This window comes from Perna viridis, chromosome 3 (genome assembly GCF_037379345.1).
Source record: "Perna viridis isolate PV_CMFRI_1.1 ecotype Kerala chromosome 3, ASM3737934v1, whole genome shotgun sequence".
NCBI classification, from domain to species: Eukaryota; Metazoa; Mollusca; class Bivalvia; order Mytilida; family Mytilidae; genus Perna; species Perna viridis.
The window spans coordinates 12,683,551-12,751,539 of record NC_142447.1 but is presented as its reverse complement, the minus strand read 5'-3'; the positions used below and the strand labels follow the sequence as shown (position 1 = coordinate 12,751,539).

The 67,989-nt window shown below is 32.7% G+C and overlaps 3 protein-coding genes across 4 annotated transcripts; 1 reads left to right on the top strand and 2 right to left on the bottom strand.

Annotated features, from left to right (window-relative positions):
• The first annotated feature begins 24,511 nt into the window (after positions 1-24,511).
• On the top strand, positions 24,512-40,292 carry LOC148621057 (uncharacterized). Its single transcript, XM_088575067.1, has 10 exons — positions 24,512-24,697; positions 26,421-26,472; positions 28,189-28,247; positions 28,929-29,008; positions 32,408-32,481; positions 33,977-34,047; positions 34,284-34,390; positions 35,383-35,447; positions 36,581-36,675; positions 38,268-40,292. The coding sequence occupies exons 1-10, from the start codon at positions 24,607-24,609 to the stop codon at positions 38,426-38,428; spliced, it is 855 nt and encodes a 284-aa protein (XP_088431193.1). The 5' UTR covers positions 24,512-24,606; the 3' UTR covers positions 38,429-40,292.
• Positions 40,293-42,651: 2,359 nt separating this feature from the next.
• On the bottom strand, positions 42,652-48,426 carry LOC148621056 (uncharacterized). 2 transcript variants are annotated; one of them, XM_088575069.1, is made up of 2 exons: positions 48,337-48,426; positions 42,652-45,770 (listed from the first exon to the last, which is right to left on the bottom strand). In XM_088575069.1, the coding sequence occupies exon 2, from the start codon at positions 45,757-45,759 to the stop codon at positions 44,950-44,952; it is 810 nt and encodes a 269-aa protein (XP_088431195.1). In that variant the 5' UTR covers positions 45,760-45,770; positions 48,337-48,426; the 3' UTR covers positions 42,652-44,949. The 2 variants fall into 2 exon arrangements, with proteins under 2 accessions (XP_088431195.1, XP_088431194.1); XM_088575068.1 differs by having other exon boundaries at positions 48,249-48,389.
• Positions 48,427-57,757: 9,331 nt separating this feature from the next.
• Positions 57,758-66,304, bottom strand: LOC148621055 (uncharacterized). Its single transcript, XM_088573886.1, has 4 exons — positions 66,229-66,304; positions 65,378-65,983; positions 58,207-58,806; positions 57,758-58,017 (listed from the first exon to the last, which is right to left on the bottom strand). The coding sequence occupies exons 2-4, from the start codon at positions 65,964-65,966 to the stop codon at positions 57,995-57,997; spliced, it is 1,212 nt and encodes a 403-aa protein (XP_088430012.1). The 5' UTR covers positions 65,967-65,983; positions 66,229-66,304; the 3' UTR covers positions 57,758-57,994.
• Positions 66,305-67,989: the final 1,685 nt, after the last annotated feature.

Sequence of the window (67,989 nt, the reverse complement as noted above, 5' to 3'; positions counted from 1 at the left end):
AAACTTTGTGTATAAAAGGGTATTATGAGAATATAAGAAAGAAATAAAGAAATGTGTTTAAATCTGTTAAAAGTTACGGAAGCGTATTAGGGCCACATTTTTTTAAATGTCGGCTTTAATAATGTTGGAATTTCAGACGTTAATGTTGGAATTATCGACTTTAAAGTTGGAATTTCCGACTTTAATGTTGGGATTATCGACATTAAGGTTGGGATTATCGACTTTAATGTTGGAATTATCAACTTTAAAGTTGGAATTATTAACTTCAATTTCTACTGTGGATATAATCAAATGTATTTCATTCCTTACCATGGCACAAGCTGAGCAAAACGATTTGATACGTGAATATTTTAAGTTGGGATTAAAATACAACGTGATTACCAAATGTATGGATATATTGCATGGCTGTTGCTTGAGTATAAGAACATTTAAAAGAATAACAAGAAGCCTTGGTCTTTACCGCAGAAAGCACAAAAGTGGCATTTTAGAAATAGCATACTTTTTATTGGAGCAGTGTGAAATTCATGGGCAAACGCATGGTTACCGTTGGATGCATTTGAAGTGCTAAGAAAGCGGATATGTGGTGGTTCAAGAAACTGTAAAAGTTCTTCTTCACATAATAAACCCAAAAGGTATTGCAACTAGAAAAAGAGGAGACTGAGAAGAAGATTTTACGCGGTTTCTAGACCAAATACACTGTGGCATATCGATGGATATGATAAGCTTTCCAGATATGGCGTCAAAATACATGGTTGCATAGCTGGTTTTTCTAGACAAATTATTTGGCTCAAAGCAGGGGTATCTAATAAAAACCATGCTGTAATTGTTCAGTATTTCATTGAAAATGTTAAAAAACATAGTCTGTACCCAAAAAGAGTATGTGCTGATATGGGAACAGAAAACGTTCAAGTAGAGGTTTTTCAGCGATTTTTTGCGCAGAAACCACGATGACTGAGTTTGCCGGTGACAGAAGCTTCCTTTATGGGAAAAGTACCCAAAATCAAAATCAAATAGAAAGTTTATGGGGAATGGTACGACGACAGGGCGTGCAGTACTGGATAAACTTTTCCAAGGATCTCATCAGTATTACATGATGAAGGATACATGGATCAAGAGCTATCTAGATTTTGCTTTTTAAAGGCAATTCAGGTAATTTTAAAAACGAACATCCTACGAGTACATGCCCACATTATTTTAGGAGGTCGATCATTTATTCTGCAGAGGGTGTTTATTGGTTTTTTTCTGAGACAATCTTTTTGCTCTTAATGATCAGTGATTCAAAATTTAGCATTTTTGTAACTGGCTTCAGAACTTTTTTTTCTTACCTGCTTGTCTACAAAATTTTACTTTCATGAAACTTGCCAAAATGTTAGATCACTAGCAATGTGTCAACGATCTACGTCTCCTCTGAGTTATTGTGCAGCTACTAAATTAACTGGTTGCACTAAAACAAATTATGAGTCATTATGATCTCTAGTTATTTATTTCTGTAAACGTCATAATTATCTATGCAAATAGATGTTGCTATCATAGTTTTCATTTTATATCCGAAGAATATTTTTGCAAGATCCTATATGATATTATATTTTTATAATTTCAGTCAAATTTTGTTTCAACGTAGATGCGAACAGAAATTATTTTTAATGACTTAAACATAAAAATGACCATAGACTTTTAGAAATAATGACATTTACTTTTCTCGATTGTTCATGCCAACAGCATTTAATACAGTAAATTATGGATTTTCAATGAATGAAAACAATATTATAATCTGTGAAAATGAATTAGAGCCTTTCGATAATTCCTCGTGCAGTGATTTGATGACGAATCTGTGCAGCTTCATCATGGAAGAACGCCATTATTTAAGTATGCCGAAACACCCAGACGATCTTCGGGTATTGTACCTCAATTTAAGAGAAGACATTTTAAGTAACATATGACGATTTCAAAAGCAGATGATAATTAAAGTTCAGTTAAAATTGTCATATTTTTGTTCTTAATCAAGTTGTCTGCGTTATAAAGAAGTACGAGAAAAACCGAAGTGTCATTCGAGAAAGGGATAAATCGAGGTACAGAAACACAATCGTTAACAAGAAAACAAGACAAACAAAAGACGAAACAACATCAATAAGTAAAAAATCAAAAACAAGCAGCACGGACTCCACTTTTATTAACTCGAGACAAATGTCACAATAGCAAGATGCTTGGTTATTTTACAATATAGTTGTGTGGTCAGAGGTTTGCCATGGTTCCTATGTCAATCTGAAAGTTAATATTGGTTACTTTCAACGCAACACGTACTATGTCACGGGGTCGATTTCTATCCGATGCCGTTCAATTGTCAGTTTATGTACATGTTTAGGTTATGTAAAAAGATAATATTCCATGTTTTGTTGATAAATGTGTTATTTGAGAGTTTTATTTCATCTAATGGAGGCAAATATTGGATATTTAAACAAAGAATACAGGAAAATATCATGAACTGTGTATCATATGTATGGGAATCATGAAACATTGTGTGGATGTTCATGTATACTTGAAGAAAGCTTGGAAGCTTTGGGTTATATGTTGTAGATTTGGGTTAGTAATGGGAAGTTGTTGGTGGTTGTACTTGTTGGAGTTAGTGTTTGGATAGTTGCGGGTTAAGTTTTGGGAAGGTAAATTGAATGTTTTTGTATAGGGGCTTTGTAGGGTAGGGAAGCTATTGTTGTTGGTTGATTAGTTTCATGTCCCAATACTTAAGAAACCCTGAGTTAAGTTGAGCGAGTATCAGTTACGATACGGTCATATCAGGTTAGTCGAAATTCCCTGTAACAATCTATTTAAAATTTAAAATTTGCGATTTGACATGTGCCAAGTGTAACGTAATCTAAGATTTAAGTTTAATCAGATTGTACTTAAATTTATTTTTCAGATGAACTCAGATCTTGACGCCATCATTTTACAGAGCTTCGTATGATAAAATACTTCAGTTATCAGAAATAAGTTGTTACTTCTTCTAAAGTTTGTGTAAGTCAATTCGTGTGCATCACTCAGATTAAAACTTGAGGCTCCTGGGAGCCCGAATCGCTCACTTGAAAACTTGTGCCCTGTTTTCTATTTCTAGAAACAGCGGTCATGTTTTTCCATAGATAAGCAAATTAAATGGTGAATTTATGCAGCAAACCCTAATAAATACTGGTACAAACTTCCATATAAATCTGTCCAGTAGTTTCAGGCCATTTTGAAAAAAAATATCGAATATTTCAAAAATCTCAAAAAGGGCCAATATACTCCTACATAGGTTAACAGATTTTCACGTAAACTTAATCACAGATTGATCACCTCATGCCAAACCCCTGTATTCCCCGTTAGAATTTGGCTAAACCTTACAGTTTTGGAGATAATTGTTAAAAATTACTGTCTGACACCTATGCTATATTTTTAGTAATAGTGGCCATGTTTTTGCAATAGATAAAAAAATCCCCACATCCGTTCTATGCAAAATTCCCTAGGGAACATTTATACTATATTTGGTTCTTAATGGTAAAGTAGATTTAGTGTAAGAGAAGAGCTAAATTTTTGGTGGTTTTGAGGAAAAACTAAAAAAGCCCATTTCAGAGGTTTTTGGTAAATTGTGACCATGAAAATAACTATTAATCATAAAAAAATACCCTGAAAGTATCGAATATGATCCTATCAAACAGAAAAACATAAAAAACCATTAGTATGTGGAAGAAGAAATGATTTACAGGTTTTGACAATCGCATACATGCCATTTTTTGGCTATATTTTAATGTGGTTGGGGTACTTAATTTGCATGTAACTCAAAAATCCTTAATCACACAGTAATTATATTGATATATTTCAAAAGTGGACATGTAAAGCTTTCCATTTAAACATTTCCATTTATAATGAATTTAGTAATTAGGAAGTTCAATGATGTCGTTTAGAATGAGATTTTGAAAAATTCAAAACTTCACGACAGTGGTATACTTTGAATTGAAATAGTTCTTACTTTGCGGTAATTTTCAGTAGGCAAACAGGTCAATTCTTATTCCATATATAGTAAAAGGGGTCACCTATGGTGGATGTGGCTCCTGAACTATTAGCACAATTTGCCCAACTCAGTGTTCGGAAGTATTTACTCAAGTAGGGTACACACAAGGCCAAAGTTCTGGCTAGGGAGTTACAGGCCGAAGAATAGACAATATTTACGCAGTACATTGTATAAGCAAAAGAACTTGCATGCATTAGTGTATTACATATCACCAGTGCGTCTGATAATGCAAGCGCTGCGTTAACGATTTTGTTATATTGATTATTAAGGTTTTTCCAATTTCCGATGGAAAGACTTTATTGTATTTCTTCTGATTATTTTTTTTTTTTATTTTTCCTTTTCCGCCACATTTCAAAATCTGATGCTCACTTCAGTTCACGAGTTGTCTCAATGATATTTCGCAGTTGATATTGCTTACATATAACCTTTTCAAAACTAAACCTGCGGGATGGAATCCTATGATCTGTGAGAGTTATCTCCCCAAACACGTAAAACTTTGTTCCTCTATCTCCCCTAAGACCTTAAATGGTATCGACATGATACCTTTTCTAAACTGTTTACCGACTCAATACAAAACTTCGCCTTATTTAATCTGAAGCGTTAAATTTACTTTTTATGAGAGTTATTCCCCTTCGATTGTGTGAAATTCTGCAAATGAAAGCAGTTTAGCGACTTAGACTTGTCGTAAACTTATCAAACTTCAGACCGCAGTCATTTGTCGATCAAAATAAGGTCAAGGTCAAAGGTCAGTGTCGACCTTGAAATTTGTCGCAAAGTTTGTGTACGCTTCTCCTCTTAGACCGTAACAGATGGACGCAGACAATACATGACAAAAATGTGCATCTCACCAAGGTCTTCTCACCTGCAAATTTACAAAACTTAAGACTGAATGTTTTAAGAGCTATTTCCTCTTTTATCGGTCTTTTTTTTAGGTTTTGGCCAATATCTAAAAAATTATAGTAGATAAAGATGATCTGAAAACTGCAAAATGTTTAGCCAGCAGTGCAGAGCTACATTTGATATATATATATATATATATATATTTATATATATATATATATATATATAAATGAGTGAAATGATCATGAAAGGACCACTCCTTATGACAGTTTTTGTCCATGGGCCCATTTATTTTAGGATTTTGTATATTTTCTCATTTATCTCAGGAAGTATAGTAGTTAGAGTTGATCTGAAAAATGGAAACAATTCCTTATAGAAGTTTTTGAGCATTCCCCCTTTTTTCAGCCGTATATTTTACTGACTACTATAATTCAAAATATAAACCAGCTACAGATGATGGAATGGTCAGTGTTCAGATGACGCTGATAAAGAATTCGTACATTCATATCAAACTGATTGGAAGATTCCTTATCGCAGTTTTCTCTCCTTGAAAATTTCCTTTTTTTAACTAATTGGAAACGTACTTTCCAGGCTTCCTACAACGCTGAATTCTTCCATGCACTTAGGCCTTGAAAAAATCTGACATACCAGAGATTGTGTCCCTACTGTAAAACGTTTCTGCACTACAGCTAAAATGTAAAAACTGACTTTTTGCAGAAAAGCAAGAATTATTTCTTTTATTAAATTCTTTTCACCACAAAAGATGCGAAATTTGTGCACCAATCAAATGCATGACTGTTTTTGCAATCAAATTGAGTTTTACCAAAAAATCGTCTTTTTTGGATAAAAATTTTCCCTTTCTAAACATTTTTCCTTCATTTTGCGAAAAAACATTTTTTATCTGGATTCTTTGGCAAAATTACTGACTATGACAATAATCTAAATAAAAATTCAGCCACAGTCATCTTCAGAAATTTTTGGATCGGTTCACTAATAAAAAAAGATATGAGCGATTGAAAATTTCACACGTGGATTATCTGCCAATTTCTTTTACTGCTCTTTAGGTTTTTTTCCAAATATCTTAAAAAGTATATAAGAAAGGAAAAAATGTTAGGAGAAAAAATGTTTGAAAATATGTAATGAACCCACACATATTTTTTACGGGGGTGGGGGGGGTGGGGGGGGTGGTGGGGTTGGGGGCATTGGGGGGATTTTTTTTAGTGTTCATACAAAACACCAGAAAAGTGGGGGCGGGTTATTTTCTTATATACTGTATATCTGTACATTAAACATTTCATATTCAATATCTCATGGAAGTTAGGAAAGACCTTACTATTTGTTCAGTGAACAAATAGCCTTTTCATTTGTTAAATGTTTTACTTTCTGATTTCTTTAATATTTTTGTCATTATCCATTATTTTCATGTTTGTGGATAACATTTTGGATTGCTTCAGTTATTTTGATATCGGATAGTTTTCTTATGCCCTCGGGATTTCAATGTACGACCTCACGTATGTGCAACCACCCCTCTTTCAATCCCAGTAAGATCAACCACTCGAAATGTAATTCTGTGATAATTGCCCCCTGAGTTATAAAGCATAAAATCACTTGCGGTTATAAAACGAAGAAGAGTTCTTAACATTTTTAAGTCGCTTTCTGTCTAGTGAATGTATCTCTTGAAGAATTTGAAGCTTTCCGAGGCCGAATCAACACAGTCTATAACTGATAGTAGTTTTTTGCGGTAGGCTTTATTCTATCAAATACCTTGTTCACATCAACAAAAAAGCCATCAGATAGCAAGACTTCAAAAAAGCATTCTCTTATGAAAGCAGGCTCTTGACATAATTCTTTGTGCGCCATCTGATCAATAGTTGTTGTAATTGTATCCCTGGACGCTTTCACTTTGCATTCATGATTTTGTAAAGTCTCTATCAATTTTTCTTGATCCACATCCTCAAAATAATATAATGCTTTGGTTATGACTCTCCGTTCACTTTCGGTATCGTTACATAAAAATTCTCGAAGATTATCTGCAGATATTCCATGTAAGGAGGCATTAAAAAACTTGGAACAAGGCGGACTAGTCGGCAAAAATAACAGAATTGTTTATTTTGCAACAGAAAGGCATGTAATCTACACAGCGTATCACGTGTTAGTCGTCATGGTTATTGTGGTATGCAGATGTGTTGTCATGTGTTTTTGTTATTCTTGGTAATTTAGGGAATACTGAGTTTTTCATAAAAGAGGAATTTTCGGATTTTCATATTTTCTTCCATTTCAACGGTAATTGGCATTTTTTTCAAGTACCCTACTTCGAACAAGCCTTTGCATAAACAAACACATCTCTGTAGTATTTAAGCTTTCTAATGAGCCAAGGTAAAACAAACTTACTTTAACGTATTCCAAGCCATATAGGCGAAAAAAAATGGTATCACATACCCACTAAAATTTCCGTGAAAAACCAAGAATTCGTATGTGGTAGACTAGCATTTTTTAAATGGTGTTGGATACATGTTTTAATTTAATACATAGCAGCATTAAATTTTAATGCCTCCAGAATGATCCATTGGGGTAATTTTCCGTTCTTTTGTCAGTATAAAAAGGAAGTTAGTACATGGTTTGTATTTATATCCTAAAATAGTATACTTGAGCTACAGTTTTGGTTGTACCGATTTCATAACCGAATGTTCATATATATACTAAGAGGGTATCCATGGAAAAACCAGGCAGTAGATGGCACATGACAAACTTTTCTTTCAATTTTTTTCATCTATTTCATACCACAAATGCATCTTTCTCAAAGTTTAATGTTAATTTTGATTAACTGCAACGATTAAAGAGAAATAAAATTACATAGAAAGCATTGAAATTCATTTTGACAAACATATGATGTATACATAACATATGACAAAAAAATCAGTGAGATAAAAGTTACCCTGTGCCACTCATATCATTGGATCAGCCTGGTTTTTTAAATGGACAGCTTCTTTATGATTTACAAGACCAAATGAATTTGATTTAGATTTAAGTAATAACAGATAGATGTATTTAAATGGGGTGCAATAAGTGTAATACAGAAATATCTAACTTCCTAATTAGCAAGAGATAAACTGGACACGGGCAGGGGCGTATCAAGACACATTTAAAATAAGGGGTCCCAGCCGGATTTCTTCAGACAAAAAGGGATGCTGGGATATTATTAACCATTCTTTGTCACGTCAATGTTACCCCTGGATCTGCAACTGCATGGAAAAGGTCATAACTTACGGTACAATTCTAAATTTACTGTAACCCATCGGAAGTTCTAAATTACGACTGAAAATTTTAGTTTAAAACAGAGTTCTACATCTACAAAAGCTTAATTCTTCATTTTTTCCATCAAAATAATTCCTTTCTCTATATCCTGTTATTGTTCAACCGAGTGTATTAATATAGGCACAACATTTATCAAAGCAGGGCGTCTTTTAAGTGCAAACTATAGTTAAATGTATTCTTTTATTTACTTTGTCTTTTTTATCTTGTGTTTTGTCATGCCTCGAATTATTTCGTTTTTTTTTAATTTCGTTTCGCAGCTTACAGGTACCCACTTCACGTGACTCAATAGATTAATGCGTGTACGATGTTGCCTTACGTTAATTTCATTTATATATTTAATCTAATGATGTCAGCTTAAGTTAAGCAACTTAAAATTATATCTTTTTATATTTTCGCGGAAGTCGATATACTTTTTTTTAACGATTGTACACTTAATCTCTACATTTCAATTTAGATTAATCGCCTTATCTGAATCAAAATTGTATGCTAACTGTGTTATATCAACATAAAAAATATTAAATTCCTTATCTAACGAGTCATCAGTTTCTTTAGTGCGACTTAATTTATGTCAGAATCTTCCTCAGTAGAAGGATGAATTAAACAATATAAGTCAGAATATATATGTGCTTTTGTAAATTTCAATTGCATATATGTCAATTCATTATGGAAACGCATTTGGGTCACTTTTTAAATTTTCATTGTTTCATCTCAACTTTTTTGTAACTTGAGTTATTCTACATTAATATGACATATCGACTTAAATAATCGCACTTGTTCTACTGTACTATTCTTGTGGAGAAATATACGTCGATTTGGCGTCCCTATTTCTTTTCCTTGGATGTCATTATTATGATTTAAATAATATCTCAATATATTTTTTTCACTTATTTATAAACTTTATTGGATGACATACGATTAAGCAACTTGAACCGTTGATCATTACATATTGACATATTTAAGGCAACTTTTATGAAATAAGACGTTTATCTGTATGTAGACTTGTCCACTTGTATGTCACATATCGATCATCGGCATGTATTTTGGTTCAAAGCATATGAAGAAGATGATATTAAAAAAAATGATTTATTTTAATAAGATAAACAACTCGGTTAAGTTATTTGACAGTCTGGGAGAGAAAATGGTTGCTGAAAATGGAAGTGCCACTTGTCAATGATTCGAGTTTACCTATACGTTTTGTTATAGATATTATTTCACGTATCAAATTTCGTAAATTCGATCCGTCTTGTTCATACCCCTATTACTACCATGACCAGGATTGATTAAACAAGGATGATTTAGTAGACCCAGAACCAGCCCATTCTCTACAACTGTGAGAGAGCTTTTTGATTTCGAGTTAATGATGCACACTTGTTTATCCATTTTATTTGCACATTTTTAAACTATTTTATCCAAAAAAGATCAAAAACATTTTTGCCTTTTTTCTTTTGGAAAAACACATGAAATAAATGAAAAATGCACTCGAAATGCAATCAAAGAGGGCGTACGCCCTCGACGACGACCCACCCGAATTCGCCTAATATACTCGATACACAACTGAAATAACGCCGCTTTTGAAAGGATGGTTTCATGCCCCTAAAGCATAAATCCGTCCTTAAATCGTGAGAATGACGAGTCATGACAGCGAAATACAGATAATTGCAAATTTCAACATCGGCGTAGAAGCGGAGTCGTAGGCCGGGGGAATGTGAAGTTCAGCTATTATTCGGGTAATACTTTGGTCATATTTACCTTTGTTGATATTCTTAATTTCTTTCTTAGAAAATTAGTAAACATAATTTTTTCCCATCAACTTTTCTTTTTATCAAATATGTCTTTGAAAACCAGCCGTTCACCCAATCCCATTAATATTGACTGAACCTCCTTTTATATATTATATCCCAGGTACATGATTATTATAACACTATAATTTATGATATGAATTTCCAGGGTTCGGGCCAAATAATTATAATTATGCATAGAATTGCGTTTTTGATTTCAAGAAACAGTTTCCCCTATAAGTATATATAAAACTACATGTTGATAACTTGTTATAACTTGAAAAACTGACATGTTCTCCATCCATTTGTTACAACATTAATTGTCTTTCGCACCTCAAGTTTATTTTTGAGTTACATGAAATATCTCATTTTTTAGCACGGTAATCTGTAAAAAAAACCCAATTATACTGATGATGAACTTGGTAAAAGATCGGTCAGAAGATGCAACTAAATATCTACCGCGCTAAAATATATACATTGGTACCCGGATAACAATTGAAATGCAGGACTGTGCATAGGGGAATATTTTGAATGATTTCATACCAGAAGGGCGGTTACAGAGGAGTAAAGCAATAGATAGAGTAATCAAGGGAACCAAGGTTATAGTGGTAATCAAAAGAATGTAATCCAGGGACAAAGACCAGTCATGGAAAACAGACATGCACAACAAAGAAAATCATGAATAAAATAAAATTGGCTAAATTCAGTTTCTGTATCTTTATTCCGTCTTGTATTCTAGTGAAAAACACTTCAGTTAAAGTAAGATAAAAATAGAAATACACAATGGTCATGGTAAGTGTTTTGGGTATAGTTTTTTTTTTATCCGTGTAGATTACATGGTTATTTAGAGCGTTCAATTAATTAACAGCGTAACAGGTGCCTGCGACGTTTAATTAACGACGTCGTAACAAAGGAAAAGTGACGCTTGTGACGTTACGTAAAATAACGTCGCGTACGGTAATCAAACAAGAATATCTTGCAGGCAAAGGGTTAATGTTGTCTCTATTCTCTAAGAAAGTTGTTTCATCATCTTTTACATATATGCCTTTTTTGATATGAGTAAATTAGATTTGTGGATGGAAAGAAACGCAGATGACACATTCGATTACAAAATTAACGTACTGGATATCATTGAGACGGAATCCACCTCTGTTTGCCTGGTATCAAATCCTATCCGGGTACCAAGTTCTCCTTTTTGCATTGCAAGCTTTACAGACTTTTCTCTTTTTATCTGACATAAAATATGACATACGGTAAACTTTTACAGACTGCTTAAAAATCGCCGCATTGCTGCGAACCGGGAATGAATATATTTTAACGCGGTAGATATTTGGTTTTATCTTCCGACCGACCTTTTACAAAGTTCATCATTAGTATAACTGTTTTTTTAAAGATTAACGTGCTAAAAAAACTGAGATATTTCATGTAACTCAAAAATAAACTTGAGGTGCGAAAGACAAGTAATGTTGTGACAAACGGATGGAGTCAGTTTTTCAAGTTATAACAAGTTATCAACATGTAGTTTTATATATACTTATAGGGTTTTAAAGTGTTTCTTGAAATCAAAAACGCAGTTCTATGTATAATTATAATTATTTGGCCTGAACCCTGGAAATTCATATCATAAATTATAGTGTTATAATAATCATGTACCTGGGATATAATGTATAAAAGGAGGTTCAGTCAATATTAATGGGATGGGATGAACGGCTAGTTTTCCTGTTCTTTTCTTCTCACAAACGTAATTCCCTATCAGTTCCCGGTAAAGCCTGCATGTAAACTCTGAACAACTCATTTTGCTGACTAAACCTCTGTTTTGAAGATCAACTATGTAGCTATTCACTAAAAAGAAAGTGAAACACTTTGAAGCCGAGAGGAAGAATCAGCCGATCAAATAGTGTAGATTTTTTAATATTTTTTTCTATAGATGTAGGTGACTTTTCCGAACAAATAAACGGACGGACAGATTATAGACTATGTAACAAAAATAGTACATCTGAACAATTTAATTAAAGACTTATTTGATAAAAAGAAAAGCTGATGGGGAAAATTACGTTAACTAATTTTCTAAGAAAGAAATTAAGAATATCAACAAAGGTAAATATGACCAAAGTATTACCGGAATAATAGCTGAGCTTGCCATTCAATTGGCCAATTCGCCAAAAGAAGGGGTATGTGCCCCCATCACCACCATCCCCCCGGCCTACGACTCCCGCTTCTACGTCGATGTTGAAGTTTGCAATTATCTGTATTCCGCTGTCATGACTCGCCATTCTTACGACTTAACGACGGATTTATGATTTAGGGGAATGGAACCATCCTTCCACAAGCGGCGTTATTTCAGTTGTGTATCGAGCATATTAGGTGAATTCGGGTGGGTCGTCGTCGAGGGCGTACGCCCTCTTTGATTGCATTTTGAGTGCATTTTACAATTATTTCATGTGTTTTTCCAAAAGAAAAAAGGCAAAAATGTTTTTGATCTTTTTTGGATAAAATAGTTTAAAAAATGTGCAAATAAAATGGATAACCAAGTGTGCATCATTAACTCGAAATCAAAAAGCTCTCTCACAATTGTAGAGAATGGGTTGGTTCTGGGTCTACTAAATCATCCTTGTTTAATCAATCCTGGTCATGGTAGTAATAGGGGTATGAACAAGACGGATCGAATTTGCAATAATTGATACGTGAAATAATATCTATAACAAAACGTATAGGTAAACTCGAATCATTGACAAGTGGCACTTCCATTTTCAGCAGCCATTTTCTCTTACAGGTGTCAAATTACTTAACCGAGTTGTTCATCTTATTAAAATAAATCATTTTTTAATATCATCTACTTCATATGATTTGAACCAAAATACATGCCGATAATCGATATGTGACAAACAAGTGGACAAGTCTACATACAGATAAACGTCTTATTTCATAAAAGTTGCCTTAAATATGTCAACATGTAATGATCAACGTTTCAAGTTGCTTAATCGTATGTCATCCAATAAAGTTTATAAATAAGTGAAAAAAATATATATTGAGATATTATTTAAATCATAATAATGAAATTCCACGGAAAGAAATAGGGACGCCAAATCGATGTATATTTGTCCACTAGAATAGTGCAGTGGAACAAGTGCGACTATTTAAGTCGATTTGTCATATTAATGTACAATAACTCCAGTTAAAAAAAGTTGAGATGAAACAATGAAAATTTAAAAAGTGACCCAAATGCGTTTCCATAATTTATTTACTGAAAGATAATACAGTTAAATCTTTCTTATCAACATGAGACAAGTCAACATATACCAAAAATAATCGTTATTTATGACCCTTATACACTTCCATACTAAAAGCTTCTGTACAAACTCTAAAAACCCGTCTGTATAATATTAGGTAGAATATTTTTAACTTGTTATATAAACTTAGCTTACTTGTGACATCAACTTAACTAACTTGTAATACCAACTTATACTTTCTTGTCTACTGATCAATCCAACGATGAGCTTGATCGTTTCTATTCCCCTGAAAACACACAAAATGTAAAACGACAAGCAGATGATCAGAAATGGGACCCAAATGACTCAATTAAAGAAAGTGAACAGAGTATGGATGGACAAAATGGAAGACAGAATACATCTGAATAATTTGATCAGGATAATTATCCATTTCTAGATCCCGGTTTTGATGACTTCCCTCCATTATGGGAGGATAGTTTTGGTGAAGTAGCCTTTGCAAAAACATTACCTTTGCAGTATGATATAAGAAAACCACGGGATTTCAAAATACTAGTTCACAGGGGTCACATTCTTCAAGAACTAATGAATTTGTTTAAAGGTAGCCCAGATGTGAGCTTGGAAAGGGGTATAATTACAGCGCATATCATTCTACTGAACGGAAACATAGAACAAGCCATGGACAATGGTGGAGTAATATGAGATATGTTAATAGAATTTTGGGATTCATTTTATGACCAGTGCACAACTGGTGATTTCTTAAAAGTTCCTTACCTCAGCCATAATTTCGAAGCTAAAGATTGGAAAAGTATCGCTATGGTTTTAGCTATGGGTTGGATTCAGCAAAGAATTCTGCCAATTCACCTTGTTCCAAGTTTTTTTAATGCCTCCTTACATGGAATATCTGCAGATATTCTTCGAGTAGTATTTTTATGTTACCGAAAGTAAACGTAGAGTCATAACCGAAGCATGATATCATTTTGAGGATGTGGATCAAGAAGAACTGATAGAGACTTTACAAAATCATGAATGCAAAGTAAAAGTGTCGAGGGATGCAATTACAACAACTATTGATCAGATGGCACATAAAGAATTATGTCAGGAGCCTGCTTTCATAAGAGGATGCTATTTTGAAGTCTTGCTATCTTATGGGTTTGTTGTTGTTGTTGTGAACAAGGAATTTGATAGAATAAAGCCTACCGCAAAAAAACTACTATCAGTTATAGACTGTGAAGAGTCGGACTCGGAAAGCTTCAAATTCTTCAAGAGACACATTCGTGAGACAGAAAGCGACTTGAAAATGTTAAGAACTTTGCTTGGTTTTATAACCGCAAGTGATCTTGTGCTTTATAACTCAGAGGGCAATTGTCACAGAATTACATTTCGAATGGTTGAGCTTACTGGGATTGACAGAAGGGTGGTTGCACATACGTGCGGTCGTACATTTGGAAATGTCGAGGTCATATAAAAACTATGCTATATTCAAATATGAGCTGAATTATCTGCTGAATAGCAACATTTGGATAATGGACATAATTTAACGTTTACACGATTCTTGCTATCGTCAACAGCATGGGCTGACTTTCAGTATACAGATTTGTACAAAATCACGGTCGTAATGAGACTATTCGGTGTTAAGAACAAGCTATGTATACATTTTCTGACATGTTTTAGTTGAACTTGGATTGTTGGCTTACACTCAGAGAGAGTGATTTGTACAAATATCATTTTTGTGAATAAGTACCACTGAGTGTGGATCACTGATCAGTAAAAATTAAAAATTAGAATAGAATTCAGTTACTGGATCAAGTTACTTTGTATCAAAGTAACTGAAGCAATCCAAAATGTCATCCACAGATATGAAAATACTGGATGATGAAAAAAATATTAAATAAATGAGAAAGTAAAACATTTAACGAATTAAAAGGCTATTTGTTCACTGAACAAATAGTAAGGTCTTTCCTAACTTCCATGTGATATTACATATTAAATGTTTAACATACAGTATACAAGAAAATACCCACCACCCCACTTTTCTGGTGTTTTTGTATTAACACTAAAAAAATCCCCCAATGCCCCGCTCCCTTTAAAAGAATTTGTGTGGGTTCATTTCATATTTTAAACATTTTTCTCCTAACATTTATTTCTTTCTTTTATACTTTTTAAGATATCTGGACAAATCCTAAAAATCAGTAAAAAAAACAAAATGGGCAGATAATCTACGTGTGAAATTTTCAATCGCTCATATCTTTTTTTATTAGTGAACCGATCCAAAAATTTCTGAAGATGACTGTGGCTGAATTTTAATTTAGATTATTGTCATAGTCAGTAATTTTGCCAAAGAATCCAGATAAAAAAGTTTGTTTGCCAAATGTAGGAAAAAAATTGAAAAAGGGGAAATTTTTGTGCAAAAAGACGATTTTTTGGTAAAACTCAGTTTGATTGCAAAAACAGTCATGCATTTAATTGGTACACAAATTTCGCATCTTTTGTGGTGAAAAGAATCCTAATACAAGAAATAATTGTTGCTTTTTTTTGGCAAAAAGTCGGTTTTTACTCTTTGGCTCTAGCGCAGAAACGTTTTACAGTAGGGACACAATGTTTTCATCAAGGCCTAAGTGCATTGAAGATTTCAGCATTGTAAGAAGCCTGGAAAGTACTTTTCCATTTAGTTGAGAAAAAAAAAAGAAATTTTAAAGGATAGAAAACTGTTATAAGGAATCTTCCAATCAGTTTGATTTTAATGTAAGAATTCTTTATCAGCGTCATCTGAACACTTTCCGCCCATTCCATCATCTATAGCTGGTTCATATTTTGAATTATAGTAGTCAGTAAAAGATACAGCTGAAAACTCCTATAAGGAGTTGTCGGATCGTTTAAAACGTACTATCTAAAATGTAGTCTTTAATGACAGGAATCGTTTCCATTTTCAGCTCAACTCTATACCTGAGATAACTGAGAAAATATCCAAAATCCCAAAATAAAAGGGCCCATGGACATAACTGCCATAAGGAGTTGTCTGATCATTTCACTCATTTGTATATATCAAATGTAGCTCTGCAATGGTTAAACATTTTGCAGTTTTCGGATCATCTCTATCTATTATACTTTTTGAGATATTGGCCAAAACCTAAAAAAAAACCGATAAAAGAGGAAATAGCTCTTAAAACATCCATTCTTAAGTTTTGCAAATTTGGAGATGAGAAGACCTTGGTGAAATGCACATTTTTGTCATGTATTGTCTGCTTCCATCTGTTACGGTCTAAGAGGAGAAGCGTACACAAACTTTGCGACAAATTTCAAGGTCGACACTGACCTTTGACCTTGACCTCATTTTTATCGACACATGACTGCGGTCTGAAGTTTGATAAGTCATAAACTGCAGTCATTTGCAAAATTTCACACAATCGAAGGGGAATAATTCTCATAAAAAGTCAATTTAACGGTCAGAACAAATGAGGGGAAGTTGCGTATTGAGTTGTTGAACAGTTTAGAAAAGGTATCATGTCGACACCATTTAAGGTCTAAGGGGAAATAGAGGAACAAAGTTTTACGTATTCGGGGAGGTAACTCTCACAGATCATATGATTCCATCCCGCATGGTTAGTTTTGAAAAAGGTAAAATGTAAGCGATATCAACTGCGAAATATCATTGAGACAGCTCGTGAACATCAGACTTTGAAATGTGGCGGAAAAAGAAAAATAAAAAAAAAAGAAAAATAATCAGAAGAAATACAATAAGGTCTTTCCATCGGAAATAGGAAAGACCTCAATAATCAATATAACAAAATCGTTAACGCAGCGCTTGCATTACCAGACGCACTGGTGATATGTAATTCACTAATACATGCAAGTTCTTTTGCAAATAGAATGTACTGCGTAAATATTGTCTATTCTTCGGCCTGCAACTCCCTAGCCAGAGCTTTGGCCTTGTGTGTACCCTACTTAAGTAAATACTTCCGAACACTGAGTTGAACAAATTGTGCCAATAGTCCATGGGCCACATCCACCATAGGTGACCCCTTTAGTATATATGGAATGAGACCTGTGACAACTGGAAATTACTGCACAGTAAAAAACAATATAAATTCAAAGTATACCACTGTCGTGAAGTTTTGAATTTTTCAAAATCTCATTCTAAACGACATCATTGAACTTCCTAATTACTAAAATCATTATAAATGGAAATGTTTAAATAGATAGCTTTACATGTCCACTTTCGAAATATATCAATATAATTACTGTGAGATTAAGGATTTTTGAGTTACATGCAAATTAAGTACCCCTACCACATTAAAAAATAGCCCAAAAATGGCATGTATGCAATTGTCAAAACCTATATATTATTTCTTCTTCCACATAATAATGGTTTATTTTATGTTTTTTTTTTCTGTTTGATAGGATCATATTCGATACTTTCAGGGTATTTTTATGATCAATAGTTATTTTCATAGTCACAATTTACCAAAAACCTCTGAAAATGGGATTTTTGAGATTTTACTCAAACCACCAAAAGTTTAGCCCTTCTCCTCTTACACTGCAGATAGAGGAGATCAATCTGTGATTAAGTTTACGTGAAAATCTGTTAACCTGTGTAGGAGTTATTGACCCTTTTTGAGATTTTTGAAATATTCGATATTTTTTTCTAAATCGCCTGAAACTACTGGACAGATTTATATGGAAGTTTATACCATTATTTATTAGGGTTTGCTGCATAAATTCACCATTTAATTTGTTTATCTATGGAAAAACACGACCATTGTTTCTAGAAATAGAAAACAGGGCTCAAGTTTTCCAGTGAGCGATTCGGGATCCCAGGAGCCTCAAGTTTTATTCTGAGTGATGCACAATTATTTATTTACACAAAGTATAGAAGAAGTAACAACTAATTTCTTATAACTGAAGTATTGTGCCATACGATGCTCTGTAAATTGATGGCGTCAAGATCTGAGATCATCTGAAAAGTAAATTTAAGGGACAATCTAATTAAAATTAAATCATACATTACGTTACGCTTGGCACATGTCAAATCGCAAATTTTAAATAGATTGTTAAAGGGAATTCGACTAACCTGATATGACCGTATTCTAACTGATACTCGCTCAACTTAACTCAGGGTTTCTTAAGTATTGGGACATGAAAATAATCAACCAATAACAATGGCTTCCCTACCCTACAAAGCCCCCGTACAAAAACATTCAATTTACCTTCCCAAAACTTATCCGCAACTATCCAAACACTAACTCCAACAAGTACAACAACCAAAAACCTCCTATTACTAACCCAAAACTACAAAATATAAACCAAAGCTTCCAAGCTTTCTTCAAGTATACATGAACATCCACACAATGTTTCATTATTTCCATTAATATGATACACAGTTCATGATATTTCCCTGTATTCTTTGTTTAAATATCCAATATTTGCCTCCATTAGATGAAATAAAACTCTCAAATAACACATTTATTAACAAAACATGGAATATTATCTTTTCATATAACCTAAGCATGTACATAAACTGACAATTGAACGGTATCGGATAGAAATCGACCCCGTGACATAGTACGTGTTGCGTTGAAAGTAACCAATATTAACTTTCAGATTGACATAGGAGCCATGGCAAACCTCTGACCACACACCTATATTGTAAAATAACCAAGCATCTTGCTATTATGGCATTTGTCTCGGGTTAATAAAAGTGGAGTCCGTGCTGCTTGTTTTTGATTTTTTACTTATTGATGTTGTTTCGTCTTTTGTTTGTCTTGTTTTCTTGTTAACGATTGTGTTTCTGCACCTCGATTTATCCCTTTCTCGAATGACACTTCGGTTTTTCTCGTACTTCTTTATAACGCAGACAACTTGATTAAGACCAAAAATACGACAATTTTAACTGAAGTTTAATTATCATCTGCTTTCGAAATCGTCATAGGTTACTTAAAATATCTTCTCGTAAGTTGAGGTACAATTCCCGAAGATCGTCTGTGTGTTTCGGCATACTTAAATAATGGCGTTCTTCCATGATGCAGCTGAACAGGTTAGTCATCAAATCACTGCACAAGGAATTATCGAAAGGCTCTAATTCATTTTTACAGATTATAATATCGTTTTCATTCATTGGAAATCCATAATTTACTGTTTTAAATGATGTTGGCATGAAGTAAAGCATAAATGGTCTACCAGCATGTCACTTTGGAATTAGGAACAATCGAGGAAAGTAAATGTTATTATTTCCAAAAGTCTATGGTCATTTTTATGATTAATTCATTAAAAATAATTTCTGTTCGCATCTACGTTGAAACAAAATTTGACTGAAATTATAAAAATGTAATAATATCATATAATTAAGATCTTGCAAAAATGTTAATAATATAATAAACTACGATAGCAACATCTCTTTACATAGATAATTATGACGTTTACAGAAATAAATAAATAAAGTTCATAATGACTCATAATTTGTTTTAGTGCAACCAGTTACTTTAGTAGCTGTACAATAACTCAGAGGAGACATAGATCGTTGACACATTGCTAGTGATCGACCATTTTGGCAGGTTTCATGAAAGTAAAATTTTGTAGACAAGCAGGTAAGAAAAAAATGTTCTGAAGCCAATTACAAAAATGCTAAATTTTGAATCACTGATCATTAAGAGCAAAGGGCTCGTCAATTTGCAAAATTTATGAAAATAGCGTATTATTGTGTGTAAAATGCATGCATCAAGATGTGTTTTTCAAGGGATGTTTAGCACACCCCTTTCGTAGTGTTTCTCTGATTACGCTGATGTTTCTGGTCCGATACTTTCCCATTTTAATGTACATAGTCTATATTACGTAGAAATTAGAAATGATTTCTTCAACCATACAAAAACTGTTTTAATTTCAAATATGAAATAGGTACTAGACATAGGTAGTGTATACTTACTACCCTTAAGCAGAAAAAAATTGTTTCATACTTTGCAGTAATTGCCAGTTGACAAACAAGTCAGGTATCCTTCTATAGATAACTAGAAATACTGTGAGCAAGTTCATTTTGGCGTCATCCAACAGTAATAGTATTCCTTCATCCACACCTACTTAATATGATAATCAACCTTCCTATAAAAATTTATTAATATCCCTTGAGCGGTATAGGAGTCGTCGCGCGTACAAGGTTTTCATGTAAAACCCTTAATTTAGATTATCTCCCTTTGGAGTCCTCCCACAGTAATCATATTCTTTCATCACATCTACATAATATTTAAGATACCCAACCTTCCTATAAAATTTCATCAACATCCCTTGAACGGTTTAGGAACAGTTGCGCTTAAATGGTATTCACATGTAAAATCCTATAATTTGAATTATTTCCCTTTTGAGTCCTCCGACGGTAATTTCTTTCATTCATGCACATCCAACCTTCCTATAAAGTTTCATCAAAATCTCTTCTAAGGTTAAGGAGGAGTGGCGCTTACGATGTTTTATCAATTAAAACCCTAATTTGGATTATCTCCCATTGGAGTTTCATTCCTTCATGCACATCTACATATGATACCCAACCTTCCTATAAAATTCCCTCAAAATCGCCTCAGAAATTTCAGGAGGAGTTGCACCAACAAGAAATGTTGACAGCCGGTCCGACAGACAGACATGGTAATTCCTATGGTAACTTTGTTTGTGGGGTATAATAAAAAAGTATGGTTTCATAAATTCAACAGGAGGTAGGGGTCACTTAGGATATATGTGGCCCATGGACAACAAAGGAAGTCAAGATTCAAAATTGCGTACAATTTAAGAAGTACGCAATAACAAAAATGTCGAAATAGGGAGCCAAATCCAGTATGAATGAGTTCTACTGAAGTATTTCAAATCGTCTACCTTATTTTAGCTATACTGTGCTACATGCAAGTAAAATGTAAATGTAAAGCTAGGAATGAATTAAAGTCTCATTGTTAATGGGTTGCCAATTTTAACAAATAATTATGACATATAATTCGCGTCAGACATGTGTCGCAATATTTGTTCTATCATTCTAATAAAGCTGAATATCTTTATCAAAACTAGAATTTATTGTCGCTAATTTCTGGGTTAGACCCGTTACACACAATTCAAAACTTGCAGTGGCGGATCCGTGGGGAGAGGGTGCAAGGGGTTAAATTGGCACCCCTCCTTGTTATAGGGAAATTTGCTATTGTCATTTGTAAAATTGACAAAAAAATGTAAACAAATTTCCTAGCACCCCCTTTTTCTGAGGAACTCCGGCTGGCATTCGTCTTTTTCAAAGTGTCTGGATCCGCCCCTGTATTTCACCTTAAAGGTCATGACTTTAAAACTTAAATAATCGATTGAAAACAACTACAAACAAGTACTATCTTAAAAAAAGATAGCCGACGCAGTACAATTTGTTTTCTTTTACTTATAATTTTCATCAGGAAATAACGCATGGCACGTTCAATTTCGTTTTTCGAACCTCACTAAGTTATCAGTATTTGGCCAATCAGGAAACAGAATTTTGATCAGGTGCCTTGCGTTTCCATGGAAGAGCGTCTTTAAGGTCAAAGGGTAAAAAGCGAAACTATACCGACTGCGTCGGAAAAAAATCATTTAGATGGCTCCAATATGCATAGGATTTATATATTAATGTATTGAGAAACTTAATTGTAGATCTCCTATGTACAAGCTGTAAATAGCTGAACGACAGTTAAGGTACAAGTTATATATTTTTGTTAGGTTGATCATTCATGATTGTACAAGTTAAATTTCGGTCGGGATTGATCGCCTGCATTATAAATGGTGCCTTTTCACGTGACACATCTTCCAAGAGACATCTACGCATAGTTTTACTTAACTAAGATTTATAAAATATACGTTTTTTGCATATGCTTTATAAGTGATTGTTTAAACCCTTTATCGTTAACCCTATATATTTCCTAATATAGTATTTAAACAATAGTATCATACCCCTTACAAGGTTGATGCATAGTGTTAATATTTTTGCATTATTTTGAGGATTTGAAATGAACAACGAAACTTCTTAAATTCTGTCCTCAAACTTCTATAATATAATAATATTAATTACAGATATATTTTAGATACTATCTGCCGACATGGTACACCTTTACATATGCAAGAATGAGGGACAAAATATGGCTGCCAATTATGTTTGCTCCCTGGAGTTCCTCGGTTACCTGAGTGAATGTTAGAATACTTTATAGTGCATTTTCAAAAATCAAAATAGGTTTTTTAATTTTGGTGCCTTTTGTTTTTTTAAGTTGACCCATCTTAATTTTATCATAACAGAAAGTAAAGGAAATTAACAAATCAGACGCATCAGTGGTCCACTAAAAAAAAATAACATGAAGCAACCGAACTCCCAAAAATATACATGATGGTATTAATTGATACTTAAAATAGTGCCTTTATCACACTTTCCAATAATATTAATTAATGTAATAAAAACGATTTAAGTTTTTTGGGCCTCAGGTTATTTATGATTGAAAATATGTTATTATTGAGGCAGGTATCCCAATGGGTGATGCCTGCAAATATTTTCGATGGTGCACGTGGTTGTCGGTAATTCTAACCATTTTCATTTGAAAAATAATCCTAAAGAAGGAATAATAAAATTGATGAAATTTTCACCCATGTGTGTTTGTTGTGGGGGAGGGGATAACTTCAGTGCTTGTGAAAACCCGAGACACTAAATGTCACTTCCGGATTGAAGAAACTATAGTAAAACCAGAAGTAAATTTATATCTATGTACATGTACTTTCTTCCAAAGGCGCTTAATATCTAATTCAGACCAATCTACAAGTGTCCGTATATTGATTATAAAAACGATAATTTATGGAACTTATTGAATTTATTGCGAAATCACCCAAAATGTATGTCTTAAATTGAATTGCATACACAGCATTATTTGGAGAATGTATTCTAAAAATCTTTACAGTTAACGTCGCAATTTGTGGACACTGTTGCATTTTAAGTATAATATTAACGGATATACTATACAGTGAAACTTCTCCGAATTAACCGGTCACCACTGGGACAACAGGAAATGGGCTGTTTATAGAGGTGTCCAGTTTTGTGAAAAATAGCAATGCATTCTAAATGTTGTCGCCTTTTATGTGTTCTATAACCCTACACGTTGTCAGTTTGCTGGTTGAGGCGTGTTAATTGCAATTCAAAACTTTGTATATATGTATTTAATTAAAAGTATCCGCATTTACGTGCAATTTTTGTACGAATATAAGACATGCACACACATCTGCAAATATGTTTTCATGTCTTTTTAACAATTTACGAGTTGCATTTTTTCGAAACTATTGAACGAGTGATCATAGTGGTATATGCATTAAAAATGGGGAGAATAAACCCTAAAAACACAAGTGCTGAAAATGATCATCTTTATCTTCAAACAAAATGACATTACTTAAGTATGGTTCTGCCTAAAAAAAATAGGCAGGGGGAGGATTCATCCTATCTTAAGATAATCAATAAAACTTTGTTAGGTCCTAAAAACAAATCTGCGTATGTTCATGTGCTTGGATCTGTTACATATCGTGAAATAATTTTTGCTTGCTTTTGGTTGTTTGGATCTGTTACACTAGTATCGTGAAATATTTTTTGACTGGTTATAGTGTAAAAATTCTGGCTGAAGTTTTCTAGTACTTTTTCTGTAGTAGAACATAACCGAAATGTAAAGGTTAATATCTACAGTGGGCAACTCTCATTTGCACTTTTATTTTTGAATACAGTTTCTATGAGGCCTACTTCGAAGAATTTCCAACCCAAAAAATATTTGGATTTTCCTATGTATCTTGACATGTTTTTTGACTGGTTATAGTGTGCAATTCTGGCGGGTAATTTTCCCGTACTTTCTCTGTAGTAGAACATAATCATTTTTTAAAAGTTTTAATATCTTCAGTGGACTACTTTTATTAGCATTTATATTTCCTAATACAGTTTCTATGGGATCTACAGAAAGATTTGCAATAAAAAGTATTTAGTATAAAGGAATGCATGAATCACCTTCAAAAGCATCTGCCTGGCTTTAAAGCAGTGCTGTACTTACAATAGGTACATTTTAAAAAAAAGAACAAAAAAGAAACAAACAAACAAACGAGCAAACAAACAAAGACGAAGACCAAGGAGGAAACCAAACAGACCAACAAAAACAAAAACAAAACAAAAACAAACAAAATAACAAAAAAACAAAACAAACAAAACAAAACAAATCAAAACAAAAAATAAAAACGAAGACAAAAAATAAGAACAAAAACGCTTTTCATTATTACGGAAGCACGGAATCGATTCGTGTTCATTCCACCATTGTTTATCTTTTTCTTTGTATATTTTTCACCCGGAAGATAATTTTTTTACACATCAACAGAAAACAAGTTTCGATCTGCGATAGGCAGTCTTTTTTACAACATGACAACGATGTTCGATAAACTACCTCCATCGGATATTGTAGAACTTTCAAGAGATGATGGTTCGAATCAAGCAACTGTTCATCTATTTGGTATGCCATTTTTTACGTAGAGAACTATTACCGAAAATACTCCCGATCCGAATACGGCACCAAACGCAAACGCCACGGGGCAATAGAAATAAAGTTTGTGGCGAGATTACCGCTACAATGCGGCTAATATTTTTAGCTTTTTTATGGAATGGCATGGTAGCTTACTTTCAAGATCAGATTATTACAGCATTAGATCCTTGCCCTTGGCCTTTAATACCTTTGGCCTTTTGGTTTCGGCGCTGGAGATACATTGTATGTTTTTGTTTTGACCACCACCAATGGCATACATGCCAACCTTTTTGGAACCAAAAGTGGTAGGGTGGCTGGGGGGTTTTCTCCCAGGAAATTTTTTCATCCTGGAAGCAAAATGCTGCATCCTGGGCACCTTTTGGAGGATAAATGACACCTGTTAAGGGGAGTGAAAACTTACCAATTTGTTCATAATATTTGCCCATCTCCCCAATTTGTTTATGATGAAGAAAAATGCTGTATCCTGCTGGGCATATTTTTGAAAAAAAGGACAAAATATAAGAACTGTTCAATGGTTAAAAATTTACATTTTTCTTGTTTATATTTGTTCCCCGAATTTCATTTCAAGTGAGCAAATAGCTGCAAAGGAACAAAGAACGGGGTATATACTATGTCAGACATGCGTTTCACTCCCCTTTATTAAACTCCCCCAGTAATGGCAAAGTCATTACATTATGGACTCAACCATAATGTAGAGTTGAATTAAATAAAGATAAAAAAAATCGGTAATCATTTTTGAAATTGGTAGAAAAAGGTAGGTACTCTGCGGTACTGCTGAATCTCCAACTTTTTGTATATATCTGACATATCAATGTCCAAATAAAAAAGAGGAGGGTTGCAGGGTCAGAGAAAATTTGGACAATAATAATAGAGATGAACATTTAAGAATGAGGCAGGTGTACATATTCGTAACCTGTTAGAGAATTAAGTTGAAGGAATAAATATATATTTAAAAGTTTCCTTGGGGATGTTTTTCCCCTCTTTGTTTCTTCTACCAGTAATAGACATTGATGCTTCTTGACACTTCTTGTGTCTAATTAGTGAGACCATTATTACAGGTACTTAGTGTTCACAGTATGGATTTTTTGGCTAAAACTAGAAAGGACTACTTTTATGGCATTGCCTCTGTTACATAATTTTTTTTAATCAGCTTTTTCTGGGCTGCCATCTAATACAAATTTACATCACGATTCATAATCAGCATGCACATCTTTTAATGTACTCATGGCAGAGTTACTATATTCTGGTTATTCATGATAACCAATTGATTATCCTATTTCTCATTTAGATTTTCTCATGATTTTTTTTTTGTAATATTTACATTTTATTGAAAATATTGTAATGGAAGAATTTATATTCCAAATCATCAATGCATGATGTCAAATAAAGTTATTATGTCACAAAAGGAAAGTGTGATGAAGTTCTGGCAGGATAAAAAAAATTAAAGTCTATGAGTAAAATTACAGAATTTATATCGCATTCGGATTATCACCAGTGTTGACAGTAAAAATGATTACTTTCTATTACTGCAAATCATTAATGCAGATCATTTCTGAAATATGTCACTTCCGACAGTACGATTTTGAGCAATTCACATTTCAAAACATCTACTTATACTTTACATTGCTGATGTTCTATTAATTTGAAGGGCTCCTTTTTTACAAAATGTATAATATGAATTGATATATTATAGGTGCAACAATATTATCATGGAAATGTAGTGGAAAAGAAGTACTATTTCTCAGGTATAAAATCACTAATGAAGGCTCTTACATGTACATACATTTAGCAGACCCAAAATAAATTTTATTATTTTTCTGTGTGATAAAGGTATGGCACTGGCATTGTTGTTGTCCTTCAACACTTTGTTTTCTTATGATAATTTGAGCAGTACATGTAATTGATGGTCTTAAGGAGGTAGATCTAGCTAGGGTAAGGACATCTTGAAATCAGTGGTATGTTTGTATCATATTCTATTTCCAAAACCTATCAAGCTTTCATTTGAAACAGATTGAAATCAATTCTAGCTACTTTGATGCTTAAATAAAATTGGTGTAAAATGCTGAATACAAACGTTCCAGTGATTTTTAAGAGTTGTGTCCCTTATCCTAAGTCTACCTCCTTAAAGTTGATCTTTTTTGATTGGATGGCCATTACCTGATGAACAGATTTTAACTTTCTGTTACTCCATAGATGTTTGAACTTTCATGTACATGTACATATATACATGTAGAAAATTAAAAAAAATCTAGTTACATGTTTGTCCAATTACATGTTCTCATCTTACTGTAAATAGATTACTTTTCATGCTTGCTAATTTTTATGGATTCTGTCAAGTGAACATATTTGTGGATATCAATTTTAATGGTTTTAAAAAATGATCAGCATTTAGTCATTCATTTTAAAAATCAGTTTTTGGGATACAGTATTTTTCTCCCCTATCTATCCACTGCAAGAATGTTAAAAATTTCTACCCCGTGAGAACTAATGATTTCACAATAACTACCTAAAAGCAATGAAATACATGTACCTATTATTATAATAAAGGATGTTACACATGGATCGACGCTAACAGTAGTCTGGTAGCCCTGTGCCACCCTAATTTTGGAGTGGACTACTTGAAAATTTTCGTGATAGTCCTATAGGCTATCTAAATTTTGTCTTATTTTTCATAAGATCTAAGAACAGAACCGTTATTTCCATCTGCAGACTACCTGTTTTACCTCTGAAGTAGTCCTGTTGACCATCAAGCGTATGAAGTTATTGTCAAACCCTGATGTAGGTTAAGGTTTCATAAAGGTGACTCTTAGGATAATTAACAAGTGTGTAACCTTAAAATGGGACATCATTATCAATTTATAAGGAAGACCAACTCCATTCCCTAAAATGAAATATTTTATTCATTGTAATATGATAGAAGCATTAAAATATAAAACAACAGCTGTTGATTTAATGATGAAGCTGGTGATGATAGCATTTCAACCTGCCTAGTTCAAAATATTGCGAAAACTAGTACTCCATGAAAACTAATGCTTTACAGAAACCACCGAAAACATTTTATCAGGTAATGATCATTCTATTAGGGAAGGCTTTATTATTCAATTAAATTCTGTATTTATCTACTCTTAGTAATGACAAAAACAAAACAAGAATTTGTCTTGTTTCCTGCTATCAGTAAGAAATAAAATTAGAATAGGTAAGTAGGGAAATTATTACATGTATCTTTCATATATATATATATATATATTTTAGATTAAGTTAATGGGGAAGCAATCTAGACTTTAAGGATGCTTGAGCTAAAATGACCATAAAATAGTTAGAGTAAGCAAAAAAGATAGGAGTATGTAGGGTAGCAGGAAACATACATTTTTTGGACTTAATTATGAATACCAGTACATCTGTTTATTACATGGAGATTAGGTACAAGTATACAATCTCACCGCAAAGGTTCATACTTTCAGTGACCAAGCAGTTTTTGATAATAAGAAGGCCATAAGAGGAGGTATTCCCCTTGTTTTTCGTAAGTATTTCTATAGATTGAGGAGATCAATATTTAAAATTGCTATGAAATACAACCATAAACTTTATATGGCTGTAATGACACACCTACGTATCATGATACAAGGGTGATCATGAAGATATGGTTCATTTCAGTACAATACACAACAGCATGTTGTCTTATATATTTTCTTCAATTTGAAATAAAAAATATTCAACAGGTCTAAAAATGATGAATTTTGTTAAAGACTTGTTTCATGCTTTTAGTCTATAACTTTGATCTAAACAAAACTAATGAATTTTTATCACAAGACATCCTACTTTACTATTTGCATAGTTATTTCACCATTCGCTTGAAAAAGAGTTATATTTAGACCTGTATCGATTGTACTGAAATCTCAGTTGAATGTATTGTATAGTATCATGATATATTGATACTGTGATGTATCGCTTCATCCTTATTCATGGAAGCAGTTGGTTGACAAATCCTTATTTTTTGTAAGAGTTATTGCCATTTCAATTAACAAAAATATTTCTTTATTGTTTTCATTCTTATCACATGCATTCATATTTCCCAGGATATTTTTATAAATTGTTGCAGGATGTGGTGGTGAACATTAGAATGCTGTTATTTTATCATTTCTTAGTATCTCTCTTATATTCTAATATTTGAAATGGAAAGAAGCTATTTATCTTTTGATAGCATGCTTTGGACCTTGGGACAAAGGACCACAACATGGTTTTGCTAGAATCAAAAGATGGCAGTTAGAATCCCCTCCAAAGGTAAAGTTATACACAAAAACATTACTACTTTTACCATTCATTTGAACAGTAAAGTGCCACATGTATACACTGATAAGTCATGTTTTTTAGATGGAGTGTTTATAAAATGTTAGTTTTATTTTGTAAAATTTGTACCAAGGAAAGGTATTATTTGTCAAAAAATTGTTATATTTATGATATGTACATGTATGTTCTATAATATGTTGTATGTGTATGTAAACTTTTATTCATGAAGATCAATATTTGTGGCTTCTCAAAGATAATTAATTTATCAGTTTTCCTCTTGTTCTTTGTGAAAGAATTATTTTACAATTAATATGTAGCTATGATGTTATGAGTTGAACATGACTTCATTTTTTGCTCAAAGTACAGTCATGTAGTTTTGCTGAATCTAATTTTTTTTTAGACCAAAAAAAAAAACTCAGAATAAGTGTGGAAAAAAAAGATAGCAGTAGTTAAGAATTTGTTGAATTGTACATTTTTAGCTCACCTGGCCGTAGGCCATGTGAGCTATTGTTATCACTTGGCGTCCGTTGAGGACGTTGTCATTGTCTGTCATCATCATCGTTAACAATTTCTTCAAACATCTTCTCTGAAGCTACTGAATGGATTTGGATGAAACTTAAGATGGTTGTTCCTTAGAGTATCCTGCACAAAATGATGGTTTGAATTTTTGATCTGTTAGAAAAACATGGCCACCATTACTAAAATTGAACAGGAGTCAGACAGCAGATTTTTGCATACAGTAGTGTTCGCTTATAATGTACAGGCTTATAACGAATTCAGGTTTATAATGAATAAGAACATATTTCCCAGTCCCATTGTTTTAAAACTAATGCATTTCGTTATTGATATAACGAATTCGTTATAGCGAAATCAGGGATATAACAAAGTGTTTCTTGGGGCCCGTTGACAGATTTATCACTGAAGTTTGCCTGGATAAAACGAAGGGTCAATTTAATTGTTATGTAAACATAGGACACCAGTTGTCTGCTACTCACGGTAGTTGCTTAATTAACACTTTCACGGTTGATGAACACACAGTTAGAACTTGTAGAAGATCAGCCAATCTTACCTGTATTTTTGTTTTATTACTCATTAAAATATCAATCAAATTATGACACCCAAGCCATTGAAAAAATTAGCTCAAGAGCATCCCAGATTGTGAACTTTTATCACTTTTGATTTAATGATTACGTTGTTGGTATTTCCATCAAAATGATAGTTTTTCACGCTTTAAGCGGTCGAATATGCTGTGTATATTACTGCAGACTCGAAAAGGTTTGATGAATAAAATTCTTAACAAAATTGAAATTCCAATATGAATAGAAAGGAAACTGAGCTCGATAGTATGTAACAATTTAACCACATGATGCTTATCTTTGTTCGGGGTCTCGCATGGGTGCCCCACTAGATGGACAGATTAGTACACTGATAAAAGAGAAAGTATGCAAGTTTTTAAAAAGAGTTTATAATTGTTTTCATTTTTATTCATCATTTATAATGAATACACATTACAAAACAATTATTTAATTTACTGTTAGAAAAAAGCATCAATATTTCAATGTCTTAAGCAATAATACTATTTTAAAAAAACAAAAGGGGAGATAATCCTAGTTTTGAAAAAAAGTTTCTGATATAACGAACGATGCATATAACGAAGTAACTTAAGACAGTCCCCTGAGATTCGTTATAAACTAACTCTACTGTATATCTCCAAAAAAGTTAGGTTTAATCAAATTCTGACATGGGTAAAAGTATTAAGCATGGTGAGATCTATCTGTTGTCAAAATTTGGTGAAAATCTGTTGTCCCATGTTGGAGTTATTGCCCGTTTTTTAAGTTTTTTTGCTGTTTTTGATGTTATTACTGTAAAAAATCTTCTCCTCAGAAACTGCTGTACAGAATTCAATGAAAGTTGGCATTTTTGTTTTATAAGGTATCTTCAACAAAATGACTCTGTTAAAAAACATGGCTGTCGTTACCAAAAATAGAACAGTGGGGTCAGACAGCAAAATCTTGCATATATATCTCCAAGACGGTTAGGTTTAACCAAATTCTGACATGGGGGTAAAAGTATTCAGCATGATGAGATCTGTCTGTGGTTAGATTTTGGTGAAGATCTGTTTACCCATGTTGGAGTTATTGCCTTTTTTTTTTAGGTTTTTGCTGTTTTTGATGATATTACTTTAAAAAATCTTCTCCTCAGAAACTATTCTGCAAAATTCAATGAAAATTGACAATTTTGTTTTACAGGGTATCCTTAACAAAACGACCTTTTGGATTTTTGATCGCTGAAAAAACATGACTGTCATTTCTAAAAATAGAAGAATGGGGTCAGACAGCAGATTTTTGCATACATGTCCAAATCCATTAGGTTTAGTCAATAGCTTTCAATTGCTGAAATGATCCTTATTGTAAGGCTTACAAAGTCTCCAATGAATCAAATGGAGTCAAAGTTGTCTGACAACTCCTTGTTAGAGTTATTGCCCTTGAAAGGCAAAAATTTAATCTGGTCAGCAATTTAGGCTCCTGAGAGCCTCTTGTTTCATTGGCCAAAGCATAATTATTTTAAATTGACTGATTTTGTTGGAAGTAGTAAGTTTAATATTCCTATTGGAGCAATTCTTACCCTTTCCAGTTTTACCAAAGTTTGTTTGCAAGCCGTTTTCTGACATGTTAAACTGTTGATGCTCTTGGTTAAAGTAAGCAAATTTGCAAAAAGTTATGAACAAAATATTAGACATGGAAAATGCATTTATTATGATGTCATTGATAATATCCAAAATATTTATTTTTCCTTATGTGATTAACACTACCTCCTTTAAAAGTGATATAATTACAACATTATGAGTGGTAATAATCACACTGTTGCAGGCCTGTGGCAAGCAAATTTTATGACAGGCAATTAATTCCAAGTCAAACAGCTTGACCACTGAGTCACATAATTTTTATGTTTTTTTTTAAACGTATATAAGTGCAAATAGTGATAAACTTCACATTGGACCAGGTCAGTTGCAGTAAAACTTACCCACATGACCAGTGCACATTTTCCTAAAAAATCTCAAGTTGATATTTCCTCAAATCCTCAAACTCTTCCTCAACTCAAATTTATTTGATATTGAAGATTTGAGGAAAATTTCAATTTGAGATTTTTTATGAATCCCTGGCCAGTTGGACAAACTTCCTTTTTTCTACCCCTGTAAGAGTAATCAAGAAAACCAAGATTCTAGTGGAAATCAAAAGAATGTAATCCAGGGACAAAGACCAGACATGGAAAACAGACAAACACAACAAAGAACATAAAGTAACTAAAATAATACATACAAAATACAAACATAAATGAGTAACTCAGACTTGTATTGATAATTATGTCATGATTGTTTGATTATTTTTACAGGATGAAAATGGACACATGACCTGTCAGCTATGTTTATGTGATGATGAGGACACGAGAAAAATGTGGAGCTATAGGTATGTTTTATGTCTCTTTACAGACAAGGACCTCCTTAATTTTAGCAAACATTTTCCTGTTGCATTAATAGTAGAATAATAATTGGAAAGAGTGAATAACAAAAATATTATCATGAGAATGCCTAGATTTAATTAGAGTGCTGAACTTGTTATGTTCACAAGTTAAATCCTCAAACATTCTTGGCACGAGTGATAATATTTTGGTTATTCACGGTAACCAATTGATTATCCTATTTGTATATAGATTTTCTTCATAATTTATCAATATTTTCAACATGAATTTTAAATTCTGTGACTGGCATATTGATATCAAAGTTGTGACCTTTTGGCAGGAGAAAGTCCAAGTGTGAAATTACCGAATTTATTTCACAGTGTGAATTATCGAATATGTTTACTCTGTGGAAACATTTTATAAAGCACTGCTATCTATATAATTACATGATTTAGCATATTCTATATACATATATATGAATACACAGCACTGCAGCTATCAGTTTGTTATGATTTGACCTAATTATCACAAAATTTATTTTAAAAGGCAGTTAAAGATTCAATAATTGTCAGAAAATGCTTGACTAGAAAAATCTCTGACATCAATAAGATTTCAATTATTAATTACAGAAAATATTAAAGATAACATTAGGGCATAGAGTTTGTGAGGGCATAGGTAATTCATTTGATTGAATTACCATTACCCGATGAGCTTCCCTTGGTAATTAATTGGATAATTAATAATGAGATTTAATTTCCTATCATTTCATATTTTGTATTTTTATCTATTTAAAGTTGTATAGAAAGTTTTAATCTCTTTGTCAATTGTCCAAGTAACTACCTAAGGAAAGTCATCAGGTGACAGGCATTGAATTGAGTGAAGATGAGTTAAATTCCCTGAAGTTGGCCATAATACTTGCTGTAACATAGGTTCTTATAGACATCACTCTTTATTTTATGATGACGAAAAATGCGCCAGTTCTTTAATTTTCAAAAGAAAATTTGCATCATATTCTGTGAAACAAATGATTGTTGTTGATCTATTTGTGATACTTATGATTGGTATAATTATAAATACATGTATAATTATTACTAATGAGTAGGGGCTTTATTGCAATTATGTGCACATTGTCAATCTCTCTGCCTGTCCATCTGTTTCACTTTTCTGTAACAGAATTCTCAGTTTCTTTAAGAGAATGTGCTTTGGTGATATTTGGTGTTTTGCTTTTGTGTGAGGATAGCTTGTACAGTGTGTCCCAAGGTTTCTCGCTAAATATCTGCTTCCTAATTACCATACAACTGATTGAACCAATTCGGAAATTTTGCCTGCTGAAGCAAAGTGTTGTATTAGCATACTCATAAAATATGTCTTGACCATTCAAATATCATCCTAGTAGCAATCCTGAAATATCATACAGTGTCTGAATTGGTTCTGATGACAGAATGGGTTGGAAGGGGGTATTCTTAGATAGCATGCAACTTCTTGATTTTTTTTGTTTTTCAGCTTTAAACTTCTGTATACAATAGAACTTGGACCAACGTCACTTTCCATGAGACTTACAGTATCTAATACAGGTAGCATTACACACAGAGACTTGAGGTCATGAGTCAGATCCATTAAATGGGGATTAATTGCATTAAAATGCTGTTTTAACATTTTTTTACCATTTACTAATTACTATCCATATACTTAAAAATATTGTATGATAGAAAATTTAAACTTCACATTGTGGTGTTCTATTTTTCTGTAGAAAAATTATATTGAGGTATTATAATAAAATAGATTGTAATACTTTTTTATGTTTTCTCAGGAAATGAAGAATTTGACTTTACTACATTAATGCATACCTACTTTAGAACTCCTGATATTTCACATGCTTCTGTCTCGGGCTTAGAACAGATTTCATATGTAGATAAGGTAAGAAGTTCATTGTGATGGAACCAAGGAGAGGGTTCTAGGGATTGAACCCCCTCTTTTGTTGAAAAGTTTTGTTATTTTTGTGCCAGTTTTTGCCAAATTTGAGCAAATTATAGCTGTAAACCTTTTTTCACTTTCTGGATTGGAATGCCCCTTTTCTAAATTTCTGGATCTGCCCCTGAGCACTTTTATTTGTTCAATAATTTACATTTTGAAATAATTGCCATTTAAATAATTCTTGGTCAAGAATACTAATTTACAGCGCATACAGTGATATGTTCAAGGGATAGAGATTTAATCTTCATATACACAGATATAAATACATGTGGATTGACAGAAACTTTTAATTTCCCTGTCAGTTATCTAAGTCCAAGGCAGTTCCTTGTGTGATTGTCATTTAATCAATGAAATACCAATTCTATCCCCTGGACATTATCATTGTATGTGCAGTAATGCAATAATGAACAAACTTTATTAAATAACTATAGAGTTTGAAGATGAGTACCTCATATTTGAAATTATTTCAATATTTTTAATATTGAATTGTGGCTGGCTTGTGAATGCAATAATCTTTACTTGCATTATGGAACTGTTACTACAGTGAAACCAGTCTAAACTGAATCTCTTTCAGAATTTAAATTTGTTTGGTTTAGAGTAGAGTAGACAGGTTTGTATGAGGTATGATTAATTGACTCTTTTTTGTGATTATCTGATTACTAGAACAAATAGTCCATGATTAGTTGATTACATAGCACTGTACTTGATTACTTCAGAAAATATATACTGATTACCAAAGCAAATATTTTGACAATCATGGGAATACATTTGCAAAGACTTGGTAATTATGATATTACTGGGTCCTATCCAATGAGGGGAATTTGTCACTCAAACAGTGTAAATGCATTTGTCTCTTTTGTATTGATATTTTTCATTGAAACATCAGAGTCTCTCTTTTACTAATATCACACTGTTTTTATCTTGACAAATCTTAGGTCGATGGTGGCAAAGAAAAGTTAGAAGAAAGAGAATACGTACACATTCCTGAAAATTATGACAGGTGAAAATTTATATAACAGTATCTTAAATCTATTCTCTCAAAATGTGAAAATGAGTTTTTTTTTAATATTCATACTTACTGCAGATGATTTAAGTGAAAAAATGTAAGTATGGATTTCGACTACATTTCCTCCCATTCAAGTGTTGAGAGTTGTTATTTTTTTGCATTGATGTAGTAATATGAAATGGGCAGCTTAAGTACTTCTCTGTCTAAGAATCAGGCAAAATGTGTTTAAGGTGTTGCACATGATGCAAAAAAAAAACTGCAGAGGTTTTGTTGCCTTATCCAAGTATTTTTACCTCATAACATCAAGAATTAACCATCAAAGTGTTTGTAAAATTTGTCTTTATAAGATATTGGAAAGTAAAATTTAGTTAAATGCAGTATGGACAAATCCATACAAAAATATCTACATCGCAGATGCTTCTGGATAAATTTAAACAGTTTTTGTTGTTTTCTAGATTTATTGATTATATTTGAAGCAAAAAAGACCAAATTGAGAAAAATGATATGCAACCCATTGCCTGATTCTTACACAGAATGGTACTTAATTAATAATAAGGGAAAACCTAAAAACACGGAATTTATCTTTAGTGTGCATCAGTTCATGACTGTTTAATTTATCAAGATTTATCTCCCTTTGGCCACAATTGCTACTAGTCTATCCATTTCAAAAAAATCAGATAAAAATAAGCTATGAATTTCTTTATTAAAAACCACTTACTTGACAGATGAGGTACATTATAATATGTATTTTACTTGATAATGTTGAAAATTCAGACTGATGAAATTTTTGAAATTAGATTGGTTTATTGTAGTACAAGGTCACATGGCCAATATTTTTATCAAATCAGGACAAGAACATTTGCTTAATCAAACAGTCCTGCACACTGAGCTGAAGGTTTAATGTGCTAGCTTACAGAAGCAACAGCTTAGGGGAAGTCATGTCACCTAAATCAGAGACATTACTTTGACCTCCTGCGAGCCAATTGTCTCCGTTTTAACAAGATGTTGCTGAAGGGAGAAGACTTAAATCCTAGAGAAAATCTACCAAAAATGTTACATTATATTTATTACTTTTAAGAAAAAGCTTGTTTACTTGTCTTATATTTTTATTATTTTTCTAATTGTAGAGTATATAAAGGATGTCCAAGTGAAATCATAGTGAAAGGACTTATGGATGGGCATTCTGATGTTTCAATCAAAAGGCATAATTTGCCTGATATTGGTAAGTATATTTTTCACAGTTTTTAAGAGCAAGATTTTCATAGTTCTGTTATACAATAAATATAGAAAAATATAGATACATTGGTCATTACTATTTCCTTTGTTTTCAAGCCAAGTGTGGGTAGGTATTAATTGAAAGGAAGTAGACCTAGGGTAAGGGACACAACTCTTACAAATCATTGGAACGTTTGCATTTATTATTTTACATCAATCTCATCTATGCATCAAAGTAACTTGGACTGATTTTAATCTGTTTCAAAGAAAAACGTGAGAGGCTTTGGTGAAATTAAATATGATACAAACATATCACTGATTTAAAGAGTTATGTCCCTAACCCTAGGTCTACATCCTTAAGTATTTGTAAGAATCAGGCAAAATTGAAAAAATCAGAAACATGCATGACAAAACTCAATATTAATTCACCCTCGTATGCTTTCTCTATTTGAAAGGACCATTATTTGATCTTTGCCTCACTGGATTTGCTTGTAAATTTTTCAATAGAATTTTAGAAAAATAAGGTTTTTGACAGAAATTTCAATGAAATTATATCTCAATGCACCAACATGATATGGAATTTTTTTTCCTTGATACTGAACATGCAAGTAGTCAAATGACAGTTTCAAAATGATGTGTTTTTATTTTCATACCATGTTTCCCCCCACTGCCTGATTCTTACAAAGGCTGACACTTAAACTTCCGTTATTGTTCACAGGCAAAGTTACTGTAAAAGTACTTTAATTCGTGGATACCAGTTTTCATGGATAAAAGAAGAAACACAAGTTTGTTGATTCTTGAACTCATGGTTTTGAGGTTCTCGGTATACACTTCAAAGCAAATCTTTTGTTTGGGGACCATATTTCGTGGTTTGGCCTATTCTGAAAAACCACAAAAATTTGTACCCCACGAACAATAGTACTTTCACAGTAGTTAACCTGGATTGAGGAAAAAAAAATTAATAGTGAAAGAGTTAACATGGAATTCATGTTATATGAGTCTATTTGGGGTTCAACCTTTGTGGGCTCAACCTTTTGTGGTTGTATGAAGCAGTTTCCAGGGAAGCATTTTGATGACAAATATCATTATTGGTCTCCTGCCAGGGACTTTCTCCAAAAGGGTCTTTAGATTTGCAATCTGTCCATCCACCTGTCTGTCTGTTGGGCAAATCAGTTTTCCACACCTTTTTTAGTCATGCTGTTACACTTTTGCCAAGTTATGGCCCTTGAACTAAGAAAACTTGTTCCAAAACTCAGTTTCCTGTACTTTTTTCTTCATGTTTGATATTTGTTTTATACAGTAACAAGTTGCAGATCAAGCTGGTCTGTTAAATTTTTGCAGAGTTATTGCCCTTGGACTTAGAAAATTATTGCAGACTTAGTTTTGCAATACACTCACAATGCTTGTTTCTTCATAAAACCTACTGAAGTTGGCACCCATGAAAAAACCCACAATAGTTGTCTTCTGGTAGCATTGATAGAGTGGGAGTTGGTTACCTGGGTTTTACAAATCAATATTTACGAACATAAAGTTTCTTCAGGGAATTACAGGAGCATGGATTGATATTTTTTCAGTGCAATATGTTTCTTACTTTTACAGTTGTTTGGAATCCTTGGGAAGAGAAAGCAATAGCAATGTCAGACTTTGGTGATGAAGAATATAAACACATGCTATGTGTTGAAGGTGGATTTGTTAGCAAACCAATGACAGTTGAACCACAATCAAGTGTTGAATTTAGTCAAACTTTGTCAAAGTTATAGAAATAATTTTCAAAATTTGTTATATTAAAATGATGTGTATGTATAGGGGACTAACTTATTAAATGCTGTCTATTGACGGACATATTATGGTATACCACTGTCCTCTGTATGTCGCGACAGTCCACACTAAAATTTAAAAAATTCTTCTATATATTTATTATTCTTTAGTACAATATTTGACATCATTGATGGAAACCCACTTTCTTTTTTCCATTGTTTTCCATTTTTTTTCTTCATTTTATTGTTTTGAATCTTCAATTAAATACGATAAAAGAGGGATAGTTATAATCGTGTTTTAGCACAATTTTTTTATGATATATTTCCTTTCTATTATATTATTTCTATTATATTATACTGAAAGTATTTCTGGGTATTTTGTCTATGCATTTACATTTATATTCAAAATTTTAACTTATAAAGTAGCACTCCTGCTAAGAATCATGCAAAATGTGGTACTTATGTTTGGAAAGCCTACATATTTTAATTTTTGATGTTTTGTTTAAAATGTTATTGTAAACAGAAATTAACATATGACTTAATATAACCCCTGTTCCTAGTAGGTTTAAATTATGAAGAATGTACTATGAAATTCAACATTAAGGGAGATAATTCTGTAAATGACACTGAATCACACTGGAAACTGTTGAATTTTCAATGTGAATTATCTCTTGAGAGCAGACAGATTAGAATGAATGATAATACATTTCATCATATTCCCGACTTGTAGACCAACATTTTGTCAACATTTATCTCCCTTTGGAGCAGGTGTCTATTTGGAACATGTAAGGTTTTCCATCTGATATCGACGATACTTTAGAAAATCTCGAAAGTCAAAAGGGAATTTCTCCTTCTACTGACCCTACCATAAATTTTCTTTACCTGGGATACAAATGAAAATCATCCTTATGTAACCTACCAACAAAATGAAACACCCTGTAAATTTTAGAAACACCGTTGTGTTTGTCTGCTGGGGATTCCATTTTCATTCGAGTTACCTCTTTTTTCTGCACCCAAATCCGAACATCGATTAGAGAGACTTCGAAATTATACCTGCTCTTATGGGAGGTAACTCTGCAAAAACAGGATAAAATATGGCTGCATCCCGAGCTCCGCAAGTAGGGAATATACCTATGAAACAACTTAATAAGAAAAAATGTGTAGCCTTTTTTTTCACATATTACAGAATTTGTATGATTCTAACAAAGACTGTTACTTAAGAGACTGTCGATGTAGAAATCCATGACATGGTTGATACATGGTAAATTTATCCTGCTATTATTTTTGTTCAAATGTTATGTTAGTCTTTATAATGTCAGACAGAATATGGATTTTTCTGTATCAAAAGTGGTAGAGGCAGAATCTTTTTTTGAAAGTTCCTTAACATATAAACTAAAATTATGAACAGATCAATGAGTTATTTCCCTTTATTTAAAGTTTTTTTGTGGCTTCTTTGTAATTTATTTCATTCACATCATTTCAGCAAATTACATACATACATTCATTTTTTTAGGGGAAAAAAATGAGTACCGTGCAAACAATGAGTCTCTAGATTTTTTTCTGAAGACATTTAGGGAAGTAGAACCGAAGTTGTCAAAAAAAGACAACATCTAGCCATTTTTAACATTTGAGAAAGGAGAAGGGAGTGCACAGTTTACACGAATGCATGGAATACTCAGAAGAATATGGTAAGTGATGGTTGAAAATATATTTGAAACAAAATTTGGCATGTGGCCACCTACTGTCCTGGTCTTCTATATTGACAACCTCCAAAGATGTTAAGTTATGTATAATATTGTTATATATTATTGTTTTATTGTTAGCATACGCAGATTTAGATGCTAATAAATTGGTGCAATTCCTCGTATTAGTTTTTTATTTTAAATTACAGGGAATCCTATCTGAACAAAACCATAGATATAAACATAAACCTTTATAAAGCAGACGCTTTCTAAAATTCAATTATTTTACACCATAGTTAACAAAACACTTGTCTAAACCAAGCAAATTCTACATTCCGAAAGGGGTTCAGATAAGAACCAGGCCGTTTTACTGTATTATCCAATCCTTAACCCTTCACTGCATAAAGGCTTAAAACCGATTAAACTCCCACTGAGTGGTAAGGTCTTGTACTAACCTATAGAGAAGGTTTTGACAAAAATAACAAGAATCAACATTCATGACAATAATACCTGAACATCTACAAACCATGTAGAGTGTGATTTATGAGCCCAAAGATCACATATTTTGATAAGCTCACCTGACTCAAAGGGCCACGTTAGCTATTGACATTGCTTGGCATTCATCATTGTAGTCAGTAAACTTCTTGTCGGATTTTTAAGTTGATATGAATACCTTAGGTATCCCACACAAAGAATGTTTTTGGATTCTTAATCTGTTTATAAACATTGCCATCACTTTTCATAGAACGTAGGGGTCAAGTCAATAGTTTCAAGGTTTGAAGAGCTTTACACAAGTCTCCATTGTGTGGAAGTTGTAGGATGACTCCCTATTAGAGTTATTGCCCTTGAAAGAAGAAAAAAGACATTTTTTTGCAGTTTTAGCCAATATCTTTAAAACCATTATAAATAGAAAAAAACTTTCAATTAATAAAATGATCTTAACAACAAGGCCTACAAAAGTCTCCATTTGGTTGAAATTGTAGTGCCAATCCTTGAAAGGTGAAAAATGAACCAGGTGAGCAATTCAGGCTCTAGGGAGCCTTCTGTTTTTCATTTTTTTGTTTATCTTGAACCTTCATTTTGTTTATCTTGAACCTTTGGAACATTAAAATTCACTACTGCTACAACAAATTTGTTTCTAGTGGTAAGGAAAAAGTCAATGGAAGCAATATATTCTATTTGAAAGGGAGACTACTTAAAGTTTGTGTGCAAATTTTATTTTTAACTTTAAGTAACTTTTACTAGCTGTCTTTGTATGAAAATTCATTGCACAAATCAAAATTGATGAAAACTATTTGAATTAGTAATAAAAAATATGTCACATAATAACATTTTTTTGAGTGAATCATTTTATTCCAAATGAAGCCCATTATAAAATAAAAAAAAGCTAAAGATGACCATTCCTGAATTTGTATAGGTGTATTCAAAACTCTAAGATTATACATAGTCATGACATTCCCAACCTACAGCTAGGATTACAAGAATTTAGCACAGCTCACAAATGGGTACAAACATATGACTTCTAGAATTTCCAATTCATTCAAAGGTTTAGTAACCTTTAAAGCCCAAAGGTAAATTAAAGTCTTATTCAAATCAGAAATTCAAATAAGATGTACAAAAGCATCAAATAAATGTTTGCCAGGTCCTGAATTAGTAGATCACAGTAAGAATAACTGGAGTCAATGGCAGGTACATTAGAGGAGTAATGTCATGTACCATCAGAGGAGTCCATGACATGGACCTCATGAGGTAATGTCTAGTATCTCACAGAAGTCAATGATATCAAACTCAAGTGGGTAATGTCTGGTACCTCACAGGAGTCAATGACTGGTACATCAGAGGAGTCAATGACATGAACTTAAAGAGGTCAATGACAGGTACCTAACAAGAGTCAATGATCTGAACTTCAGATGAGTCCATGACAGGTACCTTAAAGGAGAAATGTCATGTACCTCACAGGAGTCAATGACCGGTACCTCACAGGAGTAATATGATGGACCTCAGAGGAGTCAATGACATGAACCACTGGGGATAATGTCAGTACCTCACTGGGGGAGCCAATGATTGGTGCCTCAGGGGAGTCAACTTCAGGTACCTTACAGAAGTCAACCTCGTAGGAGTCAAAGTATGTCTAACTATTAAATACACAGCCTGACTAGTACTGGTATACATTAATCTTTCCTGTTTATACATGTACTAATTGGGTTGCACATTTGATATATGATACAAGCCCATGTGCAACAGGTTTACAAATTCCCAAAAGTATATTTCATATGTTTTCTAATTTTTTGCAATTACCTCCCTTAGACCAAGAAATTTTTATTACCTACCAGTAGTTTTTAACTTCTAAGCGTTGTTAGATAATACAGCAGATGTTACACTGAATCTAAATTATGTATCAGCTTGCCATACATACATTTATAACATTGTTATTTCTACCTTTTTCTCAAACAATATACTTAAAATCAAATCCATGTATAAAATTCAGACACTGCCATTGGTAGAGGTGATTCAAGGTAAAGAAATAAAAAACCTAACAAACAATCTACATATGCCATTTTTTTGTATAACTATAGTATTTTCTGCATACAGACATGTATTTAAAAACTATACATTCATTTTGCTCATAAATCAAGAACAATAACTCTAGCAAGTGCAAAATTCTTGTACAATTTACATACTTTTTAACTCATAAGTGTATGCAATATCGAAATGACAAAACAAGACTTTGTAGTCCGTAAATGTTTCTGAATAAATCAGTGAACTTAATGAGTTTTTGAAATATCTGTTTCATTCTCTGTCAAATATTTGAAAAGAAACCTGCTACTTATCAACATATTTTACTCAAGGGACAAGTTCTTTAAGACAAGGGCAAATCAACTAAAGGGCCAAAGGGTACATTTTACTTGTATAAGGTAAAATTAACAAAGATGCACACTATAATAATATACCAAAGAGCATAACTAGTCTTTGTTGTAAACCAGGGGTGGATTCAGGCGGGGATGTGCCCCCCCTAAAATTTGTAAAGCATACATTGTCAGGGGTAGATTTAGGCAGCTTAAGGTTGAAACTTTCATTTCTCACAAATTTTACCACAAAAGATATCTACATTGCACTCATTCTAGAAGAATATTTCAAAAATATAACCTAAACAAATTTTAATTGTGCACCACCCTAATCTAAAATCCTGGATCAGCCCCCTGTACACGGTAATAATAGCAAAACTGAAGACAGAATTAATTTTTTTTTTATAAAATGTGATGCTAATTAAGATGCAAAATAAAATCTAGTATTTTTAATCTACATTTCACAAAACGTCATAAATATATCCCAGATATCCATCTACAATATGCTAAAATGCTGAATAGCATTCAGTAGTAAGAATTAAGTCTAATTTTCCGTCTAAGAATTGGGCAAAATTTATATAAGGTGTGGCACATGAAGGAAAAAACGCAAAGCTTTATTGCATTAACCAATTAATAATATCTGATAACCACCAGAAATAACCATCAAAGTGTTTGTAAAATTTGAGTTTTTAAGATATTGATAGGTCAAATTTAGTTGAAATGCACTATGGGAAAATGTCAGGAAAATTATTCCGCACTCTTTCCCTATGTAAGCAGTAAAAAAATATCTACGTCAAAGATGCTTCAGGATAAACTTGAATAGCTTTTTGGTTGTTTTCAAGATGTACTGAATATATATTTTAGGCAAAAATGACTAAATTGGGGAAAAATGATGTGCCACTCATTGCCTGATTCTTACTCAGAATGGTACTTAATATTCTTTCAAACTATATTGAAGAATGTCTCCAAACTAGACAAAATACTATTTAGAATTACAGCTACTATATATATATGTATATTGTACATTAGTATGACATTACTACTATTAATATCCATATTTTTTACAATAAACCCAAGGTCACTCTAGGTACGATATGTATGTATAATATTGTCTCTTTATTGAACTATGTCTTATTTTTACTGCTTTAACCATTTATTGTAAATGTGTTTCTGCAATAGAAAATAAAATAAAAAATAAATTAAGGAGGTAGACTAAGGTAGGGACACAACTCTTACAAATCATTGGAACTTTTGAATTTAGCATTTTACATCAATCTCATGTAATCATCAAAGTAACTGATTTCATTCTGTTTCAAATGAGAGCTTAATAGGCTTTGGTGAAATTGAATAGAATACAAACATATCACTGATTTCAAGAGGTATGTCCCTAACCCTAGGTCTACCTCCTATAAGTAGTAATGATAATTTGTGAGAAGTGAAACTTTCTCATCCATAGAACATTTGACCAATTTAATATACAATATACCATAAGCCTCCAATATAAGCCAAAAAAAAACCCCAAAACTTTGTTCCCTGCTACCAGCAAGAAAAAAGTAGGGCAGGTAGGTAGGTAAATTATTTTATTTTTCAGAAACATCTTACACTGAGTTAATGGAGAAACAATCTAGAATTTAACAATGCTTGAGCCAAAATGGCCATAAAACAGTAGTCAGATGTTAAGAGTAGGCACTTAATAACGATAGGTTAGGTTGATTTCCTGGAAAGAGATATGTGTTTTTAGGCTTAAGCTGAAAACATTGAAAATCAGTAAAAGAAAATTACCAAGGGCAATAACTCATTCATTTGTATCTTTTTGCAAAATTAACAAAGTTTTCCATCATACATGTAAAAGTGGTGCTCCAAACCCCATAACCCTTGATCCATCATCTTCTTTTATCCAAAACTGAAATTACTAGCATCCCTCGGAGAAAATCCTTCTGTCTATTAACTTTGCTCTATTATTAAAAGTAAGTCTCCTTTCAAAAATGATATTCAATCATTTAATTGGTGAATCATCTCTACATGATGGTTTATGAAACTTAAAATATTGGTTTAAATGTTTACATGGTAATGCATGTCGTTGTTGTTGGATTGGCTGGTTTATTTTGTGGTCAAATCTGTTTGTGGCACAAATTTCTGGATCATAGTTAGTGGTTACTACTTTCTCAAGATTTTTTGGGACGTTGAGAAAAAGTTTTTCAAATCTACATTTCTTCAATGGATAAACATCTGTCTTTTTATATACAAATAATTCTTTATATTGTGATGATATATCCCATGTGTGTGTTTTATTCTCACCAAACTGGAAAATGTCAACAAAAGGCCACTTATAATCTACTCCAGTTATTGACGTACCTCCTACAGAATAAAATTTCCATGTATCGTTTCTTGGAGAAAAAAGACTGAAATCTTCTAATTTGGCAAACTCCTTTTTAAATAAGTCTGACTGCGAATTATTGATCCAAACATCAATGTCATCATCCCAAGGAATTATACCACCATGACGATAAAGTCCAAGCAAGCTTCCACCATACAGATGATAAATCAGTGATAGTTCTGTCATTTTTTTGTCAAATGTATTCATTATATCAAGCAACGTATCTTTTTCAAGAGATGTCATTCTTGGGTCAAATGCAGTTAGGTTTTTCGGTAAATCAGGTGGAAAACTATCGTCAAAATGTTTCATTCGTCTGATTGCAGGTTCAATATATTCTTGTACACTGTGTTCTTTGGTGTACATGGAGTAAATTGTACACAAAATAATTGCATACACTATTATCAATAAAAATTTATTTTTCATCCTCATTTCTATCACTCCTGCAATGAAAGAAAAACTGAAATTTAACTAGGAGAAATATCACATATGCTAGGTTGAAACAGAATTCTTTTACAATTTGATAGTATTACATTATATAGGCAATGCTATAGCTCTCAGTACTTATTTACTATAAAATCATTAAAATGTTAAAAACCTATTTCATACACACCTTTCATTTCCTCTGACAAGGTATACCATTTCCAGATGTTCAGCATAGATTCAATTCATTATTGATACATCTAATATAAGTCATGTAGGGGCCATCATGAAGGGAATTACATGTATATACCTTGTATATCAAGACCATTTTCTGATGTTAACAACTCATTCCATTAAAAAAAAAAAAAAAACAATCGCAGTTGACCCTTGCTGAAATATTCTAACTATACCTATATGACAATGCTTTATCACAAATGCAACTAATGGAAAAACAGAATGGACGGATATGGTGAAAAGCAGGCATGTGCATTGTCCAAATTATCATGTTGCCTTGGAAGGTTAATTTTCATTTTGCTTCGCTGTGCTTAAAAGTCTAATTAACAAGTGCCGAACCATAACATCATGATTATCTAGACTATCATGCATACATGTGGACGGAGGGTTACACTCCTTGAGACGTTTAGGTTTCCCACACGCACAATACCCAAAGGCATGATAAACGAATCAACAAACGCTTCTATCATGCGTTAAATTGCACGATAAACGAAAGCTCATTTCATGCATTTAAACGCAGGAAAGAAGAACGACAAAAATAATAATTTTGACATATAATAAAGATAGAAAAAGGAGAAAATAAAATTAATGAAATTATATAAATTAATGATAGCAAAAAATATATAAATAACAGTTAAATCAAGGAAATAATCAAAGTACAAAAATAAACGAATGCTACTATCATGCATTTAAATGAATGCTCGTATCGTGCATTCAAACAAACGCTCCTATTGTGTGTTTAAACATACACTCCTATCGTGTGTTTAATCGTACGCTCCTAGCGTGCCTTTAATGAACGGTTCTATTGTGTGTTATAGTGCGTTTAAACGAACACAAAACGATGTGTAAATGCATGATAAACAATGCACGAAAGCTAAAATGGGAAACGTGAATGTCTTAAGGAGTGTTTGTTATCGTAAGTGTATGTGAATGGAAGGTTTCGTTATCGTAACTAGCCTGAATACACAAAATTCTTTCTTTTTTTATCACATGTTCTGTTCAGTCTAGAAATATCTGTATTGTTAAATGTATATTATTGACTTGTAATGTATAATGTATCATGTTTCAGAGAGAGGATGCTTCGAATTGGATAACTTGTCAAATTTAGTTGAAATGCACTATGGAAAAATGTCAGGAAAATTATCCTACACTCTTTCCCTATGTAAGCAGTCAAAAATATCTATATCAAAGATGCTTCAGGATAACCTTGAATAGCTTTTTGGTTGTTTTCAAGATGTACTGAATATATTTTTTAGGCAAAAATTACTAAATTGGGGAAAAATGATGTGCCGCTCATTGCCTGATTCTTACTCAGAATGGTACTTAATATTCTTTCAAACTATATTGAAGAATGTCTCCAAACTAGACAAAATACTGTTAAGAATTACAGCTACTATATATATATGTATATTGTATATTAATATGATATTACTTCTATTAATATCAATATTTTTTACAATAAACCTAAGGTCACTCTAGGTACGATATATATGTATAATATTGTCTCTTTATTGAACTATGTCTTATTTTTACTGCTTTAACCATTTATTGTAAATGTGTTTCTGCAAATAGGAAATAAAATAAAAAATAAATTCTACATATGTAGATGTACATATTCTATCATATGTTACAACAAATGCACGATAAATGAACGCTCCTATCGTGCGTTTAAACGCACAATAGATGAACGACAAAAATAATAATTTTGACATATAATAAAGACAGAAAAAGGAGAAAATAAAATTAATGAAATTATATAAATTAATAATAGCAAAAAATATAAAAATAACAGTTAAATCAAGGAAATAATCAAAGTACAAAAATAAACAAACACTTCTATTGTGCATTTAAACGAATGCTTGTATGGTGCGTTCAAACAAACACTCCTATTATGTGTTTAAACATATGCTCCTAGCGTGCGTTCAACGAATGCTTCTATTGTGCGTTCAACGAACGCTTCTATTGTGTGTTTATTGTGCATTTAAACAAACACAAAACAATGTGTAAATGCATGATAAACGATGCACGAATGCTAAAATGGGAAACATGAACATCTCAAGGAGTGTATGTTATCATAAGCATATGTGAATATAAGGTTTCGTTATTGTAACTAGCCTGAATACGCAAAATTCTTTCTTTTTTTGTATAATGTATAATGTTTAAGAGAGAGGATGCTTCAAATTGGATAACTTGTACGTGACCCCATTGTCGATGTTCGACAAACTAATTTACTTAACTAACAAAAATACACAAAAAAAACTTACTGTAAGTGTTTTCATTGATAAATATCTTCTAAGTAAACTTAAAGTAGGAAGTTAAATTGATCAGATTGTTTTTGTCATTGTTAACAACCTTTTCATGTCCCACAACACACAGAATGCCATTATTTCATTTCATTGCAGAGTACCAACGGCAACGTATCATACTTTCGTTTTGCAAAGTGAAAGTATATCTAAAATTCGACCAATTCCGGGTTAGAACCATTGTGGTTTCGTCTCATCTTCATCAGGTCCCGAGATCGGTTGATTGGTAACTACGCTTCATCGCGTCTCAGATCCATATTGATAAGATTTTCTTTTCTAATGCCTACTCCTGGCCCATAGAAACTCGGCACAAGTTTTACTGGATAGTTTTTCCAGTGATCGTTCATGGAACTTTTAAAACTATTTACAGTTTTGGATTTTGTAACGTTGTCTGGTAATCCGTTCCAATTATCAACCGCTCTTTGTGAGAAACTTGCCTTCCTTTTATTTGTTCGACAGTGTTGCTTATATATTTTTTTGCTGGTGACCTCTGGTGTTTGATTCACGCACTGGAAATAGGTTTTCGCATTCAACTTTGTCAATATCTTATTAAGGATCTTGTATGTTTCTACTAGGTCTGATCTCTCCCTTCTATACTGTAGTGTCGGGAATCCTAGATACACCAGTCTCTCCCCATAACTTAGATGTTGGATGTTTTTGAGAAGTCTTGTAGTCCGTCTCTGTACGTTTTCTATTTGTACCGCTTCTTTTTTGTTTATGACCGACCATACTGAGCTTCCATACTCTAGATGGGGACGCACTATAATCTTGTAAAGCACGAGAAACATATTTTTATCTATATACTTGAATGTTATTTTGATCATTCCTAATTTTGGTTGGCTTTTTCAACTTGTATGTCAATATGATCCTGAAAATTTAATTTGCTGTCTATAGCTATGCCAAGGTCTTTTTCTTGTGTAGTAGTTTCAAATATTTCTTGGTTCGTGGTGTATTGTGCTCCGTTATCTTGACCTAGGTCGAGATGTTTACATTTTGATTTGTTGAATTTGAGAAGCCATTTATCTGACCAGTTTATTAGGCTATCAATATCCCATTGCATGCTGTTCTGATCGTCGTTTGTATTCACTTTTGCGTAAATTTTTGTATCGTCCGCAAATCACTTTGCCATATATTTTCGATTGCATCTGGGAGTTCATTAATGTAGATCGTAAACAGGATAGGTCTAAGCACACTCCCATGTGGAATGCCACTTGTGACCTGAGTCCATTCTGAGTGTTCACCACTGAGTGCGACCCGTCTCAATTCTATTCTGGCATGTCTGTTCAATTTGAACTATATTTTATATTGATTTTGAATTACATGAAGTTAACATGATTATAAAGTATTTTTGGGGGGCACATAGAGCATTGCTAGCTACATCGTGCGAAATCAGCTTTTTTGTTTCAATAGTAAACAACGTTCTGGCTTATTTCGTCTACTTGTCCATTTTTTGCTATATAGATGACATATTATCTTTAAACAATCCTAATTTCGGGGACTTTACACATCGCATCTACCAGAAAGAACTTAAGATAAAGGATACAACAGACACTGTGAAGTCAGCCTCATATCTTGACCTCCACTTATATATTAGAAATCGATTGTAAATGAAAATTATTGACCAAACTTTACGACAAACGTGATGACTTTTCATTCAGAATTGTCAACTGTCCTTTCATCGGTGGCAACATCCTTTTAGCACCTGCATATGCAGTGTTCATATCACAACTCATACGTTATGCCAGAGCTTGCCGAAACTACAAAAACTTTTTGTATCGTGAAAAATTTCTCCTTTTACACGAAACTAGTCGACAAAGTCCAAGTTTACAATATCCATTCGTTGTCTTTCATGCTAAGTTGTTTTTTCTTCTTTTTTATCTGAGCTCTGTACACAGAGTTGTTGGCTATACCTTTCTGAGGTGTTTGTTTTGTGTGTCTAAGCGTATGATTTCAGTTTAATCATAGTCTTTGTTGACTTCACTCTGAATTAGAATCTGTTACGATTGTCGTTATTTCATAATCATGTCGAAGACAAGTTCTTTTAAATGTACCAAACAATAAACAAATCAGACACTACACCAATGGTAAAAGTGATTCATGGGGCAGAACAAGCAACGTTATATTCAGTTAACACGAGATTTTGTTTTACGTATAGATAATCTTTTTTGTAAACATGTTTGTATTTTCCAGAAAACCATACTTTCATCCGTAGATCAATACACAAAACCAAGAACGGTAGCTCTTGATAAGTGTCAATCTCATACAAAATTTATATACTTTTTCCTTCAGAATTACAGCAGCCGAATTACAAACTAAGACTGGTTATAAATGTGATCTGTAACTGTTTTTGAACGAGAACTAAGAGTGAATTAAGTTGGGGTCCACCCTTTTTGATTTATATTAACACCGCTACTGTAATTTAAAAAAAGAGTACAAGTTTTCTATCTTTCTAGTGGACGACTGTTATGATTTTCTTATAAAATGAATTTGTATGTATTCATTATCCATGTTATGATGAATACACAATACAGAAATTTATTTTGATATTTTTATTTACAAATCGGTATAAAAATCATACAAAATATGCTGCATATTAAAGAAAGTTAATTTCCTTAAATCAGTTGTACTTGGAATTCTCTAATCCAAACTTTAGTATGTAGCCATCTACTTTCCTGAAATACACAAACGTGTAGTTGAAAACAGAGAAGTAAAACAAAGGATAATAATATAAATTTGTTTTTCATTTTGAATCAAGATTGGTGCCAGGTAAAAAGGTATGAAACAAACACTAGCAGACGACATATTGAAATATTGACAATAATTACTGTAATAATTAATTTTAACTTACCAAATTTGCTGAATCCCCCGCAACCATTCATTCCGTAACCTCTGTAACCCTGCATTCCATATCCCCCATAACCGCCCATTCTATATCCACCGTATCCTTTCATTCCAATTCTACCGAATTCGTCAATTCCATATCCACCAAAACTGCCCATTCAATACCAGCCGTACCTATTCAGGGCATTTCCACCAAGTCCCAATGAATCGGTTAGTCCAAATAGTCCACATAGTTTGCCCATATCATAACCAACGTTATATCCTGGTCCATTTTGGTATCCGATGGGTTTCCATACTTTTGAATGTTATATTTTGGACTGTATCCCTTTTGTCCAAGGTCTGCAATGGCCACTCCAACAAACAAAAGTATAGCAAAAGATCTGACGGACATCCTGGTGACTTGTCAACCTACATGAAGGGTTTAAGTTAAGAACTATTAATACAAAGTAACATTTTGACAGCTATATAGCAGACACACATTTTAAAATCAATATGATTTCTTTAAAAAATTCTGTATAAAAGCAAAACATTCTTTTATATCACAAAAGCAATATTAAACAAAAAGTTAATATTTACGACAAAGTTTGAAACTTTTAAGGAAGATAAAGATAAATTTGAATTAAATTCAAACTAAGAATAATCGAGCTATTACTGCAGATAAGATTTACTTTTACCTGTTAAATCAGTTGTGGAAGAAATAGAATGATAGTTTCAAGTGAATATCTTCTTACTATGTAGTTTCAACTTATCCACAGACTTAACCGCAAACCAGATTAGTTTCCCAAACTATCTATTCATTTGTAACGAACAATAATAACCACAATATCTCGTCATTAGATGATAAAATCAAACGATATATTGTAGTATAATAATGATATATAGTAAAACATTGACAAGATGATTTATTGATAAATGGAATTGATTTGTATAAAAAATATTTTGAACCTTAATATTTGTTTAAACATAAATTTTATTTGATTCACTTCAACAGATTTATTAGAAGTTTAGCATATCTAGCCACTTAAAAACACAATGAAATATTTAATTAATTAATAACAAAACAAACATAGAACAATCAAAATACAAAACTTTAGAACAAATGTTAAGTAGACATATTTAATTCTAAAAAAAATAAAGTTTTTATTTACATTATTTTCACTTACGCATATATACTGTTTGTACAGCATCCACAATCGGTTATTAAGGTTCATTATTACCGTTCGACAAATATGGCAGCAATTTCACACTAATTTCCCTCTGACTTCAGACACAGCTGTGTATCAAGAAAATTTTAAAGACATGGCATCCCTTAAATATGACATTGAGTCCAAAAATTGTCGTAAGGTAATGATAATGAATCATAGACATTCAAGTATTTCTCTTCAAAGTATTATTTTGAGCTTACGGAAAGGAAAACAATGGCACTAAAGTGTTTAATTCTGAAATCGTTTTTTTATTCATGTGCTCACGTTTAGGTCATATTTTGAGATTTTGACGTATTTGAATCATTCTACTGCTGACTTTTCGTTATTTTTCCGATATTTGATCATGATAAAAATGACACCAATTTTGTAATTGTAATGCTTTATAGAACCTGGATGGAAAAAAAAAACTTTTCATTCAACGTGGCATGGAACAATAGGTCATGGGACACCAGAAAATCAAAATTGCTAAATTGATACTTAACAAAGTTTACTTAATTTCTTTATGTTAAATATTGTAGTAAATAGATAATAATAATGAATTAATTTTGTACCGTGTATAAGTCGTGTGTATTACGCATGAGGGAGATGTTGAATATGAATGGACAAGGGACATAGAGATTTGGTAGTGGGGTGGGGCGAGAAATAGGACATCCAGACTGTGATATTGGGGTGGAAGAACGGAACATGGAGATTGGGTGATAGGGGCTTGGGATATGAATATTGGTTAATGGGGGTGGGGAATGGAAAATGGAGATGGTGCAATCGGGTTGGAGAATAAGACATGGATATTGGAGAATGGGGATGGGAACTGGGACATGGCTATTTGACAATGGGGTGGGGAATGGAATGTGGAGATCGGACAAATGGGTGGGAAAAGAACATGGGACTGCGGATTGAATAATAACAAATTTACTTCTAGGCACATAGCAGGCTAAATAATGAAAACACACAAGAAGTTAAATTATCATACCACAGACACTGTGAAGTCAGCCTCATATCTTGACCTACACTTAGAAATCGATGGAAAAGGAAAACTATTGACCAAACTTTACGACAAACGTGATGACTTTTCATTCAGAATTGTCAACTTTCCTTTCATCTGTGGCAACATCCCTTCGGCTCCTGCGTATGGAGTGTTCATATCACAACTCATACGTTATGCCAGAGCTTGCCGGGACTACGCAGACTTTTTGTATCGCGCTAGAACTCTAACAAATAGGCTTCTGGAACAGGGTTATATTGCTACAAGATTGAAGTCATCACTTCAGAAGTTTTATGGTCGTCATCATGAACTCGTGGATCGTTATGGTGTATCCATCAGCACCATGAAAACTGATTTATTCAACGGGTCATCGTTTTCCTTTCCTCGTTTGTCTACCCTGGACTTGACTTTTTATGAGCAACTCGGCGGGTGTTTTTAGAAAAGCAGAGGACGCTTACCCTACCGGTGCACCTGGTCCATGCCCCCAGTTTTTAGTGGATTCCGAGTTGCTCATTTACTTTGTATGTATGATTTTAGTTGCTTTATGTTCTTTGTTGTGTATGTCTGTTTTCCATGTCTGGTCGTTGTCCCTTGATTGCATTCTTTTGATTACCGCTATAACCTTGGTTACCTTGATTACTCTTTCGTGAAAAGTGAGAAAACTAATAGTAAAAAATAAACAAACTGTTGAATATTAAAAAAAGAGCTAATCAATCATATTTGTAGGTGTCATACCAATGACATTTAAATGATGCTATTATTTAAGTTAATCTTACGATCATTAGAAAAAAATCAGGGGACTTTTACAACGGTTTATATCTACATTGTCCCCAAGTCATTGTGGTTTTTTATTGTCAGAATCAGACAAAGGTGATAATAATGATCACTTTTACAACCAAATAATTGACTGATATTTACGTGTGGTCATTTCATTTGGTGTAAAATGTTTTAGATGGGTACTACTGTCACTCTTAATTAAAACACATCATTAAGTTAACAAGTAAGAAAATCACCACTCACTACCTTTATAAAGAACACGGCTTGGGAAATCCCTTTTAGGATTCAGTGCATACGAAACTATATTTTGAGTTAGTGTCTCAGTGGGCGGCCATATCAGAAAATAGCTCCAAACACTAAATCCTGAAAGGGAATACCAAAACCGTACTCTCCAAAGAAGGTAGTGGAACACTGAATTTCTCAAGGGATTTATCGTTTCAGTGGGATATTGAGTATATACATGTAACATGGAAGGTTACGGATGATGGAATTTAAGGTTTAGATGGATATGAAATAAAAATTTGAAGAGGTATATCAAACAGTTTGGTAAACGTCCAGTAGAACTGGTAACTTAGTCAATTATGTCTGTTTCGTTTAAGATATCCTAAGTAAATATATTGAAGCACATTTTTCTATTAATACATTTCCAATAAATAAATATAAAAATAAAAACAATAAATAAACAAAAACCCAATTTTCACATTTTTAATTCGGCCAAAACTATTTTGTTAAATGATATAGAAAGTTTGTTTTAAAAAAATAAGAAAAATCCTAAGTAAATATATAAGAAGCACATTTTGCTATCAATACATTTTCAAACAGTAAATTTTATTCGTCCGAAACACTTTCAAACTTCTCTCACGATAAAACATTTATATTGTGTTTGAAGCATGTTTCCGGTTGAATAATATCTATTTTGCCAGATTTGTTTTGGACTTTAATTGATTATGGATCGGATTTTTGTTCTGTACTTTTGTTCTTATCCTTATTCGTTTGAATCCAAAACAGTTAAAATTGATGAAAATAATGGATACTACAATTTGCATTATTATATGATATTACAAATTCTTGAAATCCGCCAAGAACATTGTGCACACTTGTGTTTCTACCGGCGAAAGTTTCAGTCTTAACGTGATTCGCTTAGTTATTATGGTCGAGTCCATAGATCATTATGGTCGAGTCCATAGGTCATTATGGTGGAGTCCATAGGTCATTATGGTGGAGTCCATAGATCATTATGGTGGAGTCCATAGGTCATTATGGTCGAGTCCATAGGTCATTATGGTCGAGTCCATAGGTCATTATGGTCGAGTCCATAGGTCATTATGGTCGAGTCCATAGATCATTATGGTCGAGTCCATAGGTCATTATGGTGGAGTCCATAGATCATTATGGTCTGCATTATAATAACCAAAATCAAAACGTGGACGATTTTTTGACCTTTGATTGCGATTTCTATTTCATTTCAGGGAGAAAAAGTCCGTTTTAGATCAAGCGATAGAAAGCTCTTATATGTTTTTTTCCATGCTTTTTTTGTGTGACTTGTATGGTTCGATATTAAAAAAATAAAAAAACAATGTATACTTTGCAAATTGCTTGCATCAGTACTTATAGACAATATGTTTTTTATTATTTTTTGTGGATAATTTGAGAGAACAAAGTTTTATTTTCATTTACAATGTAAGTAATTAACCATTTTCATATATAAACTATTTGATTTTAATGCAAAAATGTTATGGATTGATCATTAACCCTTAAAGTATTTGCACTTATGCATGACAACTTGTTAAATTCCAAAATCAACTTCTTTAACCCCTCAAAAAAAATGTCGAATAAAAATTAAACATTTCTAAACAAAGAGTAATCAATGGAACCAGGATTCTATTGGAAATTAAAAAAAACGTTATCCAGGGACAAAGACCAGACAGGGAAAGCACACACAACAAAGAACATTAAAACAAAATTATACGTACAAAAAAAATTAATGAGTAACTCGGAATCCACTAAAAAGTGGGAGCATGGACCAGGTAAACCAATAAGGAAAACGTCCAATGTGCTTTACTAGAACCATCCAACGAGTTCAAACTTAATCCAAGTATGAGAATGTTAAATATAACCCACAATATTGATAAATCATTTTTAAAGAAGAATTCTTAACTACAAATATACAAATATCGAATATCGAAATAGAAAGCCATATGAAGCACCAAAAGGTTCTGACAAACCTAAGTGTTAAAAGGGTTTAGAGTTTTGTGATAATGCAAATTCGGTAATACATTGTAGGGTAAGAGTAATCACGGAATCAAGATTCTTGGGGAAATCAAAAGAATGTTATCCAGAGATCAAGACTAGACAGGGAAATCAGACACGTACACACAACAAAGAGTATTCAAGGGAACCAAAATTCTAACGGAAATCCAAATAATATAATCCAAGGACAAAGACCAGACATGGAAAACAGACAAAACAACAAAGAACATAAAGTAACTAAAATAATACATACAAAGAAACAAAAGTAAGTGAGCAACTCGGACTCCACTAAAAAGTAGGAGCATGGATCAGGTGTACATGTAGAGTAAACGTCTTCTGCTTCTCTAGACACACCCACCGAGTTACTCATAGATAGCCAAGTCCGGGGTAGACGAAAGAGGAAGGGAAATCTATAACATGTTGAACAAATCAGTTTTCATTTTGCAGATGGATACACCGTCATGATCCACGGGAACATGAAAGAACAAAAACTTCAAGTAAAAGAAACAAAAGTAAACGATCAAATCGGAATCCATAATTGTTGCAAAGACCAACTCCCTTGGATCCGTCTATCGGTCAACAAGTTGATTATGACGAGTGTAAAAAGTTTAAAGAGATTAGTTAAGTGTGAACAGGGCACAGAAACCCGTGTAGAGTATAATAACCTGGAATGCTTAAATCATCAAAAAGTGATTCATTGATCGGTTTTGCGCCGTAGTTTTTTTTCATTGCAAATTAATTTTAAAAGAAATGTTTGATTTTGCCATGTTATCACGTTAATTGCCGTTAATTGCAAGTTTTGGATCAATATCTAGAAAACAAAGCACCACAGTATCCAGAGAGTAAGATTTTTGAATTTCTGCTGACTTGTGGCACTGTCCATACTATCAAAATATTTTGTTGTATATTTGTTTGACACAGACATATATGTTTTCAAAATCTCTACCCTGAAATGTCGAATGAAAGGTACCCTTAATCTTTATTTAACCCACAAATTTAGATGTGAAAAATACACGAATCAGAGAAAATTACCCTATAATAAAGTAATACTGTTTTGCAGATTGTTATTTTCGAGAATGTCGGTCAAAGAGCATAGGTGTACAAAACAAACGATGTTTTTTTTCAGTTTACGCAGGCCATATTTTTACGGAATGATAGTCCTTTCTGTTTTCAGTTCTGTATTTTCATATATTAACCCCCCTCATGAATAAACAAAAGAAAGAACGAGAACTCTATCAAAGTGCCAATTTCATATATAATCACAACAGGCGAATGACAAACTGGTTATAAATGTGGTCTGTAACTGGTTCTGAATGAGGACTAAAGGTTAGTTTAAATCAGAACGAAGTGATCCGTACATGTAAAATAATCAGTTCCTCTCTGATTCATAATAAGACCGCTGTTGTAATTGAAAATAGTACCATAACATTTCTTTCTTTATTTAAGACGACTGTAATGATTTTTCTCTCCAAATTAATTCGAGTGTGTTCATCATTTCATGTTAAAATTCATGGTATATTGTAAATACAATTTACATAAATTCATTTTGATATTTTTATTTTACAAAACGATAGAAAACTCATACAAAAAATACTGCATATTGAAGAAAGTTCCCTTGAATCAGTTGTTATTGGAATTCTCTGATCCAACATCTAGTATGTAGCCGTCTTCTTTCCTGAAAGAAAGATATACGTAAAGTTGAAAATAGTTCTGTAAAAAGAATGAAATAATTTGTTTTTTCATATTGAATCAAGATTGGTGCAAATTAAAAACCAACACTTGCAGACGATAAGTTTAGATAATGGCAATAATAATAATAATAATAATAATAATAATAATAATAATAATAATAGATTACACTTACCGAATTGTTTTCCAAACTTTCTGAATCCCCCGAAATCATTCATTCCGTAACCTTGCATTTTATATCCTCCATATCCTTGCATTCCATATCCACCATAATCTCCTAATCCATATCCACCATAACCTCCTAATCCATATCCCCCATAGCCGCCCATTCCATATCCACGGTAACTGCCCATTCCATATCCATTGTAGCCACTCAGGCCATATCCACCAAATCCTGAGAAACCGGTTAGTCCATATAGTCCACCTAGTTTGCTCATACCATAACCATTTTGGTATCCATATCCTGGATATCCACCATAGTATCCGATACCTCTATATCCACCAAAACTATGTGGTCCAGCCAAAGCATGAATATCATTTCCATAAATATTTCCATATACTTGATTACCATAGAACGGATAGCTAGTAGCACGGTTACCTCCAAACAGAGCTTGACCAACGATACCGATATTGTTCTTTGATACTGGTCCTAATGGGTTTCCATATTTTTTTATATTATGTTTTGGACTGTATCCCTTTTGCCCAAGCTCAGCCGTGGCTAGCCCAACAACCAGAAGTGTTACAAAAGATTTGAAGGACATCCTGGCGACTTTTTAACCTACATGAAGGGTTTAAGTTAGGTACCATTAATACAAAGTAACAGCTATATAGCAGCCACACATTTTAAAATCAATCTGATTTCTTTCAAAGTATTCTGTATAAAGGCAAAATAAATTCTTCTCTTATTACAAAAGCAATATTAAACAAAAAGTTAATATTTACGACAAAAGTTTGAAACTTTTAAGGAACATAAAGATAACTTTGAATTTAATTGAAACTAAGATATTACTAAAAATAAAATTTGCTTTTACCTGTTAAATCAGTTGTGAAAGAAACAGAATATCATCTTATTATATAGTTTCAAGCTTACCACAGATCTAACCACAGAGCAGATTTTTTTCCAAAACCTTATTTTTGTTGAACAATAAAACCACAATATCTCGTCATAATACAGATAATTGTAATATAAACATGAGAGATGATAAAACAGTGACAAGATGATGTATTTTATTTTTAGGCGTTATAGATAAAGGAATTTTGCATTGTTTTGTATAAAAAATGATTTGAACTTAAATCTTTGATTAAACATAAATTTTATTTGTTTAACTCCCACAGATCTATTAGTACTTTAACATATCTAAAAAAAAATAAAATATTTAATAAATTAATAACAAAACAAACATAAAACAAATCAAATACAAAACCATAAACTTTAGAACAAAAAATATCCCTGAATAATAAGTAGACTTATTAATTCCTGAAATATATTTTTTATTCATTCTTTATTAACATTAATATTTTCAATTACGCATATATATATATATATATATATATATATATATATATATATATATATATATATATATATATATATATATATATATTGATATTTTGTTTTTACTACTTTAATTAATGACATAACATGTTTTGTTACAGGTAATGTTATTCAAGGGCATATTGTTTGATCAACACCCGCGATTGGTTTATGAAACATTCAAGTATTTCTCTCCAAACTGTTATTTTGAGATCATGGAACGGAACACATTGACACTAATGCGTTTAATACTTAAATCGTCTTGCCCCATGCGGGTCCGGGTGTCAAAAGAATAGGCCTACAGCAGCGCTAAGCTTGTCGTAAAAGGCGACTTAATGGTGCTCAGAACCCTAGCAGGAGGCTAGGGCGCTCTGCCCACAGAGCAAATGGGTTGTGTGCCCCAGGTGGTGAAATGGGGTACTCCTGGTGTGTTACATGTTGGGGTTGTTAGGCTATAATACGGAAAACCTGACCGCAAACCATAGTGGTGCACCGTGTTGGGAAAGATGCCACGTTCCTCGCACGTTATAAAGAACCCTACGGTGGTATTCTCCCGGAGTAGGAACCATAGAGCGCCGCAGGAGGCTAAATTGCCCGACCCTACCCACCTCTCCCTATTTCCAGTGGCAATCAAAATTTGTCAACCCCTATTGTCCTTGTGTCCCATCCCATTTTTCATTTCATCACCTCTCATGTTCATTTTATCATCCATTTCATGTTCATCGTCTGAATATAACTGAAATATTGCTGCTCGGGCGTTAAACCCCAACAATCAATCAATCAATAAACTCAAATCGTCTTTGATTCATGTGCTCACGTTTGATCATTTTAAAAAAAAAACTTGACGTATTTGAATTTTCCTACTTCTGACGCTTCGTTTTTTCCTGATATTTGAACCAATATTTAAAAACCCACAAATTGTGTTATTGTAATGCTTTTATAGTAACAGGATGGAGTAAACTTCCCATTCAACGTGACATGCATGGGACACTGGAATATCAAAATTGCATGCTAAATTAATAACAGAATTAATTAATAATTAATTAATAAATTAATGTTAAATATTCTACTAAATAGAAAATAAAAACAACTTAATTTTGTACAGTTTTGTATAATCTATGCTTATTACGCATTAGGGAGATGTTGAATATGAATGGAAAAAGGGCATGCAGATTTGCTAATGGAGTCGGTGAATGGGACATGTAAATTGGTTGGCGGGGACGGGAAATATTACATTGAGACTGGGGATGGGAGAGTGAGACACGGAGATTGGGTGATGAGGGGCATAAAATATAAATATAGAGTAATGGGGGCGGGGAAAGATACATGGAGATAGGGCAATCGGGTCGGGGAATGGGACATGAATATTTGACATATGGTGTGGGGAATTGCGCGTTTTGATCGAGCAATGGTGTGGGGAATGGAACATGGAGATTAAGCAATTAGGGTACGAAATGGGGAGATGAAAAAGTTACATTTTAAAAGAGATGTACGACAAAACTATTAATTTTCCTCGGCACATAACAGGCCGAAACCAAATATAAACAAAACATCTCACTAGCAAATAAATATGTTACATCAAATCAACAACGACATTAACAAGATGACTGTTAGCACACAAATCAAATCCATAAAAAATAATGAAAACACAAAAGAAATTAAATATTCATGAATGTTCGTTGAGCATGAGAAAATTCGTAGTAAAAATTAAACAAAATGCTCAATAATAAAAACAGTGATATTTGTAGGTGTCATATAAATGACGTTTAAATGATTTGATTATTTAAGTTAATCCTACGATCATTAGAAAAAAATCAGGGGACTTTTATAACGGTTTATATCTACATTGTCCCCAAGTCATTGTGGTTTTTTATTGTCAGAATCAGACAAAGCTGATAATAATGATCACTTTTACAACCAAATAATTGACTGATATTTACGTGTGGTCATTTCATTTGGTGTAAAATGTTTTAGATGGGTACTACTGTCACTTATAATAAAAAAAAACATCTCGTTAAGTAAACAAATAAGAGAATCGTCATTCTACTACCAGCTATGGAGAATACGGGAAATCCCTTTTAGGATTCAGTGCATACGAAACTATATTTTGAGTTAGTGTCTCAGTGGGCGGCCATATCAGAAAATAGCTCCAAACACTAAATCCTGAAATGGAATATCAAAACCGTACTCTCCAAAGACTGAATTCCTCGTGGGATTCATGGTTTCGGAGGGATATAGAGTATATGACATGGAAGGTTACGGATGATGAAATTTAAGGTTTAGATGGATATGAATTAAAAAGTGTTGAGGCATTAACAAGTCTGGTAAATGGTCAGTGAAACTGGTGACGTAGTCACTTATGTCTGTTTCATTTAAGATATTTTAAGTTTAGTCAGACAAATCCTAAGTAAATATATTGAGGCACATTTCTCTATTAATACATGTTTAGTAATTTTACAAAACAAAAACCAATTTTTACATTGTTAATTCGCCCAAAGCTATTTTGGTAAATAATTTAAAAGTTTGTATTAATTTAGCCTTAAAAATTCTTAGTGAATATATTAGACGCAAATTTATCCATTAATACACTTTTACACTGATACTTTTAAAACTTTTCTTGTGATTTAACATTTATATTTTGTTTGAAGCATGTTTTCGTTTGAATCCGAAAACAGTCAAAATTGGTAGAAATAAAGCATAATACAAATCAGAATATTACATAACAGTACTAATTCTTGAAATTCGTCGAGACCGTTGTATACACTTGTGTTTCTACCGGTGAATGACGTGATTTGCTTAGTTGTTTTACACATTGGCCACCATGATTATGGTCTAGCTAATATGTCATTATAGGTCTTATAATAACCAAAATCAGGACGTACACGATTTCTTATTCAAGAACATCTTTAATTGCGGTTTTATTTCATTTCTGGTCGAAAAAAGTGGATTTTAGATTAAGTCGATAGAAAGCCTATTCTTACATAGTTTTTACCATGCTGTTCTTTGTTACTTGTATAGTTTGATATTTTGGCAAAATATCACGAACAATATACATCATTCATATTGCTTAAATCAGTACTTATAAACAATATGTTCTTTATTGTTTTCTGTGGATAATTGGAGAGAAAAGTTTTATTTGCATTTACAATGTAAGTAATTAACCATTTTCATATATAAACTATTTGATTTTTATACAAATATGTTATGGATTGATCATTAATCCTTAAAATATTTGCACTTATGCATAACAACTTGTTAAATTCCAAATCAACTTCTTTATTCCTTCGTTAGAAATGTCGAATAAAAATTAAACATATTTTATATAAATATTCATCGAAAGAGTAATCAATGAAACCACAATTCTAGTGGAAATCAAAAGAACGTAATCCAGGGACCAGACAAGGAAAACACACAAAACAAAAAGCATTAAAACAAAATTATACGTTCAAAGAAAAACAAATGCTAATGAGCAACTCGGAATCCACTAAAACGTGGGAGCATGGACCAGGTAAACCATACGGAAAACGTCCAATGTGCTTTTCTAGAAACATCCGCAGAATTCAATCTTCGTATGAGTAAGTTAAAAGCTAACCCAAAATATAGATAAATCATTTTCAAAAATTACAAATATCGAATATCGAAATAGAAAGCCAAAATGAAGCACCAAGGGTTCTAATGAACCTAAATGTTAAAAGGATTTAGACTTTTGTAATACGGCAAATTCGGTAATACATTGTAGGGTAAGAATGTAACCCAGGAAAAAAGACCAGTTATTGAAAACAGACAATTACAAAGAAGTAACTAAATTAATACATGCAAAGAAACAAAAGTAAGTGACCAACTCGGACTCCTTTAAAATCTGGGAGCATGGACCAGGTGCACCGGTAGAATAAGCGTCCTCTGCTTTTCTAGAAACACCTGCCGAGTTGCTCATAAAAAGTCAAGTCCTGGGTAGACGAAAGAGGAAAGGAAAACTATGACACGTTGAACAAATCAGTTTTCATGGTGCTGAAGGATACAGGGTAATTATTCAAGAGAACATGAAAAAACAAAAACAACACGTCAAAGAAACAAAAGTAAACGAGGAAATCGGAATCCATATTTGCTGCAAAGCCCACCTCCCTTGGATTTGTCTATCTATCAACAAGTTAATTATGTCGACTTTAAAACGTTTAAAAAGATGGGTTGAGTGGGAGCAGGTTACAGAAATCCATGTAGAGTATTATAGAATGCTTAAATCATCAGAAACAGTGATTCAAAAATAGGTTTTGTTCCGGATTTTTTTCATTGCAACTTGATTTTAAAAGAAATGTTTGATTTTGCAATGTTATCACACAAATTGCCGTTAATTGCAAGTCTTGGATCAATATCTAGAATACAAATTACCACTCAAGCCAGTAAGACTTCCGAAAATCTGCTAAATTGTTGCACTGTCCATACTACCAACATATTTTATTGTGTATTTGTTTGACACAGAGAAACATGTTTTCAGAGGCTCTTTTCTAATTTGCCAAAGGAAAGATACTCTTAATATTTATTTAACCTACAAGTTTAGATATAAAAAATACACGAATCAGAGAGAATTACCATATAATAAAGTAATACTGTTTCGCAGATTGTTATTTTCGAGAATGTCGGTCAAAGAATATAGGTGTACATTTCATGGAAAATTTTGTGGTCCATCGTTTAACAACAAAACTATTGCGGACATGGTAACAATTACTACCCCACTCAATTTTTTTAAGTTCAACAAGGTACAAGATTTCATTATTCATTCGTTTTCATTCATTTTGAAATGTGTTGTTAATTTGCATCTGAGTTCTGAATGTTATTGTTTATATATTTCTGAGGAGTGTTTTAGTTTTTTTTGTGTCAAAGCTTATGATTTTACTTTTATCATAGTTTTTGTCAACCCCATCATGAATAGGTGTCACCATTTTCCTTATTTCATAATAATCTTGAATACTAGTACCATAGAATCATACAAAAATCAGTATCCACCAATGGTACAGGTAACCCAAGGTGCAGAACAAACGATGCTTTTTTCAGTTTACGTATGCCATATTTTTAAGGAATGATCATCCTTTCTGTTTACAATTTTGTATTTTTGAGAAAAGCATACATTTATCTCCCACATTAATAAACAAAATTAAGAACGTGAACTCTACCAAAGTGCTAAATTCAAATACAATTACAACAGAAAAACAACAACCTAAGACTGGTTATAAATGTGGTCTGTAACTGTTTCTGAATGAGGACTAAAAGTTAGTTGGAGTTAAATCAGAAAGGAAGTGATCCAAACATGTAAAATGATCTGACAACTTCCTCTATGATTTATCATAAAATAGCTGTTTTAATTGAAAATAGTACCATGACATTTCTTTATTTATATATGAGGCCTGTTATGATTTTCCCTCCAAATGAATTCGAAGGTGTTTATCATTCCATGTTAAAGATTCATGGTATGTTGTAAAAAAATTACATAAAGTTATTTTATATTTTTATTTACAAAACGGTAGAAAACTCATACAAAATATGCTGCATTTAGTAGAAAGTTCCCTTGAATCTGTTGTCATTGTAATTCTCAGATCCAACATTTAGTATGTAGCCATCTTTTTTCCTGAAATAGACAATAGTTAAAATAAAATAAAAACATGAAATAAAATAGTGGAAATAGTTAAGCAAAAAAAAAAAAAAATATATATATATATTTTTTTCATTTTGAATCAAGATTTTTGAAAGTTAAAGCACATAAAACCAACACTAGCAGACGACATATCAAAATAAGACAAGAATAATAGGTGAAACTTACCGAATTGTTTTCCAAATTTTCTGAATCCCCCGAAAGCTTTCATTCCGTAACCTCCGTAACCCTGCATGCCATATCCGCCATATCCTTGCATTCCATATCCACCATAACCTCCAACTCCATATCTCCCATAGGCGCCCATTCCATATCCACGGTAACTGCCCATTCCATATCCATTGTAGCCATTCAGGCCATATCCACCAAATCCTGAGAAACCGGTTAGTCCATATAGTCCACCTAGTTTGCCCATACCATAACCACCGTTATAACCTAGTCCATTTTGGTATCCATATCCTGGATATCCACCATAGTATCCGATACCTCTATATCCACCAAAACTATGTGGTCCAGCCAAAGCATGAATACCATTTCCATAAATATTACCATATCCTTGGTTACCATAGAAAGGATAGCTAGTAGCATAGTTACCTCCGACGAGAGCTTGACCAACGATACCGATGTTATTCTTTGATACCGGTCCTAACGGGTTTCCATATTTTTTAAGGTTATGTTTTGAACTGTATCCCTTTTGTCCAAGCTCTGCAGTGGCCAGTCCAACAACCAGAAGTATAGCAAAAGATTTGAAGGACATCCTAGTGACTTTTCAACCTACATGAAGGGTTTAAGTTAGGAACCATTAATTGAAAGTTACATTTTACCAGCTATATAGCAGCTACACATCTTAAATTAATGTAGCCTCTTCCAAAATATTCTGTACACAAGTTGAAAGTACTTCAAGATTAAAAAAATAATAATATTTTCGTCAGAAACTTTGAAGTAAGATAAAGATAAATTTGAAATTTATCTAAACTGAGAATGACGGAGGCATTACTGAAGATAAGGATTACTTTTACCTGTCAATTCAGTTGTGGAAGAAATAGAACGATAATTTCAAGCGAATCTCATCTTATTATATAGTTTCAAGTTAACCACTGACTTAGCCGCAAATCAGATTAGTTTTCAAAACTATCTATTCATTTGTAACGAACAATAAAAACCTCAATATCTCGTCATTAGTTAATAAAACCAAACAATGCATTGTAGTATAACCATGATCGATAGTAAAATAGTCACAAAATGATGGATTATATGTATTACGCCTTAATGGTTTATGTATAGGAAAATTGCATTGATTGATTTGTTTAAAACAAAATTAAGATTTTCGAGTAAACATCAATGTTATTTGTTTCACTTCAACCGACCTATTCGTAATTTTTTTTATACATAAAGCCACTTAAAAAACAAACAAATTTAAGGAGGTAGACCTAGGGTAAGGGCCACAACTCTTTTAAATCATCAGAATGTTTGTATTCAGCATTTTATATCGAACTTGCACTGATTTCATTCTGTTTGAAATGACAGCTTGAAATACTTTAATGAAATTTAAAATGAAAAAACATATCACTGATTTCATGAGTTATATCCATTACCTTCTTAAATAAAGAATTGAACTCCAAAAAAGTAAAACATGAATTTTAGAACAAAGGATACACTTAAATATTTAGGAGACTTATTTATTCATCAAAACTCTTTATTTACATTGTTACAAATGACGCATATAAACTTAAAGTTTGATATTTTGTTCTTCCCGCTTCAATTAATGACAACAAATGTTTGGATGTGGTAATGTTGAGATTGGCATGGATGGGTAGTTTGGGGTTTGGAATGGGCCATTGAATTTTGACTATGTATGAGGGGATTGCAGCATGGATATTTGGCAGTTCGGCAGTTTGTATGGGATGGGACTTGGAAATTGGGCAATTAGTGTTGGAATGGGGAGAATGGAATTCTTACACCTATTACATGTAGTAAGTTGTTTTGGGTACATTAACAGACTTGTTTATCCAGAACCAAAAAACGAACGAAACATTCCACAATCAAATTAAAATACAACCCTAAAACAACATCGAAATTTACAACATGGCCATTAAAAACGGAAACAAACAAAAACTAAATTATCATGAATGTTCGTTCAGCATGAGAGAAATCATAGTTTAACAATTAAAATACCATTTAATTATATAAAAAAAATAATCAATGAATGACACATATATTGATGTAATTATTTAAGTTAATCTTACGATCATTAGAAATAATCAGGGGACTTTTATAATGGTTTATATCTACATCGTTCCCAAGTCATTGTGGTTTTTTATTGTCAGAATAATACAAAGGAAATAATAATGATAATTTTTATAGCCAAAAAAATTGACTGATATTTACGTGTGGTAATTACATATTGTGTAAAATGTGTTAGATAGGTATTACTGACACGAGTTAACAAACAAGAGAATACATCATTCCACAACCTGCTATGGGTGAATACGGTTTGGGCAATCCCTTTTGGGATTTAAAGTCCGGAGGCTTGATCAGAAAATTGCTTCGATCACTGAATCCATCAAGAGATTTATTTGAGGGGGTATGGTAATATAATTTGAAGGTTAGGGTGGATATAAATTAATGTTCATGAAAGTAAAATTGGTAACGTAGTCAACTGTGTCTTTTTTCATTAAGCATATTTTAAGTTTATTCCGACAGCGGCCAAATCAGAAACATAAATTTTAACACTGAAGAGATTCACGGTTATAGTGGGTATGGAGGATATAACAATGAAG

What these genes read in the sequence shown, in the direction of transcription:
- LOC148621057 (XM_088575067.1), top strand. Translation starts at nt 24,607, where the DNA reads ATGACAACGATGTTCGATAAACTACCTCCATCGGATATTGTAGAACTT. An exon ending in AGGTATTCCCCTTGTTTTTC is followed by an intron (nt 28,248 to 28,928) that starts GTAAGTATTTCT and finishes ATCTTTTGATAG; the next exon opens with CATGCTTTGGACCTTGGGAC. An exon ending in AGAAAAATGTGGAGCTATAG is followed by an intron (nt 32,482 to 33,976) that starts GTATGTTTTATG and finishes TTTGTTTTTCAG; the next exon opens with CTTTAAACTTCTGTATACAA.
- LOC148621056 (XM_088575069.1), bottom strand. Translation starts at nt 45,759, where the DNA reads ATGAGGATGAAAAATAAATTTTTATTGATAATAGTGTATGCAATTATT.
- LOC148621055 (XM_088573886.1), bottom strand. Translation starts at nt 65,966, where the DNA reads ATGTCCTTCAAATCTTTTGCTATACTTCTGGTTGTTGGACTGGCCACT. An exon ending in AAAATTTGGAAAACAATTCG is followed by an intron (nt 58,807 to 65,377) that starts GTAAGTTTCACC and finishes TTCATGTAGGTT; the next exon opens with AAAAAGTCGCCAGGATGTCC. An exon ending in AAAGTTTGGAAAACAATTCG is followed by an intron (nt 58,018 to 58,206) that starts GTAAGTGTAATC and finishes TCTTTCTTTCAG; the next exon opens with GAAAGAAGACGGCTACATAC.